Source organism: Canis lupus, chromosome 9, assembly GCF_048164855.1.
Source record: "Canis lupus baileyi chromosome 9, mCanLup2.hap1, whole genome shotgun sequence".
NCBI classification, from domain to species: domain Eukaryota; kingdom Metazoa; phylum Chordata; class Mammalia; order Carnivora; family Canidae; genus Canis; species Canis lupus.
The window spans coordinates 990,656-1,062,149 of NC_132846.1; the positions used below are offsets into that span (position 1 = coordinate 990,656).

Consider the following 71,494-nt stretch of genomic DNA (forward strand, 5'->3'; position numbering starts at 1 on the left):
CAGTCTGAGAGACAGTTCAGAGGACAGCAGAGCTGACCTGGACCTGCACCTCATGGGCTTATGTGCTGGGCCCCGCAGAGCAGCTGGACCCCGGCCTCGGGATCCCTGGGCCCCAGCACCTGGAGGAGCCTGCCTCCTTGTGTGGGTGCGGGTGGGGCCCACCATCCTACCCCAGGGCCCAGGAGTCAACATCCAGCTGTGAGAGGGCTCCCTCAGTCCGGGGCCAGAATCCAGGGCTGGCCAGGGCCATGTGGGTTGGATCCCATTAGTCTTTGTGTTGGGCCTAGGGTGAGGGCTCAAATCACCCCAGCCCTCACAGAGCCCAGGGCCAGGCCAGTCCAGATCCCCATGAGTTAAGGGCTGGTGTCCTGTGCAGGGTGTGCCGCCCTCAATGAGGGACAGTGGGCGGAGGCAGGGCACAGTGGGTCCTCTGCACCACTCACCTGCACCCACCCTGTTGGGGGCTCCCTGTCTTCCCTCCTCCCTGCAACCCATGGGTACTCTATGGGACACCCGGGCTTCTGATGGGATCAGGGTATCCAGAGAACCCCAGGGAGGCTGAGCATGTCCCACAGGGGGCACCTGCACTGGGTCCTTGCTGGGGGTCAATGGTGTGGTGGTAGATGGTGTGGGGGCAGGGGTATGATGGTGGTGGAGAGTGGGGAATGGTGTAGGGGTGATGGAGTTGGGGTATGGTGTGAGTGGGAATTGTGTGGGGCTGCGTGGTTTTGTCGGGGATGGAGTCTGTGGGATGCCATTGGGGATGATGATGTAGGCAGATGGAGTGGGAGTGGGGAATGATGGGTATGTCGTGGGGGGCCTGTGGAAAAAGGGCATCTCCTTCCTCTAAGATGCACAAGGAGACATCTACAGTTAAAGGCGACTAGTCTGGGGTTTGCAGTGACACCTGCCCCTGGGGCACCGTGTGGTCAGTGCAGGGCCCTGGCTGGACTGGGGGCGTTATCTGGGGGTCATTATACTATGTATGTTTTCAAATTGCAAATTGTCTCAAATGAAATGCAAAGAATTTAGAAATATATAAAGCACCGAGAGTGGGTGTCACCCTGACCCGTCCGACCCTCATGGGATCAATGTGTGTCCTGCTCCAGCCGCAGCCATGCTGCCTGGCCCCCAGGTCCGGTTCCTGCTCCCCACGACCCCCACCCCATCCCCTGCTTCTCAGGCGGCCGTCCCTCTCCCCTTTGGCATTCAGCTCCCATGGCAACCCCTGGAGGCCCCATCCTACTGGCCTCCTCATCCCCGAGGCACTGGGAGTGTGGGCACTGGAGTCATCCCCAGCATCCTACCATGGAACAGTGTGTTGTTGGCTGCTATTGCTCCCCCCGGCCTCAGAAACCCGTTTTCCCTACCCAGAAGGCCCCGGGCCTCCCTCGGGGCCCTGAAGCCCCCTGGCCCAGCAGCCTCACCCGACCCCCTAGCCATCCCAAAATACGGTGTGGCTGCCGAATGTCCTGTTGACGTCCAAGTCTACCTGGGTGATGTCCCTGGCGGAGACCAGGACCTCCTCCTTCATTTCCTGTGGGAAAACTGGGGAGGAGGAGTAGGCGTCAGGGACACAGACCCCCACCTGTCACGAGCTGCCATGCTGGGCAGGGAGCCCTGGGGCCACAATGGGAGTGTGTCTTGCCGAAACCTCCTTCCTTCACCTGGGAGCCCGGGCATGGCGGGAGTGCCCACCATGCCCGTAGGACCTGTGTGAGGGCCTGTGCCCAGCTGTTGTGGGCGAGGAGGTGACTGAGGGTCAGCCTGGGTGGGAGGGGATAAGGGTTCAGCCCAGGTGGGAGGGGACATGGGGATGTTGTGCCCAAGATTACAAATCCGAGAAACCACTATGGAGCTGACACTGATGCAAACGACAAGGGTTAATTTCCAAACTCGAGCCTGCGTCCAAGTACACCCGACACAGCGGAGCAGGGACTTGGACCACGAGGTGGGTTTTTGCTTAGTTTTAAGGGCTTGTATCGGGGACCTCCAGAAGGGCTGGAGTAATTCCTCAAGTTCTGTTTACATTTTGATATGGGGCCTTCAAAGGCATTGACCTCTGTTCCCATTATAATAGGCCCCTCCATCCCTTGGCGTGGGCTCAGTTCTTATTCTATTGTGGGGGTTTCTAGGACATGAAGCTGTAAACTTTTGTTTTTTTCCTGTAACTGAAGTAATGTAAATTTCATCTCTTCTTCACAGGGGCCTGGGATGGCTGGACGTGTTCGAATGCTGAACTTAAAGCGGAAAGGCCTTCATTTTCTCAGCCTCCTTGCATCCCATCCCATCCTATCTAGCTCCTTTCCCCTTCCCCGGACCTCCTGAGAGAGCAATTGCAAATGACCTCAGTGTGGCAGCGTGTGTTGGACAGGACCAGGGATTTGGGATCAGGAAGACCTGGGTTGCGTGCACCCAGGCTGTGCAGCGGGATTCGATGCTGCAGACTCTTATTCCCTAAGGCTATCATGACAACTGACTTTTACATAGAAAAGCTGTCCTTTATGTTTAAAAGATGAGGAGTGAGTCAAAGCCTTTTTTCTCTGCCCATCTGATTGCTCAGATTCCAATCTGAGATGTATTTCCTGTTAATAAGGATAATTTACTATCCATAGTACTATGGTTAAAATATTCTGACACAAGTAATTCAGAGGGATGAGGGTTTCTCGTCTCTTTCTTCCCAGCTCAGTCACTCCTCAGGAAATGCATCTTTATGGATTTGGAAAGAACTGAGAGACATTATTACCAATGGTCCTATTATTATGTGAAGGATTCTTCCCTGAGATTCTTCCCCTGTTTCAACTGACACTGGAACACTGAACTCTTTTGAAGACAAAAGTCAAGGAAATAATTGTTATGCATTGCTAATTTTAATTGCACTTGCAATATGGTGTCTATTATACTAAAAGTATTTTTATCTGATTTTTGCTATTTATATCCGTTCCTGCTTTTGAGGTTAGGGAGGCATTATACGTGTTCATAAGTGTTTTTCTTTCCTTCTGATCTAAAATTTTTACTTTGTTTCCATCAAAGGAACTCTTTAAGAATAAGGCAACAGTTAATTAAACTATTCTTAAAATGTCTTCACACTTGGAGCCTGATTCATTTAAGTCAATTTTCAAAATAAATCTTATTTATTAGGAAAAAAACAAAGATTTATAGGGAAATTGAGAAGATAGTACAGAGCATTCGCATGCACTTGCACTCAATTTCTCCAATTATTGATATCTTATATTAGTACAGTACAAATGTTAGCTAATGAATCAATATTAAAATAGTCGCATTAACCAAAGACCATACTTTATTCAGATTTCCTTAGTTTTTGCTAAGTTACCACCCCTCATATGACATTCCATTTGTCCTCCTGTTTTCTTAGGCTCCTCTGGATTGTGACAGTCTTTCAGCCTTTCCTTGTTGTTGCACTGGAACACTTTGAGAAGTAGAGTATTTTGTAAAATTTCCTTCAGTTGGGACATGTCTGTTGTTTATCTCATGATTGAATTGTTTTTGTGTATTTTATGCAGAGATATACTGCCATTTTTATTATATCATATAAAGGATAGATACTATCAACATGATTTATCATTTTTGGTATCGATCTGATCATCTTGCTGAGGTAGTGTTTGTCATCTTTCTCCATAGTTAAGTGATTCTTTTCATTATTATTAATTATTGTTATCATCATCATGTTATTTTGTCTTTCATAATATATTTTGTAGAAGGAAGTTACTATGTGTATTCCACACGTAAGAGTGGGAAGCTATGCTCATCAACATGAGAGTGGAATGTCTGCACAAATTGTTTGAAATTCTTCTACAAGGGAGATTTCTCTTCCTTGTGGGTTTCTTTTTTTTTGTTTCTTTCACAAGATGTTTATTTATTTGAGAGAGAGAAGAGAGAAAAAGCATGAGTGAGAGAAGCAGAGGGAGAGGGAGAAGCAGGTACCCTGCTGAAAACGGAGCCTTCCTTGCAACCTGGATCATGATCTGACTTAAGGTAGAAGCTTAACTGACTGAGCCACCCCGGTGCCACTCTTTCTTTCTTTCTTTTTTTTTAAATAATAAATTTATTTTTTATTGGTGTTCAGTTTGCCAAATCAGTATAACACCCAGTGCTCATCCCATCTAGTGACCCCTCAGTGCCCGTCACCCATTCACCCTCAACCCTGCCCTCCTCCCCTCAATCACCACTAGTTCATTTCCAAGAGTTAGGAGTCTTTTGTTCTGCCTCCCTTTCTGATATTTCCCACACATTTCTACTCCCTTCCCTTATATTCCCTTTAAGTATTACCTATATTCCCCAAATGAATGAGAACATACAATGTTTGTCCTTCTCCGATTGTCCTACTTCACTCAGCATAATACCTTCTAGTTCCATCCACCTTGAAGCAAATGGTGGGTATTTGTTGTTTCTAATGGCTGAGTAAGGCCCACCTTTTCTCTCTCTTCATCTTCTGAGTCTCCTATGATATGAATGTTATTGTTTTAATAAGTGGCTGACTTCCCTACGTCTGCCTCTGTGGTCCATAACCTTTCTTGTTTTGAAGGCTTCCAGTTGGGACTGCATCTCAGTTATAGCATTTTAAATGTTGGACTGACTTGATTTTAGCTCTTTTATTTCTACTGTAAGGGATTCTCTAGTTTGCTTCTGTGCTCTTTTTCCAGCCCAGCTGCTATCTTTATAATCATTGTTTTAAACCGTAGTTAGACATAATATATGTGTATTGATGAACTTTCTGGCTGTGAGTACTACCTCATGTTATTTTATGGAGGAGAATTTCTCTATCTCATTATTTTTTCCAGAAAAAAAGAAGGAAGAAAAAGAAAAATCAAGAAAAACAATAACAACTGCCCTCCAAAAAAAAACCACCAGATTATTTTGGCCTGCTTGTTAAAAGATTCTAAATCCCAAAATATGAAACACAATTAAACTACCATAAAAGTAAAAATAAGAAATATATAAGGTACATACATTAAATTAAAATAAGACAATTAATAACAAAGAATCAAAAAAATAATTAAAAATAGAGCACAAAGTACAAAGGAATCTAGACCCTACTTTCCAGGCAGAGCTGAAGCTTTGCAGCCTCTGTGGTCTGGCAACTTGGTGACAGCGAATGGTCTGTGTGGGGTCTGGGGATGGGCCTTGGCGCTGATTGTCAGGTGCACATCTGCCTGGGAGTTGCACCTGTGGGGGTCAGAGTCGGGGTGGGCGTCAGCGAATCTGGGCTCCAGCGGGAGGCACTGTGCTGCTCCCTGATTCCTGGCCCTGATGGGCGGGATGCAGGTGGGGACGCTGGGTCCTCTGGCTCTGGGGCTGAGCATCCCACCCCCCAGTCTGCTGGGGCCTCCACAGAAGAACCCCGAAGCCCCCGGGTCTCCGCAGCTTCTCTCAGAACCCTGCGTTCACTCTACCTGCACCCGAGCTTCTTTTGGTTTTCTTTTTTTATCTCAGGCTGTTGTGCCCAAGATTGTGAATCTGTGAATCTGAGAAATCACAAATCACCGAGAAGCCAACACCAATGCAAACACATGAGGGTTTATTTACAAGCTCGAGCTTGTGTCCAAGTATACCCAACACAGTGGAGTGGGGACTTGGACCCCGTGGTGGGTTTTAGTTTATTTTTAAGAGTTGGTCTCGGGGAACTCCTGAAGGGTGGAGTAATTCCTCAAGTTCTGTTTACATTTTGATATGGGGCCTTCAAGGGCATTGAGATCTGTTCTAATAGGGGCTTCCTGCCCTTGGACTGGGCTCAGTTTTTATTCTATTGTGGGCTTGCTGTGTCCTGACAGTGAGCATTCAGGAAGGAAATGATGGATGTGACTCCCTTCTCAGGTGCATCACAGAGAATAAATAAGGAGACTGAACAAAAAGAGCACAAGACATTGGGGGCTTCGTCCATATCAGAAGGGACTCCTCAGAACCACAGGGTAAGTGAATGGGTAGAATGGATGGTAGGGTCAGGGGAGGTGAGGCAGTTGGTGGTTAGGCTTAGGTTAGATGTTAGGTGTTTGTGATTAACCTTATGGTTACGGATTAGAGGTTAGGGTGAGGGATAAGGGTAAGGGTCAGTGGTTAGGAGTTAGGATGGGGGTTAGGGATTAGGGAATGAGGTTAGGGTTAGTGACAGTATTTAGAGTTAGGGTTAGGGTTATGCTTTAGGGTTTAGGGCAGGAGGTTTGGAGGTGGGTTTAGGGTTATGGTTACAGTTAGGGTTGGGTTTAGGTTTGCAGTTAGGGTGAGGTGTTAGGGTGTGAGTTAGGGTTAGGGGTAAGGGTTAGGGGTTAGGGTAAAATTTAGGGCTAGGTTTAGGGTTAGGGCAAGGGTTAGGTATAGGATAGGGGTTAGGGCTAGGGATAGGATTAGTATTTATTTAGGGTTTAGGGTCAGGTCAGGGTCAGGGTACGGTTTTGGAAAAGGGTAAGAGATAGGTATAGGGAGTGGTTTAGGAGTTAGTTTTAGGGTACAGGTTAGAGTAAAGTTTGGGGTATGAGATAGGATTGGTATTAGAGGGTTAGGGTTAGGGTACAGGTTAAGGTTAGGATAGGATTTGAGTACATTAAGTTAAGGTTAGGGTTAGAGGTTAGGGTTAGATTTAAGGTAGGGGTCAGGGTTAAGGGTTTAGAATAGGTTTAGGATATAGGGTGAGGGTTGGCATGAAGGTTCCATGAATGTGTTTTGGTCTTGGGGTTTGTGTTTGGTTTTCGATTAGTGATGGGTCTTGTTTAAGGGTTAGGTTAACATTAAGATTAAGTGTAGGGTTAGACTTATGTCTGTGTATGGTTAGAGTTTGGGTCTTGGAATGTGCCTGCACTGGGACTCCTAGCATCTTGGGCAGTTTAGTTTTATGCACTCTATTTAGGTTTTGGGTTCAAAGATAGCCTGACTCCACCAAGTCAGTGGCCTCCCCAGAGAATCAAAATCCTGGCTTCTGCTGGGGTGAGAATAGACATGGCAGGTTTCTCCCGAGCTGAGCTAAGGAGGGGGTTTGTGGCTCTAAAGACTCTTTATTTGGATTTTCAGTTGCCTTTCTGATTTATCTCTTGTGTGCACATGTTTTCTCTATACTACCAATTATTATTTTAAAGTTTTACTTGAATTCCTGTTTGTAAACACAGTATGATATAGTTTCAGGTTTACCACATAGTGGTTAGACCCCTGGATACAACGCCTGGTACTGGTCACAGGTGCCCTCCACTATCCCCATCCCCTGATTCACCATCCTCCCCACCTTCCCCTGGTATTTATTAGTTTATTCTCTGTGGTTAAGAGTGTGTATCTTGGTTTGCTTCTCTCATGCCTCCTCCGCCCCTTTGCCAGTTTGTTTGGTTTCTCAAAATTCACATGTGAATGCAATTGTATGGTATTTGGTATCTGTCTTTCTCTGACTGAGTTCATTTAGCATAAATCCTTTCCACTCCTTCCACGTCACTGTAAATGGATTCATTTCATCCCTTCTGATGACCGAGTGATGTTGTGTGTGTATATTTACCACATCTTTCTGCCCATTCATCAGTCGATGGACATCTGGGCTGTATCCATAGTCTGGCTGTTGTTGATAACGCTGCTACAAACAGTGGGCTGCGTGTCCTTCCTCGAATCTACTAAAGTACTTCTCTATCCTCGGGATAAATACCTACCTGTGAAATTTTGGAATCGTAGGGTAGCTCTATTTTTAACTTCTTTTTTAAAATTTTTTTTATGATAGTCACAGAGAGAGAGGCAGAGACACAGGCAGAGGGAGAAGCAGGCTCCATGCCCTGGAGCCCAAAGTGGGATTCAATCCCGGGTCTCCAGGTTCGCACCCTGGGCCAAAGACAGGTACCAAACCACTGCACCACCCAGGGATCCAATTTTTTTAACTTCTCTAGGACCCTCCACACTGTTTTCCACAGTGGCTAAATGTGTTCGCATGCCCACCAGGAATGTAAGGAGGCTACCCTTTCTCCACACCTCACCAACACCTGTTGTTTCTTGTGTTGTTAATTTTAGCCATTATGACAGCTCTCAGGTGACATATCATTGTGGTTTTGGTTTGCATTTCCCTGATGATGGGTGACGCTTTGTGTCTTTCTGTGAGTCTGGTGCCATCTGGCTGTCTTGTCAGAGACAAAGTCCATTCATTTTTCTGCCCATCTCTAGTTGCATAATTTGTTTTTAGGATCTTGAGATTTATATTTCCTTTATGTGTTTTGCATACTAACTCTTTATTGGATGTGTTGTTTACCAATATCTCCTTTCATTTTGTATGTTGCCTTTTAGCTTTGGTTGTTTCCTTCACTTTGCAGAACCTTTTCATTTTGATCAAGTCCCAGTAGCATTTTTGCTTTTGTTCCCTCACCTCAGTGGCATATCTAGAAAGAAAAATCAGTGGCCAATGTCAAAGACGTTGCTGCCTATCTTTTCTTCTTTGATTGGTTTCAGGTCTCACATTTAGGTCTTTCATCCATTTTGAATTTATTTTTTATATATATGGTGTAAGAAAGTGGTCCAGTTTCATTCTTCTGCATGTGGCTGCCTGGTTTTCCCAACACCATTTATTCTTATCCTGGGGTCAGGGTTAGGGTTTGTTGAAGAGACTGTCTTTCTGCCATTGGATATTCCTTCCTGCCTTGTTATCCTTTATGGGTCATAGATACAGGTTTGTATCTTGTTTTGGCTTTCCATTCTGTTCTATTGATCTAAGCGTCTCCTGTTGGGAGAACCCTGATTGCTGATTCAATTTCTTTGCTGGTTATCTGTCTGTTCAAATTTCTTATTTCTTCATTTTTAATTTTTGCTATGTTATATATTTCTAGGAATTGATCTATTTCTTCCAGGTTCTAGGTTGCTGGCATATAATTTTTCATCATATTCTCTTATAATCGTTTGTATTTCTCTAGTGTTGTTTTTTATTTCTCTTTTCTCATCTGATTTTATTTGGGTCCTTTCTCAACTTTTTATCTTTTTTCTTTTTTAAATATTTTATTTATGTATTCATGAGAGACACAAAGATACAAAGGTATAGGCAGAGGGAAAATGAGGCTCCATGCGGGGAGCCTGATGTGGGACTTGAACCCCTAGGACCCCGGGATCATGACCTGAGCCAAACACATGCTCAACCACTGAGGCACCCAGGTGCCTTGCTGATTCAATTCCTTTGCTAGTAATGGGTCTGTTCACATTTTCTATTTCTTCCTATTTCAGTTTTGCTCATTTGCACATTTCTAGGGATTTGTCCATTTCTTCCAGGTCTCCCAGTTTGTTAGCGTATAATCTTTCATAGTATCCCCTTATAATTGTCTTATTTTTCTGATGTTGATTGTGATCTCTCTTCTCTCATTTGTGATTTTATTTATTTAGGTCTTTTCTCTTTTCTCGTCATAAGGCTGGCTAGGGCTTGATCCATTTTATTACTTATTTTAAAGAACTAGCTCTTAGTTCTGTTATTCCATTCTACTGTTTTGTTGTTTCTGTATTGTTTATTTCTGCTCTGATCTTAATTTTTTCCCCTTCTTTTGTAGGCTTTAGTCTTTGTTTACTATTCCTTTTTCAGCTCCTTCAGGTGTAGGGTTAGATTGTGTATTGGAGACTTCTTGTTTCTTGAGGTAGGCCTGTATTGCTATGTACTTCCCTCTTAGGACTGCCTTTGCTACATCCCAGAGGTTTGGAGAAACATGTTTTCATTTTCATTTGTTTTAAATTTCCTCTTTAATTTTCTGGTTGCTCCATTCATTCTCTAGTAGGATGATCATAAACGCCACGTATTTTTGGTCTGTCCAATTTTTTTCTTAGTGTCGACTTCCAGTTTCATAGCGCCTTGGTCTGAAAATGAACAGGGTGTGAAATCAACATTCTTGTACCTGTTGTACCTGTTGAGGGCTGATTTGTGGGCCCTGATATGATCTGTTCTGGAGAATGTCCCATATGCAATTGAACAGAATGTTTATTCTCCTTTTGGAACTAATATGCTAACTATATCTGTTGAGTCCCTGTTGCCCAGTGTGTCAAGGCTATTGTTCCCTTGTTGATTTTCTGCATAGACGATCGGTCCATTGCCATAAGTGGGTGTTGGAATCCTCTGTCAGTGTATTATTATCAGTGATTTCCTGTACGTTGGTTGTTAATCAGTTTCTATATTTAGGTACTCATGTTGGCAGCATAAATAGTTAGCTGTTTGATCTTGATAGTCTTTTTAATTATGAAATAATGTTCTTCTTCATCTCTTCTTACAATATTTGTTGTTTCTTTTTGAGATTAAAATATATTATTTATTTATTTTTGAGAGATACACAGAGAAGCAGAGGCAGAAACATAGGCAGAGGGAGAGGCAGGCTCCCCAAAGGGAGGGTGATGTGGGACTCGATCCTGGGATCCCAGGATCACACCCTAGCCTGAAGGCAGATGCTCAACCACTGAGCCACCAGGTGTCCCCCAGGGTTTGGTTTCAAATCTCGTTTGTCTGATATAAGTATGGGTCCTCCAGCTTTCTTTTGATATCCATTAGCGTGGTAGATGATTTTCCCTCCCCTGACTATCAATCTGCTGGTGTCTATAGGTCTAAGGTGAGCATCTTGTAGGCAGCATACAGATGGATCTTGTTTTTTTAATAATGATTTTATTTATCAGAGAGAGAGAGAGAGAGAGGCCGAAAATTAGGGAGAGAGAGAAGCAGACTCCCCACCAGGAGCCCAATATGGGACATGATCCCAGACTCCAGGATCACAGCCTGAGTCAAAGGCAGATGCTCAACCCCTTGAACGACCCAGGTATTCCAGATCCTGTGTTTTAAGCCACTCTGATACCCTATATCTTTTGATTGGAAAATTTAGTCTATCAGCATTAAGAGTGATTATTCACAGATATGAACTTTGTTCCTTTGTGTTACCAGAAGAGTTGGTGTTTCTGGTGATGTTCTCTGGTCCTTTCTAGTCTTTATTGCTTTTGGTCTCTTTTTTTCCCCCACTAGAAGAGTCCCTCTTAATCCCTTACTGGACTGGTTAAGTGGTCATGAAATCCTTGATATGTTGACTGTCCAGAAAATCTTTCTCTCTCCTTCTCTCCTGAATGACACCCTTGCTGAAGCAAGAATTCATACAAATTGGACTCCAATAAAAAGGAATTTAAAAACATAAAATAAATTTTTGGTCTTATGATTGAGGAAAATGGCATTTAGGAGGAAAACCAGAAGCTAAGAGAGAGGAGGACAGATTTCACCATCCGTAGCCATCACAGGGACATGGTGTCCTTTCCATGAAGGGGCCTCCCCTCCGTAGGATTCTTCCTGCACCTCTGTGCTCCTTGTTGGAAACCAGCAAGCATATCTCTGTATCTCTAGCACCTCTGCAGTCATGGTTTATTGCATCTTCCATGTATCCTACTGGTGACAACAGCGTCGTGTATGTAACCATCTGGCTCCTGTTATACAACATTGGGGGGGATTCCGACTTCTGTTGGTTTGGGGTGTGTGTGTGTCTATCACATGTAGCTATCACGTGCAGGTATCTGATCCTCTGGCTGGGTCACCCAAATGCCGAAATGGTTGGCACAACATCATTTCTGGTGCTGGCGCTGGGCAGATAGCTGGGCTCTCCTTGCTGACTCGGGGCTCGCTCCTGCAGTGACTTCCCACTGGAGGGTCAGCTGAGCTGGAAGGTCCAACTCGGCCAAATTCCCATGTCCTCAGGGGGTCCCGCTGAGCACCTGCTGTTTCTCTTCTCCCAGATGCCTCTCCAGCAGGGTGCCAGACCTCAGCGCCGCCCTGGGGGGAGATCCTGAGGAGCTGGCTGCCCATGGCGGGGAGCCCTGTTGCTGCCTGTGTATGGGAGTCGAGTTGGGGTCTGGGCTGGGGTTCTCGGTCCCCTGTGCTGCCTGGCCTTCTGGCGAGCCCCATGCTCACCCAGCCCTTACTCACTAGGGTGAGGAGGGTGCCCTCTACACACTGGTGTGAGAGATCCAGCACCACAAGCTGTGCACAGTGAGTCCACCTGGTGAGGGTGGCCCAGGTTCGTGAGCTGCAAGTGTGGGACCCAGGAAAGTTAACAAAAATCCCCTACCCCTGGACAAGCAGAGCAGGACTGATTCCATTTTGTGCTACACCCACCTCCTCCCCTATGACCCCCACATGAGCTGCTTATTGCTTAAGGCGCTGCCCCACCCTAGTCAGGCCGCTAGGTACACCCTAATCGGAAATCGGCTCATAACAATGTAACCCTGCTTTGTGCCCCCCAAAACTGTGCGACGATTCTGACCAAAGTAATAGGCCAGCTCAAGTGGATACTATTTGGTAAGGTGTAATTCAATTGGCCACCTGCCTGTGGACCATCATGACTGTGCAACTTTCTGCATATCCCATGGGCCACTGGCCCCTATAAAGCTGTTATGCCTCTTATTCTCGGGATCCACGTCCCTGCTCCGCTGTGTTTGGTGAAATTATACCCAAGCTCCAGCTTGTAAAGAAACCCTCGGGAGTTTCCATTGGTGTTGGCTCCTTGGTGGTTTCCCTGATTTACAATCTTGGGCACAACACCAGGGCCTGGTGTCCTGACATCCCTTCCAGGACCACGCTGACCGCCCCACAGGCCCTTTGTGCCCCAGGCACACAGGCACGGGGATGCGAGGACGGGAGGAAGTGCCCCTGAACTCGGCCATCCTTGGCCCCCAGGACAGAGGGAGCACAGACCTACCAGGTCGCTGTGCACAGACCCTGGTGACCTGAAGCTCCCTGGCTGTCACTCTGTCCCAGCCCCACCTGGCCTGGGGGACACAGCCTGAGTCTAAGTAAAGTCTGTGGGGTCCTGACCCTGACGTCTGGCTGCCCCTGGAAGGCACGTGGGGACGTCAGCTCTGTGTACCTGGTGGCGCCCCTGCAGGGGCTATTTAGGGCCTGGATGGTGCCCCCTCCTCCTCTCTGGGAGTCTCTTCACGCCCCATGCACAGAGTTCTGGGATACACAGAAACGGGCTGGCTGTGCATTTTTTCACAACACTTTATTGACTTTTTACAGCAAAGGGGCTCAGAGCGTAATGCACGCCTTCCCCTGGGGAGGGAGACCTTTCTATCCTTTAGGGGAGGGCAATAATCACACGGTGTGGAGAGGCGGGTGCTAGAGTCCACATTGTGGGAACATGTGTGGACTCCGGGTGGGGGCGTGTGTCCTGAGATTTCAGCCTGAGTGACTGTTCTGAGGACAGCAGAGATGACCTGGACCTGCAGCTCATGGGCTCCTGTACTGGGGCCCCGCAGGGCAGCTGGACACCTGCCTTGGGCCCTCTGGGGCCCCAATACCTGGAAGAGTCTGCCTCCTGGTGTGGGGTTGGGTGGGGCCAACCGGCCTATCCATCCTTTCCCTACCCTGGGGTGTCCCGGGATCCCCCAGTCTGCCCTAGGTTAGCGACCTGGATCTGTGGGGCATGCCCAGGGCCCAGGAGGCCACATCCACCTGTGAGAGGGCTCGCTCAGCCTGGGGCCAGAATCCAGGGCTGGCCAGGACCATGGGGACCTGGATCCCATTAGTCTTTGTGTTGGGCCTGGGAGGGGCTCAATTCAACCTAGTCCCCACAGAGCACAGAGCCAGGTCAGCCCAGGTCCCTCTGGGTTAGGGGCTGGTGTCCTGTGCAGGGTGTGCCGCCCTCCAGGACAGACAGTGGGTGGAGGCAGGGCCCAATGTATCCTCTGCACCAGTCACCTACACCCAGCCTTTCGGGGATCTCTGCCTTCCCTCCTCCCTGCAACCTCTGGGTTCTCTATGGGACAATCAGGCTTCTGGTGGGAGCAGGGTATCCAGAAAACGCCAGGGAGGCTGAGCATGTCCCACAGGGGGCAGCTGCCCTGGGTCCTTGCTGGGGGCCGATGGTGTGGGGGTGGATGTTGTGGGGCAGGGATATGATGTTGGTGGTATATTAGGAAGGTACAAATATTAGCCTTGAATCAATATTAAAATATTCTCATTAACCAAAGACCATACTTTATTCAGATTTCCTTAGTTTTTGCTAAGTTACCATCCCTCATATCCCATTCCATTTGTCCTCATGTTTTCTTAGGCTCCTCTGGATTGTGACAGTCTTTCTGCCTTTCCTTATTGTTGTTGAACTGCAACACTTTGAGAAGTAGAGTATTTTGTAAAATTTACCTCAGTTAGGAAATGTCTGTTATCTCATGATTAAACTCTTTTTGTGGATTATATAAAGAGATATACTGCCATTTTAATTATATCATATAAAGGATAGATATTATCAACATGATTTATCAGTCTTGGTATCAATCTGATCATCTTGCTGAGGTAGTGTTTGTCAGCTTTCTCCGTAGTAAAGTGATTATTATTATTATTATTATATTATCATTTTTATATACACATTTTCATATTCTATTTTGTAGAAGGAAGTTACTATGTGTATTCCATACATATGAGTGGGAGGCTATGCTAATCAACTTGAGGGTGGAATGTCTGTACAACTTCTTTGAAATTCTTCTACATGGGAGATTTCTCTTCCTTCTGGGTTTGTTTTTTGTTTCTTTTTAAAGATGTCATTTATTTATTTGAAAGAGAGAGGAGAGAAAAACCAATAGCGAGAGGGGCAGATGTAGAGGGAGAAGCAGGTTCCCTGCAAACAGGTAGCCTGCCTTGGGAATTGGATCATGATCTGAGCCTAAGACAATAGCTTATGTGACTGAGCCACCCAGATGCCACTTTTTCTTTCTTTTTCTTTTTTTAGTAATAAATTTACTTTTATTGGTATTCAATTTGCCCACATACAGAATAACACCCAGTGCTCAGCCCGTCAGTACACGTCACACATTCACCCCCACCCCCACCCTCCTCCCCTTCCATCACCCCTAGTTCATTTCCCAGAGTTAGGAGTCTTTATGTTCTGTCTCCCTTTCTGATATTTCCCACACATTTCTTCTCACTTCCCTTATATTCCCTTCACTATCATCTATATTCCCCAAATGAATGAGAACATACAATGTTTGTCCTTCTCCGATTGACTTACTTCACTCAGCATAATACATTCCAGTTCCATCCACGTTGAAGCAAATGGTGGGTATTTGTTGTTTCTAATGTCTGAGAAAGGCCCACCTTTTCTCTCTCTTCATCTTCTGAGTCTCCTATGGTATGAATGTTATTGTTAATAAGTGGATGACTTCCCTACGTCTGTCTCTATGGTCCATAACCATTCTTGTTTTGAAGGCTTCCACTTGGGACTGCATCTCAGTTATACCATTTTTAACATTGGCCTGACTAGATTTTAGTTCTTTTATTTCTACAGTAAAGGTTTCTCTAGTTTTCTTCTGTGCTCTTTTTCTAGCCCAGCTGTTGTCTTTATAATCATTGTTTTAAACTGTATTTAGACATCATATATGTGTATTGATGAACTTCCTGGCTGTGAGTAGACCTCATGTTATTGAGGTGATTTTCTCCATCTCATTATTTGTTCCAGAAAAGAAAGAAGGAAGAAAAAGAAAAAACAAGAAAAACAATAACAACTGCCCTCCCCCCAAAAAAAACAAAACAAAACAAAATAAAACCCAGATTATTTTGGCCTGCTTGTTAAAAGATTCTAAATCCCAAAATAGAAACAATTAAAGTGATCCCTGGGTGACACAGCGGTTTAGTGCCTGCCTTTGGCCCAGGGCACAATCCTGTAGACTCTGGATCAAATCCCACGTCGGGGTCCCAGTGCATGGAGCCTGCTTCTCCCTCTGCCTGTGTCTCTGCCTCTCTCTCTCTTTCTCTCTCTTTCTTTCTGTTTGTGACTATCATAAATAAATTGAAAAAAATTTAAAAAAGAATCACAATTAAAGTACTATGAAAGCAAAAATAAGAAATATATAAGGTACATACATAGAAATTAAAATAAGGCAATTAATAAAAAAGAATCAAAGAAAATAAATGAAAAAAGAGCACAAAGTACAAAGGAATCTAGACCCTACTTTCCAGGCAGAGCTTTAGCTCTGCAGCCACTGTGGTCCAACAACTTGGTGGCAACGAATGCTCTGTGTGGGGTCTGGGGATGGGCCATGGCGCTGATTGTCAGGTGCACATCTGCCTGGGAGATGCACCTGCGGGGGTCAGAGGCGGGGTGGGGGTCAGCGCCTCTGGGCTCAGTGGGCTGTGCTGCCCTGTTCCTGAGACCTGGCCCTGATAGGCGGATGCGGGTGGGGTCTCTGGGTCCTCTGGCTCTGGGGCAGAGCATCCCCCACCCCAGTCTGCTGGGGCCTCCACAGAAGAGCGGCCAAGCCCCCAGGTCTCCGCGGCTTCTCTCAGAACCCTGCGTTCACTCTACCTGTGTCCGAGCTTCTTTTGGTTTTGTTTTTTTATCTCAGACTGTTATGCCCAAGATTGCTAATCCGAGAAACCACCGAGAAGCTGACACCAAGGCAAACACATGAGAGTTTATTTACAAGCTTGAGCTTGTGTCCAAGTATACCCGACAGAGCGGAGCAGGGACTTGGACCCTGAGGTGGGTTTTAGCTTAGTTTTAAGAGTTGGTCTCGGGGTACTCCCGAAGGGCTGGAGCAATTCCTCAAGTTCTTTTTTTTTTTTTAAACTTCTTTTTTTTTTAAATATTTTATTTTTTTTATGATAGTCACAGAGAGAGAGAGAGAGGCAGAGACACAGGCAGAGGGAGAAGCAGGCTCCATGCACCGGGATCCCGACGTGGGATTCGATCCTGGGTCTCCAGGATCGCGCCCTGGGCCAAAGGCAGGTGCCAAACCGCTGTGCCAACCCAGGGATCCCCCTCAAGTTCTGTTTACATTTTGATATGGGGCCTTCAAAGGCATTGAGATCTATTCTCATTCTAATAGGGGCTTCCTGCACTTGGCCTGGGCTCAGTTTTTATTCTATTGTGGGGCTTTCCAGGGTATTAAGCTGTAAACTTTTGTTATTTTCCTGTAACTGAAGTAATGTAAATTTCAGCTCTTCTTCACAGGGGCCTGGGATGGCTGGACTTGTGGAATGCTGAACTTACAGTGGAAAGGCCTTCATTTTCTCGGCCTCCTTGTGTCCCTTCCCATCCTATCTAGCTCCTTCCCCCTTCCCCAGAGCTCCTAAGAGAGCAATTGCTAATGATCTCAGCCTGGCAGCTTGTGTAAGGGGACAGGCCCAGGGATTTGGGATCAGGAAGACCTGGGGCTCGGGCGTCCCAGCTATGCAGCGGGATTTGATGCTGCAACTCATATTCCCTAAGGCTATCTTGACAACTGACTTTGTACATAGAAAAGCTGTCCTTTCTCTTTATAAGACAAAGAGCGAGTCAAAGTGTTTTTTTCTCTGCCCATCTGATTGCTCATATTCCCAGGATAGATGTGGGCCCACATCCACCCTGACAGGAACACCTGGGCCGCTTCAGGACCTGCAGGGAGGCTTCAGGAAGCTGTGGTGCTGCGTCCACTCTGGCAGGAGCTCCCGGGCCACTCAGGACATAATTTGAGTCTTCTGGAAGGTGGGGGCCGCATCCATGGTGTCAGGAGCCCTGGCCTCCTCAGGATCCACAGTGAGGCTATGGGAGGACTGGGGGCCACGCTCACACAACAGGACGCTGACGTCCTCAGGACCCCCAGTGTAGACTTCGGGAAATATGGGGATGCTTCCATGCAGACAGAAGAGCCCAGCCTTATCAGGGCCTGTGGTGAGGCGTAAGAAAAATGTGGGTGCCGAATCCAAACTGACAGGAGTCTCCAGCCTCTTTAGGATCAGCACTTTGGCTTCAGGACATATGGGGCTGTGTCTATGCTGACAGGAGCCCACAGCCCCCTCAGGACGCGCAGTGAGTTTTCTGGGGGCCATGGGGCCATGTCCAGGCTGACAGGAGCCCTCGGCCTCCTGAGGACCTGCTGTGAGGCTTCCAGAGGATGTGAGGCATAGTCCACAGTGACAGGAGACCCGTGTCCTCAGGACCTGCTGACTATGACCCAAGAACACGTGGGGCCACATCCACACTCACAGGATCCTGGCTTCCTCAGGACCCCCTGGAGGACTCTGGAGGTGCCGTTGGGGGCCACGTCCACATCAGAAGGGACTCCTCAGAACCACAGGGTAAGTGAATGGGTAGAATGAATGGTAGGGTCAGGGGAGGGGAGGCAGTTGGTGGTTAAGTTAGGTTAGATGTTAGGGTTTAGTGATTATGCTTATGGTTACAGATTAGAGGATAGCGTGAGGGATAAGGGTAAGGGTCAATGGTTAGGAGTTAGGCTGGGGGTTAGGGATTAGGGAAAGGGGTTAGGGTTAGTGTTAGGGACAGATTTAGAGTTAGGGTTAGGGTTTAGGCTTAGGGATTAGGGCAGGATGTTAGGAGTTGGGGTTAGGGTTATGGTTGGTGTTAGGGTTGTGATTAGGTTTGCAGTTAGGGTTAGGGGTTAGGGTGTGAGTTAGGGTTAGGGGTTAGCGTTAAGGGTTAGAGTTAAAGTTAGGCCTAGGTTTAGGGTTAGGGTGAGGGTTAGGCTTAGGATAGGGTTTAGTGCTAGGGTTAGTGTTTGGTTAGGGGTTAGGGATAGGGTCAGGTCAGGGTCAGGGTAGGGTCAGGGTATGGTTTTGGAAAAGGGTAAGAGATAGGGTTAGGCAGTGGGTTAGGGATTAGTTTTAGGGTATGGGTAGTGTACAGTTTGGGGTATGAGATAGGGTTAGTGTTAGAGGGTTAGGGTTAGGGTACAAATTAAGGTTAGGAATAGGATTTGAGTACATTAAGTTAGGGTTAGAGGTTAGGGTTACGGTTAGATTTAAGGTAAGGGTCAGAGTTAAGGAAACCTCAGAATAGGTTTAGGAGTTAGGGTGTGGCTTGGCAGGTAGGTTCAGTGAATGTGGTTTGGTCTTGGGGTTTGTGTTTGGTTTTTGATTAGTGATAGTTCTTGTTTAAGTGTTAGGTTAACATTAGGCTTAAGTGTAGGGTAAGGGTTATGTCTGTGTATGGTTAGAGTTTGTGTCTTGGCATGTGCCTGCACTGGGACTCCTAGCATCTTGGGCAGTTTAGTTTTATGCACTCTATTTAGGTTTTGGTTTCAAAGATAGCCTGATTCCACCAAGTCAGTGGCCTCCCCAGAGAATCAAAATCCAGTCTTCTCTGGGGTGAGAATAGGCATGGCAGGATTCTCGTGAGCTGAGCGAAGGAGGGGATTTGTGGCTCTAAAGACTCTTTGTTTGGATTTTCAGTTGCCTTTCTGATTTTATCTCTTGTGTGCACATGTTTTCTCTATACTACCAATTATTATTTTAAAGTTTTACTTGAATTCCTCTTTGTAAACACAGTATGATATAGTTTCAGGTTTACCACATAGTGATTCAACCCTTGAATACAACGCCTGGTACTGGTCAGAGGTGCCCTCCACTATCCCCATCCCCTGATTTCACACCCCCCACCTTCCTCTGGTATTTATTAGTTTATTCTCTGTGGTTAAGAGTGTGTTTCTTGGTTTGCATGTCTCATCTCACCCTTTGCCCCTTTGCCAGTTTGTTTGGTTTCTTAAAATTCACATGTGAATGCAATTGTATGGTATTTGGAATCTGTATTCTCTGACTGACTGAGTTCATTTAGCATAAGTCCCTTCCACTTCTCCCACGTCATTGTAAATGGCTTCATTTCATCCCTTCTGATGACCCAGTGATGTCGCAGTGTGTATATTTACCACATCGTCTCTGCCCATTCATCTGTCGATGGACATCTCGGCTCTATACACAGTTTCGCTGTTGTTGATAACGCTGCTACCAACACTGGGCTGCATGTTCCTCTTAAAATCTACTAAACTACTTTTGTATCCTCGGGGTAAATACCTAGCTGTGCAATTTTGGAATCGTAGGGTAGCTCTATTTTTAACGTCTTTTTTAAAATTTTTTTTATGATAGTCACAGAGACAAAGGCAGAGACACAGGGAGAGAAAGAAGCAGGCTACATGCACTGGGAGCCCGAAGTGGGATTCGATCCCGGGTCTCAGGGATCACGCCCTGGTCCAAAGGCAGGCACCAAACCACTGCGCCACCCAGGGATCCCCTATTTTTAATTTCTCGAGGACCCTCCAGACTGTTTTCCACAGTGGCTTCACCTTTATTTATGTATTCATGAGAGACACAGAGAAGCAGAGTTATAGGCAGAGGGAAAATGAGGCTTCATGCAGGGAGTCTGATGTAGGACGTGATCCCCCAGGACCCCGGGAACATGACCTGAGCCAAGGCAGATGCTCAACCACTGAGGCACCCAGGTGCCTTACTGATTCAATTTCTTTGTTAGTTATGGGTCTGTTCATATTTTCTATTTCTTCCTATTTCAGTTTTGCTCGTTTGCACATTTCTAGGGTTTTGTCCATTTCTTCCAGGTCTCCCAGTTTGTTAGTGTATAATCTTTCATAGTATTCACTTATAATCATCTTATTTTTCTGGTGTTGATTGTGATCTCTCTTCTCTCATTTGTGATTTTATTTATTTAGGTTTTCTCTTTTCTCATTGATAAGGCTGGCTAGGGCTTGATCCATTTTATTAATTAATTTTTGAAGAACCAGCTCTTAGTTTCGTTATTCCATTCTAATGTTTTGTTTTTTCTGCATTGTTTATTTCTTCTCTCATCTTTATTTTTTCCCTTCTGTAGGATTTAGGCTTTGTTTCCTATTCCTTTACCAGCTCCTTTAGGTGTAGGGTTAGGTTGTGTATTGGAGACTTCTTGTTTCTTTAGGCCTGTATTGCTATGTACTTCCCTCTTAGGACTGCCTTTGCTACATCCCAGAGGTTTGGAGAAACATGTTTTCATTTTCATTTGTTTTAGATTTCCTTGTTAATTTCCTGGTTGCTCCATTCATTCTCTAGTAGGATGTTCATAATCTCCATGTATTATTGGTCTGTCCAATTTTTTTTCTTACTGTCGACTTCCAGTTTCATAGCATTGTAGTCCGAAAATGTACAAGGGGTGATATCAACCTTCTTGTACCTGTTGTACCTGTTGAGGGCCCATGATATGATCTTTTCTGGAGAATGTCCCATGTGAACTTGAAAGGAATGTGTATTCTGCTTTAGGAAGAAATGTTCAGACTATATCTGTTGAGTCCCTGTCATCCAGTGTGTCAAGGCTATTGTTCCCCTGTTGATTTTCTGCATAGACGATCTGTCCATTGCCATAAGTGGGTGTTAAAATCCCGTCATTGTATTATTATCAGTGATTTCCTGTATGTTTGTTGTTAATTGGTTTCTATATTTAGGTACTCCTATGTTGGCAGCATAAATGTTTAGCTGTTTGAACTTTTTTTTTTAGTAAATTTATTTTTTATTGGTGTTCAATTGACCAACAAACAGAATATCACCCATGCTCATCCCGGCAAGTGCCCCCCTCAGTGCCCGTCACCAATTCACCCGCACCCCGTGCCCTCCTCCCCTCCCAGCATCCCTAGTTACTTTCTCAGAGTTAGGAGTCTTTATGTTCTGTCTCCATTTCTCATATTTCCCACACATTTCTTCTCCATTCCCTTATATTCCTTTTCACTATTATTTATATTAACGCATTGAATGACAACATACATTTGTCCTTCTCCGATTGACTTACTTCACTTAGCATAATACCCTCCAGTTCCATCCACGTTGAAGCAAATGGTGGGTATTTGTCGTTTCTAATGGCTGAGGAATATTCCATTGTATACATAAACCACATCTTCTTTATTCATTCATCTTTCAATGGACACCATGGCTCCATCCACAGTGTCGCTATTGTGGACATTCGTGGTAAAAACATCGGGGTGCAGGTGTCCCGGCGTTTCATTGCATCTGAATATTTTGGGTAAATAGGGAAGAGTGCAATTTCTGGGTCATAGGGCAGGTCTATTTTTAACTCTTTGAGGAACCTCCACCCAGTTTTCCGGAGTGGCTGCACCAGTTCACATTCCCACCAACAGTGTAAGAGGGTTCCCTTTTCTCCGCATCCTCTCCAACATTTGTGGTTTCCGGCCTTGTTAATTTTCCCCATTCTCACTGGTGTGAGGTGGTATCTCATTGTAGTTTTGATTTCTATTTCCCTGAGGCAAGTGATGCAGAGCATTTTCTCATGTGCATGTTGGCCATGTCAGTGTCTCCCTCTGTGAGATTTCTCTTCATGTCTTTTGCCCATTTCATGATTGGATTCTTTGTCTCTTTAGTGTTGATTTTAAGAAGTTCTTTATAGGTCTTTGAAACTAGCCCTTTATCTGATACATCATTTGCAAATATCTTCTCCCATTCTGTAGGTTGTCTTTTAGTTTTGTTGACTGTATCCTTTGCTGTGCAAAAGCTTCTTATCTTGATGAAATCACAACAGTTCATTTTTGCTTTTGTTTCTTTTGCCTTCGTGGATGTATCTTGCAAGAAGTTACTGTGGCCAAGTTCAAAAAGGGTGTTGCCTGTGTTCTCCTCTAGGATTTTGATGGACTCTTGTCTCACATTTAGATCTTTCATCCATTTTCAGATTATCTTTGTGTATGGTGAAAGAGAGTGGTCTAGTTTCATTCTTCTGCATGTGGATGTCCATTTTCCCAGCCCAATTTATTGAAGAGACTGTCTTTCTTCCAATGGATAGTCTTTCCTCCTTTATCGAATATTAGTTGACCATAAAGTTCAAGGTCCACTTCTGGGTTCTCTATTCTGTTCCATTGATCTATTTGTCTGTTTTTGTGCCAGTACCACACTGTCTTGATGACCACAGCTTTGTAGTACACCCTGAAATCTGGCATTCTGATGTCCCCATATAAGGTTGTCTTTTTTAAATTCCCCTGGCTATTCGGGGTCTTTTCTGATTCCACACAAATATTAAAATAGTTTGTTCTAACTCTCTGAAGAAAGTCCATGGTATTTTGATAGGGTTTGCATTAAACGTGTTCATTGCCTGGGTACCATTGACATTTTCACAATGATAATTCTGCCAATCCATGAGCATGGAATATTTTTCCATCTCTTTTGTCTTCCTCAATTTCTTTCAGAAGTGTTCTATTGTTTTTAGGGTATATCCTTTACCTCCTTGGTTAGGTTTATTCCTAGGTATCGTAAGCTTTTTGGTGCAATTGTAAATGAAATTGACTCCTTAATTTCTCTTTCTTCAGTCTCATTGTCAGTGTATAGAAATGCCATTGATTTCTGGGCATTGATTTTGTATCCTGCAACGCTACCAAATTGCTGTATGTGTTCTAGCAATCTTGGGGTGGAGGCTTTTGGGTTTTCTAGGTAAAGTATTATGTCATCTGAGAAGAGGGAGTGTTTGACTACTTCTTTGCCAATTTGAATGCCTTTAATGTCTTTTTGCTGTCTGCTGAGGCTGGGACTTCCAGTACTATGTTGAATAGCAGTGGGAGAGTGGACATCCCTGTCTTGTTCCTGATCTTTGGGGAAAGGCCTCCAGTGCGGCCCCACTGAGAATGATATTTGCTGTGGGCTTTTCCTAGATTGTTTTTAAGATGACGAGAAATGTTCCTTCTCTCCCTATGCTCTGAAGTGTTTTGATCAGGAATGGATGCTCTATTTTGTCAAATGCTTTCTCTGCATCTAATGAGAGGATCATATGGTTCTTGGTTTGTCTCTTGCTGATATGATGAATCACATTGATTGTTTGAAGAGTGTTGAACCAGCCTGTGTTCCGAGGATAAATCCTACTTGGTCATGGTGAATAATTTTCTTAATGTACTTTTGGATCCTATTGGCTAGTATCTTGTTGAGAATTTTTGCATCCATGTTCATCATGGCTATTGGTCTGTAATTCTCCTTTTTGGTGGGGTCTTTGTCTGGTTTTGGAATTAAGGTGATGCTGGCCTCATGGAATGAATTTGGAAGTACTCTATCTCTTTCTAACTTTCCAAACATCTTTAGTAGGATAGGTATGGTTTCTTCTTTAAACGTTTGATAGAATTCCCCTGGGAAGCCATCTGGCCCTGGACGTTTGTGTCCTGGGAGGTTTTGAAAGACTGCTTCAATTTCCTACCTGGTTTTTGGCCTGTTCAGGTTTTGTATTTCTTCCTGTTCCAGTTCTGGCAGTTTCTGGCTCCAGGAATGCGTCCATTTCTTCTAGATTGCCTAATTTATTGGTGTATGGCTGGTCATAATATGTTTTTAAAATCCTTTGTATTTCCTTGGTGTTGATAGTGACATCTCCTTTCTCATTCATGATTTTATTAATTTGAATATTCTCTCTCTTCTTTTTTTTTTTTTTAAATTTTTTTTTATTTATTCATGATAGGCACACAGTGAGAGAGAGAGAGAGGCAGAGACACAGGCAGAGGGAGAAGCAGGCTCCATGCACCGGGAGCCTGACGTGGGACTCGATCCCGGGTCTCCAGGATCGCGCCCTGGGCCAAAGGCAGGCGCCAAACCACTGCGCCACCCAGGGATCCCTTCTCTCTCTTCTTTTTAATAAGGTTGGCTAATGGTCTATCTATCTTATTAATTCATTCAACGAACCAACTCCTCCTTCCGTTGATCTGTTCCACAGTTCTTCTGGTCTCAATTTCCTTGAGTTCTGCTCGAATGTTAATTAACTCTATTCTTCTGTTGGGTGTAGGATCTATCTGCTTTTTTTTCCTCTAGCCTCTTTATGTGTAAGGTTAGCTTTTGTATTTGAGTAGTTTCGCCTTTTGGAATAGATGCTTATATTGTGATGTATTTCCCCCTTAGGACTGCTTTTGCTGCAAGCCAAATATTTTAATGGTTGTATGTTCATTCTCATTAGTTTCCATGAATCTTTTTAATCCTTCCTTAATTTCCTGGTTGACCCTTTCATCTTTTAGCAGGATGATCCTTCACCTCCACGTGTTTGAGCTCCTTCCAAACTTATTATTATGATTTAGTTCTAATTCCAAGGCATTATGGTCTGAGAATATGCAGGGGACGATCCCAATCATTTGGTATCGGTTCAGACCCGATTTGTGACCCAGTATGTGGTCTATTCTGGAGAAAGCTCCATGTGCACTTGAGAAGAATGTGCATTCAGTTGAGTTTGGATGTAAAGTTCTGTAGATTTCTGTGAAATCCATCTGGTCCAGTGTATCATTTAAAGCTCTCGTTTCTTTGGAGATGTGCTTAGAAGACCTATCGAGGGTAGAAAGAGCTAGATTGAAGTCACCAAGTATAAGACAATTATTATCTAAGTATTTCTTTACTTTGGTTATTAATAGGTTTAAGTATTTGGCAGCTCCCATATTCGGGGCATATATTGAGGATTGTTAAGTCCTCTTGTTGGATAGATCCCTTAAGTATCATTTAGTGTTCCTCTTCATCTCTCACTACAGTCCTTGAGGTAAATTTAATTTATCTGATATACGGATGGCTACCCCTGCTTTCTTTTGAGGACCATTTGAATGGTAAATGATTCTCCAACATTTAATTTTCAGATTGTAGGTGTCCTTCTGTCTAAAATGAGTCTCTCGTAGACAGCAAATAGATGGGTCCTGCTTTTTTATCCAGTCTGAAACCCTGGGCCTTTTGACGCAGTCATTAAGCCTGTTCATGTTCAGAGTTAGTATCGATAGATATGAGTTTAGTGTCATCATGATATCTATTCAGTTCTTGTTTTTGTGGATTGTTCCACTGAACTTCTTCTTAAAGGGGAATTTTAAGAGTCCCCCTTAAAATTTCTTGCAGAGCTGGTTTGGAGGTCACATATTCTTTCAGTTCCTGCCTGTCTTGGAAGCTCCTTATCTCTCCTTCCATTTTGAATGAGAGCTTGCTGGATAAAGTATTCTTGGTTGCATGTTCTTCTCATTGAGGACCCTGAATATATCCTGCCAGCCCTTTCTGGGCTGCCAGGTCGCTGTGGAGACGTCTGCTGTTACCCTAATGCTCCTCCCCATAAAGGTCAGGGATTTCTTGTCTCTTTCTGCTTTAAGGATCTTCTCTTTATCTTTGGAATTTGGAAGCTTCACTATTAAATGTCAAGGTGTTGGACGGTTTTTATTGATTTTAGGGGGGGGGATCTCTCTATTTCCTGGATCTGAATGCCTGTTTCCCTTCCCAGATTAGGAAATTTTTCAGCTAGTATTTGTTTAAATACTTATCCTGGCCCTCTGTCCATTTTGGCGCCCTCGGGAACCCCAATTACACGTAGGTTTTCTTCCTCAGACTGTCGTTTATTTCCCTTAATCTGTCTTTCTGGTCTTTTAATTGTCTGTCTCTTTTTTCCTCAGTTTCCCTCTTTGCCATCAACTTGTCTTCTATTTCATTCCCTTGTTCTTCTACCTTGTTAACTCTCATCGTTAGGACTTCTAGTTTGGATTGCATCTCATTCAATTGATTTTTACTTTCTGCCTGATTGGATTTAAATTCTGCAGTCATGAAGTCTCTTGAGTCCTTTATGCTTTTTTCTAGAGCCACCAGTAGCTGTATAATAGTGCTTCTGAATTGGCTTTCTGACATTGAATTCTAATCCAGATTTTGTAACTCTGTGGGAGAGAGGACTGTTTCTGATTCTTTCTTTTGAGGTGAGCTTCTCCTTCTAGTCATTTTGCTCAGTGCAGTGGCCAAAAACAAATTTTATTGGGAAAAGGAGAAAAAGAGAGGAGAGAAAGAAGGAAAGAATAGAAAAAGAAAAAAGAATAAAGGAAGATAGAAGAAAAAAGAGAATAAAAAGAGAAAGAAAAGGAAAGAAGGGGGAAAAGGGAGGGCGAAGCAATCAGAAATAAAAAAAAACATGGGGGAGTATCTTCTGATTCTGTATACTTTAAGTCCCTTGACTTCCCCTGGAACTTGTCCGTCTAGATGGACTTCTGGGGTGGGGCCTGTTGTGCTGATTTTCAGATGTTAGCACTTGGGGGAGCTGCTCTGTCCACTGCCTGGTGCAGGGCTCAGTGGGCGTAGTTTACCCCGTGAGGCCTCAGGAGGAACAACCCCAGTGGCAGCGGCCAGCTCTGGATACCTGTATTCAACCCCCACAGTAACTCCAGAGCAGTCCATCTTCACTGCCTGGAGGCTCTGGGTCGGGACCGCTGATCTGCTCAGCTCTGGGCAGGAGCGTCCTTGCTGTCCTGGGCCATCCGGGCCTCTGCCTGTCCCCGGGGAGGCCTAATCCTGGGCTGTGTCCTGGCGCCCTGTGCTCTGGGGCCTGCGCTGTTGGATTCACGCTCCTGTCTGCACAGCTTTCTCTCCCCACAGCTGCCACCCAGCCCCTCTGAGCTGCTCCTGGTCGGGCAGCCCCCTCAGGGAGCCACCGCCTGAACACCTCCGAGTTGCTTCCGGAGCCGCACAGCCCCCTCTGCACGGAACCACTTCCTCTGCTTGAGGCACTGCCACCAAGCTGCTCCCGGGGCATGTAACCTGCTCCACGCAGAGCCCTGCCCGAACCCCTCTGAGCTGCTCCCAAGTCAGTGCACGTGCCCTGCAGCACTTAGGGAGCTTGGTGCACTCTCCTGGGAGTGCAGGTGTCTCTTAGTGTCCCAGGGAGCATGAGGGTATCCCCGCCCTCCTGGGGTCCTGCTCTGAATCCCTGTGGGTGCCATTCTGCCCAGGAAGATTGGTGCCGATCCTGCTTCTCTGGGACAAAGCTCTCCTGACCAGGGGGCACACCGCCTGGCCTTAGCCCGGCTCCTCGTGGGGCCCCTCCCCTTGGATGCCTTTTGTTTCTTTATTTCTTTTTCCCCCCTGTCATCCTACCTTGATAGAAGCGCGAACTTTTCTCACTGTAGCATTCCAGCTGGTCTGTCTTTAAATCTCAGGCAGAATTCGAAGATTTTCAGAATGATTTGAAGGTTATCTAGGTAATTTGGAGGGGACAGGTGACTTGGGGACCCTACTCTTCCGCCATCTTGCCCCTGCTCCTGTATGTTGCCTTTTAGCTTTGGTTCTTTCCTTCACTTTGCAGAAGCTTTTCAATTTGATGAAGTCACAATAGGATATTTGCTTTTGTTTCCCTCACCTCAGAGGCATATCTAGAAAGAAGATCCATGGCCAATGTCAAAGTCATTGCTGCCTATCTTTTCTTCTTTATATGTTTTTTGATCTCACATTTAGGTCTTTCATCCATTTTGAATTTATTTTTTATATATATGGTGTAAGAAAGTGGTCCAGTTTGATTCTTCTGCATGTGGCTGCCTGGTTTTCCCAACACCATTTGTTCTTATCCTGCAGTCAGGGTTAGGGTTTGTTGAAGAGACTGTCTTTCTGCCATTGGATATTCCTTCCTGCCTTGTTGTCCATTATGGGTCATAGATACATGTTTGTATCTTGTTCTGACTTTCCATTCTGTTCTATTGATCTAAGCATCTCCTATTGGTAGAACCCTGATTGCTGATTCAATTTCTTTGCTGGTCAACTGTCTGTTCAAATTTCTTATTTCTTCATTTTTAATTTTTGCTATGTTATATATTTCCAGGAATTGATCTATTTCTTCCAGGTTCTAGGTTGCTGGCATATAATTTTTCATCATATTCTCTTATAATCTTTTATATTTCTCTAGTGTTGGTTTTTATTTCTCTTTTCTCATTTCTGATTTTATTTGTGTCCTTTCTCATCTTTTTATCTTTTTTCTTTTTTAAAGATTTTATTTATGTATTCATGCGAGACACAGAGATGCAGAGGTATAGGCACAGGGAACATGAGGCTCCATGCGGGGAGTCTGATGTGGGACTTGATTCCCCAGGACCCCAGGATCATGACCTGAGCCAAAGCACATGCTCAACAACTGAGGCACCCAGGGGCCTTGCTGATTCAATTCCTTTGCTAGTTATGGGTATGTTCACATTTTCTATTTCTCCTATTTCAGTTTTGCTCATTTGCACATTTCTAGGGATTTGTCCATTTCTTCCAGGTCTCCCAGTTTGTTAACATATATTCTTTCATAGTATTCCCTTATAATTGTCTTATTTTTCTGGTGTTGATTGTGATCACTCTTCTCTCATTTGTGATTTTATTTATTTAGGTCTTTTCTCATTCATAAGCCTGGATAGGGCTTGATCCATTTTATTAATTATTTTGAAGAACCGGTTCTTAGTTTCGTTATTCCATTCTACTGTTTTTTTATTTCTGTATTGTTTATTTCTGCTCTCATCTTAATTTTTTCCCTTCTTCTGTAGGCTTTAGGCTTTGTTTGCTTGCCTTTTCCAGCTCCTTTAGGTGTAGGGTTAGGTTGTGTATTAGAGACTTCTTGTTTCCTTTTTTTTAAACATTTTATTTAATTTTTATTTATTTATGATAGTCTCAGAGAGAGAGAGAGGCAGAGACATAGGCAGAGGGAGAAGGAGGCTACATGCACCAAGAGCCCGATGTGGGATTCGTTCCCGGGTCTCCAGGATCACGCCCTGGGCCAAAGGCAGGCACCAAACCGCTGCGCCATCCAGGGATCCCCGACTTCTTGTTTCCTGAGGTAAGCCTGTATTGCTATGTAGTTCCCTCTTTGGACTGCCTTTGCTACATCCCAGAGGTTTGGAGAAACATGTTTTCATTTTCATTTGTTTTAAATTTCCTCTTTAATTTCCAGGTTGCTCCATTCATTCTCTAGTAGGATGTTCATAATCTCCACGTATTTTTGGTCTGTCCAAATTTTTTCTTACTGCCGACTTCAAGTTTCATAGCATCGTGGTCAAAAATATACAGGGTGGGGATCCCTGGGTGGCGCAGCGGTTTGGCGCCTGCCTTTGGCCCAGGGCGCGATCCTGGAGACCCAGGATCGTATCCCACGTCAGGCTCCCGGTGCATCGAGCCTGCTTCTCCCTCTGCCTATGTCTCTGCCTCTCTCTCTCCCTGTGTGACTATCATAAATAAATAAAAATTTAAAAAAAATATACAGTGTGTGATATCAAACTTCTTGAACCTGTTGTACCTGTTGAGGGCTGATTTGTGGCCTATGATATGATCTGTTCTGGAGAATGTCCCATGTGCACTTGAAAGGAATGTGTATTCTGGGATCACTGGGTGGCGCAGCGGTTTGGCGCCTGCCTTTGGCCCAGGGAGCAATCCTGGAGACCCGGGATCAAATCCCACATCGGGCTCCCTGCTTGGAGCCTGCTTCTCCCTCTGCCTATGTCTCTGCCTCTATCTCTCTGTGTGTGACTATCATGAATAAATAAATAAAATCTTTAAAAAAAAAAAAGAAAGTAATGTGTATTCTGCTTTAGGAAGAAATGTTCAGACTATCTGTTGGGTCCCTGTGGTCCAGTGTGTCAAGGCTATTGTTCCCCTGTTGATTTCCTGCATAGACAATCGGTCCATTGCCATAAGTGGGTGGGTGTTAAAATCCCGTCATTGTATTATTATCAGTGAGTTCCTGTACATTTGTTCGTAATTGTTTTCCATATTTAGGTACTCCCATGTTGGCAGCATAAATATTTAGTTGTTTGATCCTGATAGAGAGTCTTTTTAACTATGAAATAATGCCCTTCTTCATCACTTCTTATAGTATTTGTTCTTTCTTTTTTGAGATTGAATATTTAATTTATTTATTCATGAGAGATACACAGAGAAGCAGAGGCAGAAACATAGGCAGAGGGAGAGAAAGGCTCCCCAAAGGGATGCCGATGTGGGACTCGATCCTGGGATCCCAGGAACACACCCTGAGCCAAAGGCAGATGCTCAACCACTGAGCCACCAGGTGTCCCCCAGGGTTTGGTTTCAAATCTAGTTTTTCTAACATAAGCATTGGTCCTCCAACTTTCTTTTCATAACCATTAGCGTGATAGATGATTTTCCATCCCTGACTTTCAATCTGCTGGTGTCTATAGGTCTAAGGTGAGCATCTAGTAGGCAGCATACCTATGGACCTTGTTTTTTTAATGACTAGTTTATTTTTGAGAGCATGAGAGAGAGAGAGAGAGAGAGAGAGAGAGAGAGAGGCAGAAAATTAGGCCCAGAGAGAAGCAGGCTTCCCACCAGGAGCCCAATATGGGACTCGATCCCAGACTCTAGGATCACATCCTGATTCAAAGGCAGAGGCTCAAACCCTGAGCCACCCAGGCATCCCGGATCTTGTTTTTTAAGGCACTCTGATACCCTATATCTTTTGATTGGAGCATTTAGTATCAGCATTCAGAGTGCTTATTCAAAATATGAACTTTGTGCCTTTGTGTTACCAGTAGAGTTGGTGTTTCTGATGACGTTCTCTGGTCCTTTCTAGTCTTTGTTGATTTTGGTCTCTTTTTTCCCCCACTAGAATGGTCCCTCTGAAAATTCCTTACTGGACTGGTTTAGTGGTCATGAACTCCTTTATACTTTGCCTGTCTGGGAAAATCTTTCTCTCTCTTTCTATCCTGAATGACACCCTTGCTGAAGCAAGAATTCATACAAATTGGACTCCAATAAAAAGAAATATGAAAACATAAAATAAATTTTTGCTATTATGATTGTGGAAAATGGCATTTAGTAGGAAAAGCAGAAGCTGAAAGAGAAGAGGAATGATTTCACCATCCGTGGGCTTCACAGGGTCCTGGTGTCCTTTCCTAGGAGGGCCCCCCCCTCTGTAGGATGCTTCCTGCACCTCTGCACTCCTTTTTGGAACACAGCAGGCACATCTCCGTGCCTCCAGCACCTCTGCAGTCATGGTTTATAGCATCTTCCAGGTATCCTATTGGGGACCACGGCGTCGTGTATGTAACCATCCAGCTGCTGTTTGACAACATTGGGGGGATTCTGACTTTTGTTGGTTGTGGGGTGTGTGTGTGTGTCTATCACATGAAGCTGTCACATGCAGCTATCAGATCTTCCGGCTGGGTCACCCAAATGCCGAAATGGTTGGTACAACATCATTTCTGGTGCTGATGCTGGGTGGCTAGCTGGGCTCTCCTGGCTGACCCAGGGCTTGCTCCTGAGGTGAATTTCAGCTGGAGGGTCAGCTGAGGTGGAAGGTCTGGCTCGGCCACAATCCAATGTCCGGCAGTGGGTCTCCCCAAGCGCCGCCTGCTTCTCTTCTCCCCGATGCCTCTCCAGCAGGGAGCCGGACCTCGGGGCCACACTAGGTGGATCTCCAGAGGTGCCGGGTGCCCATTACAGGGAGCCATGGGGCAGCCTGTGTGTGGGAGTAGGGGTGGTGATGGGGCTGGTGTTCCTCGGTCCTCTGCTGCCTGGCCTTCGGGCCAAGCCCCATGCTCACCCAGCCCCTACTCACTAGGGCGAGGAGGGTGCCCTCTACACACTGGTGTGAGAGATCCAGCACCACAAGGTATGCACAGTGAGTCCACCTGGTGAGGGTGGCCCAGGTGCATGATCTGCAAGTGTGGGGCCCAGGAAATTTATCAAAAATCGCCTACCCCTGGACAAGCAGAGCAGGACTGATTCCATTTTGTGCTACAACCGCCACCTCCCCTATGACCCCCACATGACCTGCTTATGTCTTAAGGCATTGCCCCAACCCAGTCAAGCCGCTGGGCACACCGTAATCGTAAATCGGCTCATAACAATGTAACCCTGCTTTGTGCCCACCAAAACTGCACGCCGATTCTGACCAAAGAAATAGGCCAGGTCAAGTGGATCCTATAGGGTAAGGTGTAATTCAATCGGCCACCTGCATGTGGACCGACACGACTGTGCAACTTTCTGTGTATCCCATGGGCCAATGGCCCCTATAAAGCTGCTACTCCTCTTAGTCTCAGGGTCCAAATCCCTGCTCCGCTGTGTCGGGTGCACTAGGACACAAGCTCCAGATTGTAAGGAACCCTTGGGAGTTTGCATCGGTGTTGGCTCCTCAGTGGATTCTCGGATTCACAATCTTGGGCACAACTCAAAGGCGTACTGTCCTTAACATCCCTTCTAGGACCATGCTGACCGCCCGGCAGGCCCTCTCTGCCCCAGCCACACAGGCACAGGGATGCGGGGAGGGGAGGAAGTGCCCCGTACCCGGCCAGCCACGGCCTCCTGGAAAGAGGGAGCACAGACCTCTGGGTCGCTTTGCATAGACCCTGGTGACCTGAGGCTTCCTGGTGTCACTCTGTCCCAGGCCCTCCTGCCCCTCGGGGCACAGCCTGAGTCCCAGTAAAGTCCGTTGGGTCCTGACCCCGGCATCTGGCCACCCGTGGAAGGCACGTGGGGACGTCAGCCGGGTGTTCCTGGCGGCGCCCCTGCAGGGGCTTGTGGGGCCTAGGTGGTACCCCCTCCTCCTCTCTGGGGGTCTCTCCATGCCCCGTGAACAGTGTTCTGGGAGACACAGAAGTGGGTTGGCTGTGCATTTTCACACCACAACACTTTATTGACTTTCTAAAGTAAACGGGCTCAGAGCCGAGGGTGCACGCCTTCCCCTGGGGATGGAGACCTTTCTGTCCCTTAGGGAAGGGCAAGAATGACATGGGTTGGGGACGGATGCCGGAGTCCCCCACCTGGAAGCATGTGTGGACTCTGGGTGGGGGCGTGTGTCCTGAGGTTTCAGTCTGAGAGACGGTTCTGAGGACAGCAGAGCTGACCTGACCTGGACCTGCAGCTCATGGGCTTCTGTGCTGGGTCTCTGCAGGGCAGCTGGACCCTGGCCTCAGGCTCCCTGGGGCCCCAGCACCTGTAGGAGCCAGCCTCCTGGTGTGGGTGCAGGTGGGGCCCACCATCCAGCTGTGAGAGGGCTGGCTCAGCCTGGGGCCAGAATCCAGGGCTATCCAGGGCTGTGTGTGCTGGATCCCATTAGTCTTTGTGTTGGGCCTGTGTTGGGGGCTCAAATCACCCCAGCCCTCACAGAGCCCAGGGCCAGGCCAGCCCAGATCCCCATGGGTTAGGGACTGGTGTCCTGTGCAGTGTTTACTGCCCTAAATGAGGGACAGTGGGTGGAGGCAGGGCACAGTGGGTCCTCTGCATCACTCAACTGCACCCACCCTGTCGGGGGCTTCCTGTCTTCCCTCCTCCCTGCAACCCCTGAGTACTCTATGGGACACCCGGACTTCTGATGGGATTAGGGTATCCAGAGAACCCCGGGGAGGCTGAGCATGTCCCACAGGGGGCACCTGCATTGGGTCATTGCTGGGGGCCAATGGTGTGGTGGTGGATGGTGTGGGGGCAGGGGTATGATGGTGGTGGAGTGTGGGGGATTGTGTAGGGGTGATGGTGTTGGGGTATAGTGTGAGTGCGGATTGTGTGGGGCTGTGTGGGTGTGAGGGGGATGTGTAGGTGGGATACCATTGGGGATGATGATGTAGGAGGATGGTGTGAGAGTGGGAAATGTGGGGGATGTCGTGGGGGGCCTGCGGACACAGGAAATCTCCTTCCTCTATGATGCTAAGGAGACATCTACAGTTAAAGGCGACTAGTCTGGGGTTTGCAGTGACACCTGCCCCTGGGGCTCCGTGTGGTCATTGCAGGGCCCTGGCTGGACCGGGGGCATTTTCTGGGGGTCATTTTACTATATATGCTTTCAAATTGCAAATTGTCTCAAATTAAATGCATAAAATTTAGAATAATATAAAGCACCGAGAGTGGGTGTCACTCTGACCCGTCCGACCCTCATGGGATCGATGTGGTCCTGCTCCAGCCGTGGCTATGCAGCCTGGCCCCCAGGTCCAGTTCCTGCCCCCACATCCCCCACCCCATCCCCTGCTTCTCAGGGAGCCGTCCCTCTCCTCTTTGGTCTTCAGCTCCCATGGCTACCCCTGGAGGCCCCATCCTAGTGGCCTCCTCATCCCCGAGGCACCGGGAGTGTGGTCACGGGTGTCAGCCCCAGCATCCTACCATGGAGCAGTGTGTTGTTGGCTGCTATTGCTCCCCCGGCCTCAGTAGCCCCGTTTTCCCTACCCAGAAGGCCCCGGGCCTCCCTTGGTGTCCCGAAGACCCCTGGCCCAGCAGCCTCACCCGACCCCCTAGCCATCCCAAAATATGGTGTGGCTGCCGAACATCCTGGTGACATCCAAGTCTACCTCCAAGATGTCCCTGGAGGAGACCAGGGCCTCCTCCTTCATTTCCTGTGGGAAACCCGGGGAGGAGGAGCAGGCGTCAGGGACACAGACCCCAACCTGTCAGGAGCTGCTGTGCTGGGCAGGGAGCCCTGGGGCCACCATGGGAGTGTGTCCTGCCGAAACCTCTTTCTTTCCTCTGGGAGGCCAGGCATGATGAAAGGGTCCACCGTGCCCGTGACACCTGTGTGAGGGCCTGTGCCCAGCTGTTGTGGGCGGGGAGGTGACTGAGTGTCAGCCTGGATGGGAGGGGATAGTGGTTCAGCCCCAGGTGGGAGGGGACATGGGGGTGTTGTGCCCAAGATTGTGAATCCGAGAAACCACTACGGAGCTGACACTGATGCAAACACACAAGGGTTGATTTCCAAACTCGAGCTTGCGTCCAAGTACACCCGACACAGCAGAGCAGGGACTTGGACCCCAAGGTGGTGTTTTGCTTTTAAGGGCTTGTCTTGGGGACCTCCAAAAGGGCTGGAGCAATTCCTCAAGTTGTGTTTACATTTTGATATGGGGCCTTCAAGGGCATTGAGCTCTGTTCTCATTCTAATAGGCGCTTTCAGCCCTTGGCGTGGGCTCAGTTCTTATTCTATTGTGGGGCTTTCCAGGGCATTAAGCTGTAAACTTTTGTTTTTTTCCTGTAAATGAAGTAATGTAAATTTCATCTCTTCTTCACGGGGGCCTGGGATGGCTGGACGTGTTCGAACGCTGAACTTAAAGTGGAAAGGCCTTCATTTTCTTGGCCTCCTTGCATCCCTTCCCATCCTATCTAGCTCCTTCCCCCTTCCCCGGAGCTCCTAAGAGAGCAATTGCAAATGACCTCAGCCTGGCAGCCTGTGTGGGGGACAGGCCCAGGGATTTGGGATCAGGAAGACCTGGGGCGTGGGCGTCCCAGCTGTGCAGCGGGATTCGATGCTGCAGAATCTTATTCTCTAAGGCTATCTTGACAACTGACTTCGTACATAAAAAAGCTCTCCTTTCTCTTTATAAGATGAAGAGCGATTCAAAGTGTTTTTTCTCTGCCCTTCTGATTGCTCAGATTCCAATCTGAGACGTATTTCCTGTTAATAAGGATAATTTACTACTATCCATAGTACTATGGTTAAAATATTCTGACACAAGTAATTCAGAGGGATGAGGGTTTCTCATCTTTTTCTTCACAGCTCAGTCACTCCTCAGGAATTGCATCTTTATGGATTTGGAAAGTACTGAGAGACATTATTACCTTTGGTCCTATTATTATGTGAAGGATTCTTCCCTGAGATTCTTCCCCTGTTTCAACTGACACTGAAACACTGTGAACTCTTTGGAAGACAAATGTCAAGGAAATAAATGTTATGCATTGCTAATTTTAAATGCCCTTGCAATTTGGTGTCTATTATAATAGAGGTATTTTTTATCTGATTTTTGCTATTTATAATCCGTTCCTGCTTTTCAGGTTGAGGAGGCATTATACGTGTTCATAAGTGTTTTTCTTTCCTTCTGATATAAAATTATTACTTTGTTCCCATCGAAGGAAGTCTTTAAGAATAAGGCAAAAGTTAATTTAACTATTCTTAAAATGTCTTCACACTTGGAGCCTGATTCATTTAAGTCAATTTTCAAAATAAATCTTATTTATTAGGAAAAAAAAGAAAGATTTATAGGGAAATTGAGAAGATAGTACAGAGCATTCGCATGCACTTGCACTCAATTTCTCCAATTATTGATATCTTGTATCAGTATGGTACAAATATTAGCTAATGAATCAATATTAAAATAGTTGCATTAACCAAGGACCATACTTTATTCAGATTTCCTTAGTTTTTGCTAAGTTACCATCCCTCATATCACATTCCATTTGTCCTCCTGTTTTCTTAGGCTCCTCTGGATTGTGACAGTCTTTCAGCCTTTCCTTGTTGTTGCACTGGAATACTTTGAGAAGTAGAGTATTTTGAAAATTTCCCTCAGTTGAGACATGTCTTTCGTTTATCTCATGATTGAACTGTTTTTGTGGATTATATACAAAGATATACTGCCATTTTCATTATATCATATAAAGGATAGATACTTTCAACATGATTTATCAGTCTTGGTATCGATCTGATCATCTTGCTGAGGTAGTGTTTGTCATCTTTCTCCGTAGTTAAGTGATTCTTCTCCTCCTCCTCCTCCTCCTCCTCCTCCTCCTCCTCCTCCTTCTTCTTCTTCTTCTTCTTATTATTATTATCATTATTATTTTAAGTTTTTCATAATATATTTTGTAGAAGGAAGTTACTATGTGTATTCCACACGTAAGAGTGGGAAGCTATGCTCATCAACTTGAGGGTGGAATGTCTGCACAAATTGTTTGAAATTCTTCTACGTGGGAGATTTCTCTTCTTGTGGCTTTGTTTTTTTTTTAGTTTCTTTTTCAAAGATGTTTTTTATTTATTTGAGAGAGAGAGGAGAGAAAAACCATGAGTGAGAGGGGCAGAGGGAGAGGGAGAAGCAGGTTCCCTGCTGAACAGGGAGCCTACATTGGGACCTGGATCATGATCTGACTTAAGGTAGAAGCTTTAACTGACTGAGCCACCAAGGTGCCACTATTTCTTTCTTTCCCTCTTTCTTTTTTTTTAAATAATATATTCACTTTTTATTGGTGTTCAATTTGACAACATACAGAATAACACTCAGTGCTCATCCCGTCAAGTGCCCCCCTCAGTGCCCGTCACCCATTCATACAGATCCCTGACCTCCTCCCCTTCCATCACCCCTAGTTAGCTTCCTAGAGTTAGGAGTCTTTATGTTCTGTCTGCCTTTCTGATATTTCCCACACATTTCTTCTCCCTTCACCTATATTCCCTTTCACTATTATTTATATTCTCCAAGTGAATGAGAACATACAATGTTTGTCCTTCTCTGATTGACTTACTTCACTCAGCATAATACCTTCCAGTTACATCCACATTGAAGCAATGGTGGGTATTTGTGGTTTCTATTGGATGAGTAAGGCCCACCTTTTCTCTCTCTTCATCTTCTGAGTCTCCTATGATATGAATGTTATTGTTTTAATAAGTGGCTGAGTTCCCTAAATCTGCCTCTTTGGTCCATAACTTTCTTTGTTTTTAAGGCTTCCACTTGGGACTGCATCTCAGTTATACTGTTTTTAACATTCGCCTGACTAAAATTTAGTTCTTTTATTTCTACAGTAAGGGATTCTCTAGTTTTCTTCTGTGCTCTTTTTCCAGCCCAGCTGCTATCTTTATAATCATTGTTTTAAACTGTATTTATTTATTTATTTATTTATTTATTTATTTATTTTTTAATAATTTATTTATGATAGTCACATACACACACACACAGAGAGAGAGAGAGGGGCAGAGACATAGGCAGAGGGAGAAGCATGCTCCATGCACTGGGATCCCGACGTGGGACTCGATCTCGGGTCTCCAGGATCGCGCCCTGGGCCAAAGGCAGGCGCCAAACCGCTGCGCCACCCAGGGATCCCTAAACTGTATTTAGACATCATATATTTGTTTTGATGGACTTCATGGCTGTGAATACTACCTCATGTTATTTTATGGAGGTGAATTTCTCGATCTCATTATATTTTCCAGAAAAGAAAGTAGGAAGAAAAAGAAAAACCAAGAAAAACAATAACAACTGCCCTCCCCCAAAAAAACCACTAGATTATTTTGGCCTCCTTGTAAAAAGATTCTAAATCCCAAAATAACAAACACAATTAATGTTCCATGAAAGTAAAAATAAGAAATATATAAGGTACATACATAAAAAATAAAATAAGGCAATTAATAAAATAGAATAAAAAAAATAAATGAAAATAAAGCACAAAATACAAAGGAAGCTAGACCCTTCTTTCCAGGCAGCGCTGAAGCTCTGCAGCCTCTTGGGTCTGACAACTTGGTGGCAGCGAATGGTCTGTGTGGGGTCTGGGGATGGCCCATGGTGCTGATTGTCAGGTGCACATCTGCCTGGGAGATGCACCTGCGGTGTCAGGGTTGGGGTGGTCTTCAGCGCCTCTGGCCTCCAGCAGGTGGCGCAGTGGTGCTCCCTGAGATTGGCGCTGTTTGGCGTGATTTGGGAGGGGACACTGGGTCCTCTGGTTCTGGGGCTAAGCATCCCACCACCCAGTCTGCAAGCCCTCCACAGAAGAGCCCCCAAGCGCATCCCTCAGAACCCTGCTTTCACTTTGCCCGCGTCCGAAATGCTTTTGGTTTTGTTTTTTTTATCTCAGACTGTTGTGCCCAAGATTGCGAATCCGAAAAACCATGGAGAAGCCCACACCGAAGCAAACACACGAGGGTTTATTTACAAGCTCGAGCTTGTGTCCAAGTATACCTGACAATGCGGAGCAGGGACTTCGATCCCGAGGTGAGTTTTTGCTTAGGATAAGGGCTTGTCTCGGGGACCTCCAGAAGGGCTAGAGCAATTCCTCAAGTTCTGTGTACATTTTTATATGGGGCCTTCAAGGGCATTGAGCTCTGTTCTCATTCTAATAGGGGCTTCCTGCCCTTGGCCTGGGCTCAGTTTTGATTCTATTTTGGGGCTTTCTAGGACATTAAGCTGTAAACAGAAAAGGTTCCACACCTGGAAGGGGGACGTCACACTGTCCCTATATGCTGAAGACGCGATACTGGAAACAGGAAACCTGGGAGCCTCCACCAAAACCTGTTAGAACTAAGGAGTGAGTTCAGTAAAGTCACGGACACAAACTGACCCTACAGAGCAGAGTAGCCTTGCTCTGTCCCGACAATGAGCACTCAGGAAGGAAAGGAAGGACGTGACTCCCTTCTCAGGAGCATCAAGGAGAATAAATAATGAGACTGAACCGTAGGAGCACAAGACTTGTTCACTGAGCCATACATGGCTCTGTTCTGGGAGGCCGTCCTGGGTTCGAGGGGTGGGAGCCTCATCTTGTGAAAATGTCCACAGTTTCTGAAGCCACCCTCAGTTTCAAAGTCATTCCTATCAAAATCATGGTGGCATATCTTAGAAATAGCAAAAAAAAAAAAAAACAAAAAAAAAAACCATAACATCAATCTGCCCCCACAAATGACCCCGGACAGCAAATCAGTACTGGAGGAGCAGGAGAGAGTGGGACGCAGCACTTTCCTATTTCAAACGATGTCACAGACACAAAGGATAAAGCAGTGTGGTTCTCGGGCCCCCAGCTGGCTCCGTTGGTTAAGCATCTGACTCCTGACCTCACCTCCGGTACTCATCTCAGGGGTCATGAGTTCTAGCCCTGGGCTGGACCATGGACGGTGCGTGGAGCCTACTTAGGCAAACCAGTCCCATGGGGGGTGGTTCGGGCATAAGCTGAAGGAGCAAAACAGAGAGTCCAGAAGGAAATGTGCTCTGATACAATGGATTTTTTTAACTTAATTTAATTTAAACCCAATTAATTAACGGATAGTGTATTATACTTTCAGAGGAAGAATCAGGGATTCACCAGTTGGAGATAACAGCAGTGCTCGTGACATCACGTGACCTCCTTCATGCAGGTCCTCTGTTAACCTCCCCGCCTCCAACGACCATCATTTTGTTTCCTATCATTAAGAGTCTGTATTTCGGGGATCCCTGGGTGGCGCTGCGGTTTGGCGCCTGCCTTTGGCCCAGGGCGCGATCCTGGAAACCCGGGATCGAATCCCACATCGGGCTCCTGGTGCATGGAGCCTGCTTCTCCCTCTGCCTATGTCTCTGCCTCTCTCTTTCTCTCTGTGACTATCATAAATAAATAAAAATTAAAAAAAAGAGTCTGTATTTCCTGCAACTGTTTTCATCTTATTTGTTTTTCCTTCCCTTCACAGTTGTTATATGCTTTGCTTTTTAATTCCACCTATGAATGACACCACACGGTCATTCTCTTTCCTGACTGACTTATTTCATTTAACATGATCCCTCTAGTTCTATCCACGTCATTGCAAATGGCAATATTTCCTTCTCTTTGATGGCTGAGTTCCATTCCTCTCTCTATGACCATCATCTATCTCCCATCCTTTTTATCCATCATCTGCCACAGGTCACCGAGGCTCCTCCCACAGTGTGGCTACTGTGGACCCGGCTGCTGTATACATTGGGGTGCAGGTGTCCCAAGTCTCACTGCATCTGTATCTTCGGAGTGAAATCAGGCCGTTCACCTGCTGTTCACAGGATGTTACAAATAGAGTCGCCCTGCAGAGCCTCCACACTGTTTCCAGGGTGGCTGCACCAGCCCGCAATCCCGCCCACAGTGGAAGAGGGTTGGGTGGGTTTTGCGGGACGTGGTAAAACCCTGGTCCACATTTCATTTTGCATCCTGTGGGCTCCAATTCCTTGTCCTTAAGTATTTCTGGGGAAGCCAGGTGTTGGGCTCCGTTTCAGTGAGACGTTTCTAAAGCTAACAGGCCACAGCAGGAGCCTGGAAGGAGGCAGGTGCAGCCCCTGGAGCGCCTGCCTCCTTCTGCACAGCCTCCTGCAGCGCCTGAGCGTCCTGCAGGGGGCGCCCGAGCCCAGGCCCCACCCAGCGGGCATGAATGTGCAGTAGGCCTCCTCTGCCTGCACTAACAGGAGCCAGCCTGTGCTGGGGAGGCCTGAGGAGGACGTGGGGACACGTCCACGCTGATGAGCCACAGCTTCAGGAAGATGTGGGCCCGCATCCACGCTGACAGGAGCCCCTGGGCCACCTCAGGACATAAGTTGAGGCTTCTGGAAGCTGCGGGCCGCATTAATGGTGGCAGGAGCCCCGGCCTCCTCAGAACCCTCGGTGATGCTTCGGGAGGACGTTGTGTCACATCGACACAACAGGATGCTGAATCCTTAGGATCCCTGGTGTTGACTTGGGGAAATATGGGATGCATCCATGCGGACAGAAGACCCCAGGCTTGTCAGGGCCTGTGGTGAGGCCTAAGAAAAATGTGGGTGCCGCATCCACACTGACAAGAGTCTCCAGCCTCCTCAGGACCCACTGTGAAGGTTTGAGAAGATTTGGGGCCACATCTATGCTGACAGGAGCCCCCAGCATCCTCAGGTCTTCTGGTGAGGCTTGAGGAAAATGTTGGGCCACCTCAACACTAACAGGACCCCCGTCCTCCTCAGGACATGCACTTTGGCTTCGGGAAATATGGGGCTGCGTCTATGCTGACAGGAGCCCACAGCTCCTCAGGACGTGTGGTGAGTTTTCTGGGGGACGTGTGGCCATGTCCAGGCTGACAGGAGCCCCGGGCCACCTGAGGACCTGCTGTGAGGCTTCCAGACGATGTGAGGCATAGTCCACAGTGACAGGAGACCCAGCATCCTCAGGACCCTCTGACTATGACTCAGGAACAATTGGGGCCATGTCCATACTCACAGGAGCCCTGCTTCCTCAGGACCCCCTGGAGGACTCTGGAGGCGCTGTTGGGGGTCACCTCCACATCAGAAGGGACTACTCAGAACCACAGGGTAAGTGAATGGGTAGAATGAATGGTAGGGTCGGGAGGGGAGGCAGTTGGTGGTTAGGCTTAGGTTAGATGTTAGGTGTTTGTGATTAAGCTGTATACAGGAATACAGGTTAGGGTGAGGGATAAGGTTAAGAGTCAGTGGTTAGGAGTTAAGATGGGGGTTAGGGATTAGGGAAAGGGGTTAGGGTTAGTGACAGGATTTACAGTTAGGTTTAGGGTTTAGGCTTCAGGGATTAGGACAGGAGGTTTGGAGGTGGGGTTAGGGTTATGGTTACAGTTAGGGTTGGGCTTAGGTTTGCATTTAGGGTTAGGGGTTAGGGTGTGAGTTAGGGTTAGGGGTAAGTGTTAGGGGTTAGGGTAAAAGTTATGGCTACGTTTAGGGTTAGGGCGAGGATTAGGTTTAGGATAGGGGTTAGGGCTAGGGTTAGGGTTAGTGTTTAGTTAGGGATTAGGGTCAGGTCAGGGTAAGAGATAGGTTTAGGGAGTGGTTTAGGAGTTAGTTTTAGGGTACAAATTAGAGTACCATTTGGGGTATGAGATAGGATTAGTATTAGAGGGTTAGGGTTAGGGTACAGGTTAAGGTTAGGAATAGGATTTGAGTACATTAAGTTGAGGTTAGGGTTAGATTTAAGACAGGGGTCAGGGATAAGGGTTTCGAATAGTTTTAGGAGTTAGGGTGAGGGTTGGCAGGAAGGTTCACTGAATGTGTTTTGGTCTTGGGGTTTGTGTTTGGTTGTCGATTAGTGATGGGTCTTGTTTAAGGGTTAGTTTAACATTAGGATTAAGTGTAGGGTTAGGGTTATGTCTGTGTATGGTTAGAGTTTGGGTCCTGGCATGTGCCTGCACTGGGACTCCTAGTATCTTGGGTCGTTGAGTTTTATGCACTCTATTTAGGTTTTGGGTTCAAAGATAGCCTGACTCCACCAAATTAGTGGCCTCCCCAGAGACTCAAAATCCAGGCTTCTGATGGGGTCAGAATAGACATTACAGATTTCTTCCAAGCTGAGCTAAGGAGGGGATTTGTGGCTCTAAATACTCTTTATTTGGATTTTTAGTTGCCTTTCTGATTTTTTCTCTAGTGCGCACATGTTTCATCAATACTACCAATTATTATTTTAAAGTTTTACTTGAATTCCTGTTTGTAAACACAGTATGATATAGTTTCAGGTTTACCACTTAGTGATTCAACACTTGGATACAACACCTGGTACTGGTCACAGGTGCCCTCCACTGTCCCCATCCCTTGATTCCCAATCCCCTCACCTTCCTCTGGTATTTATTAGTTTATTCTCTGTGGTTAAGAGTGGGTATCTTGGCTTGCTTCTCTCATCCCCCCCCTCCGCCCCTTTGCCAGTTTGTTTGGTTTCTTAAAATTCACCTGTGAATGCAATTGTATGGTATTTGGTATCTATCTTTCTCTGAGTTCATTTAGCATAAATTCTTTCCACTCCTTCCACATCATTGTAAATGGCTTCATTTCATCCCTTCTGATGACCGAGTGATGTCGCAGTGTGTATATTTACCACACTGTCTCTGCCCGTTCATCTGCCGATGGACGTAGGGCTGTATCCACAGTTTGGCTGTTGTTGATAACGCTGCTAGAAACACTGGGCTGCGTGTCCCCCTCGAATCTACTAAAGTACTTTTGTGTCCTCAGGTTAAATACCTAGCTCTGCAAATTTGGAATCGTAGGTTAGCTCTATTTTTAACTTTTTTTAAAATTTTTTTTATGATAGTCACAGAGAGAGAGGCAGAGACACAGGCAGAGGGAGAAGCAGGCTCCATGCACCGGGAGCCCAATGTGGGATTCGATCCCCGGTCTCCAGGATCATGCCCTGGGCCAAAGACAGGCACCAAACCACTGCACCACCCAGGGATCACCTATTTTTAACTACTAGAGGACCCTCCACACTGTTTTCCACAGTGACTACATCTGTTCGCATGCCCACCAGGAGTGTAAGGGAGCGACCCCTTCTCCATAGCCTCACTAAAACTTGTTTTTTCTTGTGTTGTTAATATTAGCCATTATGACGGCTGTCAGGTGAACTATCATTGTGGTTTTGATTTGCATTTCCTTGATGATGGGTGATGCTTAGTGTCTTTCCTTGTGTCTGGTCGCCATCTGGCAGTCTTTCAGAGAGAAAGTCCATTCATTTTTCTGCCCATCTCCAGTTGCATAATTTGTTTTTAGGATCTTGAGATTTATATTTGCTTTATGTGTTTTGCATACTAACTCTTTAGTGGATGTGTTGTTTACCAATATCTCCTTTCATTTTGTATGTTGCCTTTTAGCTTTGGTTGTTTCCTTCACTTTGTGGAAGCTTTTGAATTTCTTAAAGTCCCAATAGGATTTTTGCTTTTGTTTCCCTCACCTCAGAGGCATATCTAGAAAGAACATCCAATGGCCAATGTCAAAGACTTTGCTGCCTATCTTTTCTTCTTTGTATGGTTTCAGGTCTCACAGTTAGGTCTTTCATCCATTTTGAATTTATTTTTTATATATATGGAGTAAGAAAGTGGTCCAGTTTCATTCTTCTGCATTTGGCTGCCTGGTTTTCCCAACACCATTTGTTCTTATCCTGCGGTCAGGGTTAGGGTTTGTTGAAGAGACTGTCTTTGTGCCATTGGATATTCCTTGCTGCCTTGTTGTCGATTAATGGATCATAGAGTTACAGGTTTGTATCTTGTTTCGGCTTTCCATTCTGTTCTATTGATCTAAGCATCTCCTGTTGGGAGATTCTTGATTGCAGATTCAATTTCTTTGCTGGTTATCTGTCTGTTCAAGTTTCTTATTTCTTCCTTTTTCATTTTTGCTATGTTATATATTTCCAGGAATTGATCTATTTCTTCCAGGTTCTAGGTTCCTGGCATATAATTTTTCATAATGTTCTCTTATAATCGTTTGTATTTCTCTAGTGTTGGTTGTTATTTCTCTTTTCTCATTTGTGATTTTATTTAGGTCCTTTCACATCTTTGTTGTCTTTTTTAAAGATTTTATTTATGTATTCATGTGAGACACAGAGGGGCAGAGTTATAGGCAGAAGGAAAATGAGGCTCCATGTGGGGAGCCTGATGTGGGACTTGATCCCCCAGGACCCCGGAATCATGACCTGAGCCAAAGCACATGCTCAACCACTGAGGCACCCAGGTGCCTTGCTGATTCAATTCCTTTGCTAGTTATGGGTCTGTTCACACTTTCTATTTCTTCCTATTTCAGTTCTGCTCATTTGCTCATTTCTAGGGATTTGTCCATTTCTTCCAGGTCTCCCAGTTTGTTTGCATATAATCTTTCATAGTATTCCCTTATAATTGTCTTATTTTTCTGGTGTTGATTGTGATCTCTCTTCTCTCATTTGTGATTTTATTTATTTAGGTCTTTTCTCTTTTCTCGTTGATAAGGCTTGCTAGGGCTTGATCCATTTTATTAATTATTTTAAAGAACCAGCTCTCAGTTTTGTTTTTCCATTCTACTGTTTTGTTTTTCCTATATTGTTTATTTCTGCTCTCTTTTTTATTTTTTCCCTTCTTCTGTAGGCTTTAGGCTATGTTTGCTATTTCTTTTTCAGCTCCTTCAGGTGTAGGGTTACGATGTGTATTGGAGACTTCTTGTTTCTTGAGGTAGGCCTGTATTGCTATGTATTTCCCTCTTAGGACTGCCTTTGCTACATCCCAGAGGTTTGGAGAAACATGTTTTAATTTTCGTTTGTTTTATATTTCCTCTTTAATTTCCTGGTTGCTCCATTCATTCTCTAATAGGATGATCATAAACTCAACATATTTTTGGTCTGTCCAAATTTTTTCTTACTGTCGACTTCAAGTTTCATAGCGTTGTGGTCCAAAAATGTACAGGGTGTGATATCAACCTTCTTGTTACTGTTGTACCTGTTGAGAGCTGTTTTGTGGGCCTTGATATTATCTGTTCTGGAGAATGTCCCATGTGCAGTTGAAAGGAATGTGTATTCTGCTTTCTGATCGAATATTCTGACTATATCTGTTGAGTTCCTGTGGTCCAGTGTGTCAAGGCTATTGTTCACTTGTTGATTCTGCTAGATGATTGGCCCATTGCCATAAGTGGGTGTTGAAATCCCCTGTCAGTGTATTATTACCAGTGATTTCCTGTACGTTTGTTGTTAATTGGTTTCTATATTTAGGTACTCTCATGTTGGCAGCATAAATATTTAGTTGTTTGATCTTGATAGAGTGTCTTTTTAATTATGAAATAATGTTCTTCTTCATCTCTTCTTACAGTATTTGTTCTTCCTTTTTGAGATTTAAATATTTTATTTATTTTTTCATTAGAGATACACAGAGAAGCAGAGGCAGAAACATAGGCAGAGGGAGAGGCAGGCTCCCCTAAGGGAGTCCGATGTGGGACTCGATCCTGGGATCCCAGGATCACACCCTGAGCCGAAGGCAGATGCTCAACAACTGAGCCACCAGGTGTCCCCCAGGGTTTGGTTTCAAATCTCATTTGTCTGATATAAGTATGGGTCCTCCAGCTTTCGTTTGATATCCATTAGCGTGGTAGATGATTTTCCCTCCCCTGACTATCAATCTGCTGGTGTGTCTAGGTCTAAGGTGAGCATCTTGTAGGCAGCATACAGATGGATCTTGTTTTTTTAATAACGATTTTATTTATGAGAGAGAGAGAGAGAGAGGCCGAAAATTAGGGAGAAAGAGAAGCAGACTCCCCACCAGGAGCCCCATATGGGACTCGATCCCAGACTCCAGGATCACACCCTGAGTCAAAGGCAGATGCTCAACACCTTGAGCCACCCAGGCATCCCAGATCCTGTTTTTTAAGCCACTCTGATACCCTATATCTTTTGAATGGATTACTTAGTCTATCAGCATTCAGAGTGATTATTCAAAGATATGAACTTTGTGATTTTGTGTTACCGGAAGAGTTGGTGTTTCTGGTGACGTACTCTGGGCCTTTCTAGAGTTGTTGTTTTTGGTCTCTTTTTTTCCCCCACTAGAAGAGTCCCTCTTAAAATTCCTTACTGGACTGGTTAAATGGTCATGAACTCCTTTATATTTTGCCTGTCTGAGAAAATCATTATCTCTCCTCTCCTCCTGAATGGCACCCTTGCTGAAGCAAGAATTCATACAAATTGGACTCCAATAAAAGAAATTTAAAAACATAAAATAAATTTTTGGTCTTATGATTGAGGAAAATGGCATGTAGGAGGTAAACCAGAAGCTGAAAGAGCGGAGGACAGATTTCACCGTCCGTAGCCTTCACAGGGACATGATGTCCTTTCCAAGGAGGGGCCTCCCCTCCGTAGGATGCTTCCTGCCCCTCTGTGCTCCTTGTTGGAACCCAGCAGGCACATCTCTGTGCCTCTAGCACCTCTGCAGTCATGGTTTATTGCGTCTTTCATGTATCATATTGGGGACCACAGCGTCGTGTATGTAACCATCTGGCTGCTGTTAGACAACATTGGGTGGATTCCAACTTTTGTTGGTTTTGTGGTGTGTGTGTGTCTATCACATGTAGCTATCACGTGCAGCTATTGGATCCTCTGGCTGGCTCACCCAAATGCCGAAATGGTTGGCACAACATCATTTCTGGTGCTGGCGCTGGGCAGCTAGCTAGGCTCTCATGGCAGACCAACGGCTCGCGCGTGCAGTGATTTTCCGCTGCAGGGTAGGCTGAGCTGGAAGGTCCGGCTTGGCCATATTCCCATGTGCGGAAGTGGGTCCTGCCATGCGCTGGCTGCTTATCTTCTCCCTGATGCCTCTCCAGCAGGGAGCTAGACCTCGGGGCCATCCTGGTGGGAGCTCCTGAGGAGCCAGCTGCCCATGGCTGGGGAGCCCTGGGACTGCCTGTGTTTGGGAGTCTGGGTGGGGACGGGGCTGGGGTTCTTTGGTCCCCTGTGCTGCCTGGCCTTCAGGCTGAGCCCCATGCTCACCCAGCCCCTATTCACTAAGGCGAGGAGGGTGCCCTCCACATGCTGGTGTGAGAGATCTAGCACCACAAGGTGTGCACGCCGAGTACACCTTGTGAGGGTGGCCCACGTACGTGAGCTGCAGTGTGGGACCCAGTAAATTTAACAAAAATCCCTTACCCCTGGACAAGCAGAGCAGGACTGATTCCATTTTGTGCTCCACCAGCCATCTCCCCTATGACCCCACGTTACCTGCTTATGGCTTAAAGTGCTGCCCCACCCGACTCAAGCCGCTGGGCACACCCTAATCTGAAATCGGGTCATCACATTGTAACCCTGCATTGTGCCACACAAAGCTGCGCCCAATTCTGACCAAAGTAATAGGCCAGTTCAAGTCGATACTATAGGGTAAAGTGTAATTCAACCAGCCACCTGCGTGTGGACAAACATGACTACACATCTTTCAGCATTCCCATGTGCCACTGGCTCCTATAAAGCTGCTACATCTCTTAGTCTCGGGGTCCAAATCCCTACACCTCTGTGTCCGGTGCACTTGGACCCAAGCTCCAGCTTGTAAAGAAACCCTCGGGAGTTTGCATCGGTGTGGGCTCCTTGGTGGTTTATCGGATTAGCAATCTTGGGCACAACACAAGGGCCTGTTGTCCTGACATCCTTTCCAGGGCCACGCTACCGCCCCGCAGGCCCTCTGTGCCCCAGGCACACAGGCACGGGGATACGGGGAGGGGAGGAAGTGCCCCGGAACCCAGCCAGCCCTGGCCCCCTGGACAGAGAGAGCACAGACCACCCAGGTCTCTTCCACAGACACTGGTACCCTGAGGCTCCCTGGCTGTCACTCTGTCCCAGCCCCTCCTGGCCTGCTGGGCACAGGCTGAGTCCCAGTAAAGTCTATGGTGCCTGACCCTGGTGTCTGGCAGCCCCTGAAAGGCATGTGAGGATGTCAGCTAGGTGTGACTGGCAGCGCCACTGTAGGGGCTGTTTGGGGCATGGATGTAGCCCCTCCTCCTCTCTCGGGGTCTCTCCACGCCCTCTGCTCAGAGTTCTGGGATACACATAAATGGGCTGGCTGTGCATTTTCGCACCACAACACTTTATTGACGATCTACAGCAATGGGGCTCAGAGCCGAGGGCACGTGCTTTCCCCTGGGGAGGGAGACCTTTCTGTCCTTTAGGGGAGGGCAAGAATCACATGTGGAGTGGGGACGGGTGCTGGAGTCCCCCACCTGGGAGCATGTTTGGACTCCGGGTGGGGACATGTCTTGAGGTTTCAGCAAGAGAGACGGTTCTGAGGGCAACAGAGCTGAGCTGGACCTGAGCTCATGGACTCCTGCACTGTTCCCCGCAGTGTAGCTGGACCCCGGTCTCGGGGCCCTGGGGCCCCAGAACCTGGTGGAGCCTGTCTCCTAGTGTGGGTGTGGGTGGGGCCCACCAGCCTACCCCTTCTCTCCCCAACATTGGGTGTCCCGGGATTCCTAGGGCTGCCCTAGGTCAGCGACCTGGATCTGTGGGGCACACCCAGGGCCCAAGAGGCCACATCCAGCTGTGGGAGGGCTCTCTCAGCCTGGGGCCAGAATCCAGGGCTGGTCAAGGCCATGGGGGGCTGGATCCCATTAGTCTTTGTGTTGGGCCTGGGGGGGCTCAAATCACCCCAACCCCACAGAGCCTGGGGCCAGGCCACCCCATGTCCCTCTGGGTTAGGGGCGTGTCCTATGCAGGGTGTGCCGCCCTCCAGGAGGGACAGTGGGTGGAGGCAGGGCACAGTGGGTCCTCTGCACCACTCACCTGCACCCACCCTGTCTGGGGCTCTCTGCCTTCCCTCCTTCCTGCAACCCCTGGGTACTCTATGGGAAACCCGGTCTTCTGATGGGAGCAGGGTATCCAGAGAACCCCGGTGAGGCTATGTCCCACAGGGGGCAGCTGCCCAGGGTCCTTGCTGGGGACAGATGCTGTGGGGGTGGATGTTGTGGGGGCAGGGGCATGATGGTGGTGGAGTGTGGGGGATGGTGCAGGGGGGATGGTGGGGGGAATAGTGTGGGTGGGGATTGTGTGGGGCTGTGTCAGTGTGAGGGGGATGATATAGGTGGGATGCCATTGGGGATGATGATGAAGGGGGATGCTGTGGGGGTGGGGAAAGAGGGGATGACATGGGGGGCCTGCCGACACAGGGCATCCACTTTCTCTCAGACGCACATGGATACGTCTAGAGATAAAGGCGATCCCAGTCTGGGGTTTGCTGTGACACCTGCCCCTGGGGCACCGTGTGGTCAGTGCAGGACACTGGCTGGACCGGGGGCATTATCTGGGGGTCATCATACTATGTATGCTTACAAATTGCAAATTGTCTCAAATTAAATGCATAGAATTTAGATATATATAAAACACCGAGTGTGGTTGTCACCCTGACCCGTCCGACCCTCATGGGAACGATGTGTGTCCTGCTCCAGCCACGGCCATGCCGCCTGGCCCGCAGGTCCGGTTACTGCCCTCCACGGGCCCCACCGCAGCCCCCTGCTTTTCAAGGGGCCGTCCCTCGCCCCTGTGTGGTTCAGCTCCCATGGAAACCCCTAGAGGCACCGACCTAGTGACCCCCTCAACCCCCAAGCCCCGGGGATTGGGGCATGGGTGTCATCCCCTGCACCCAACCATACAGTGGTGTGTTGCTGGTTGCTGTTGCTTCCCCGGCCTCTTAAGCCCCGTGTTCCCTACCCAGAAGCCCTTGGGCCTCCCCCGGGGCCTAGAAGCCCCCTGACTCAACAGCCTCTCCCCACCCTCTAGCAGTCCCAAAACTTAATTTGCCTGCTAAACATCTTGTTGATGTCCAGGTCTATCTGTGTGATGTCCCTGGAGGAGTCGAGGCCTCCTCCTTCATTTCCTGCGGGAAAACCGGGGAGGAGGAGCCGGCGTCAGGGACACAGACACCGGCCAGTCACCAGCTGCCATCCTGGGCAGGGAGCCCTGGGACCACCATAGGAGTGTGTCCTGCTGAAATCTCCTTTCTTCTCCTGGGAGGCCGGGGATGGCCAGAGTGCCGACCGTGGCTGTGGGACTTCTGTGAGGGGCTGTGGTGAGCCGCTGTGGGCGGGAGGTGACTGAGGGTCAGCCTGGGTGGGAGGGGACAGGGTATCAGCCCAGGTGGGGAGGGGACTTGGGGGTGTTGTGCCCAAGATTGCAAGTGCCCAACACTTGGGGGAGTTGTGCCCAAGATTGTCCAAGCAGACACCGATGCAAACACACGAGGGTTGATTTACAAACTCAAGGTTGGGTCCAAGTATATCCCACACAGCAGAGCAGGGACTTGGACCCCGAGGTGGGTTTTAGCTTAGTTTTAAGGGCTGGTCTCAGGGTCCTCCAGAAGGGCTGGAGCAATTCCTCAAGTTCTGTTTACATTTTGATATGAGGCCTTCAAGGGCATTGAGCTTTGTTCTCATTCTAATATGGGGCTTTCTGGGACCTTAAGCTGTAAGTTTTTTTTCTTTTTTTCCTGTAACTGAAGTACTGTAAATTTTAGCTCTTATACACAGGGTCCTGGAATGGCAGTACTTGTGCTAACTGTGAACTTAAAGTGGAACGGCCTCAATTTTCTCAGCCTCCCCACAGACAAGTGACTGAAGTTTAAAACTCCAAATTTTAGGGGCTGCCCTTGTGGATACCTGTTCTCTTCCTGCCCGGGAGGGTGTCCACGCACTCCTGGCCTTTGCTGCTCTGTCCCAGGAACTGGGCCCCATAACTGCACAGGGGTTTGCAGCTTATGGCCACACAGGGCAGACAGCTGGCCCGAGCCCCACTGCTCTCAGCCGGGTTCCTGCTCCTGTGCCTGGGAACAGTTGGCACCACTGTCCTTGGGACCCCTGGGATCCTGAGCCCACCCTGTCGCTCCAGGGACTGCCCCCCACTTCTCCACTTGAACACCTTAAGGCTGGTGTGTCCCCAACTCTAGGAGACTTCTGAAAGTACAATTTTTGTGCAGTGCTGCTTATAATATTGTGAGTAGATTCGTAGGTTGGCTCTCTGCCCTTGTGGGATCCGGGCTCTGTCTCTCCAAGATCAACTGATTGATTTTTTTAAGATTTTATTTTTCTGTAATCTCTACAGCCAACATGGGGCTTGAACTTGCTACCCCAAGAACAAGAGTCCCATGTTCTTATGAACCACACTGAGCCGGTCAGGCTCTCTTTGATTGATTGATACATGTTAATTGAAGCAGGGGTCTTGCATGTGTCAGGGCAGAAACTGAGCCCACGCTTTGAGGTGTGGTGGAGTCATTTGGACCTGATCAATGTGAAAGAAACCATAGCTTCCCTGGGAGCCCAGGGAGCAGGGCCCACACACGTGAATAGTTGATAATTTCCTTTACTGTAGTAGTTATTTTACTATTTATTTAAAGTGCTATTCAATGGTAAATGTCAATCTAGGATTGGGATACAGTGAGAACATTCTAGGATTCGGAGGTAACTAAAGCTTCCCGTCCAGGACTTAATGTTCCAGTTCGATGCAGAGATAGGCAAGGAAGCAAAGAGTTATGAAACATGGCACTGGGGTGCCTGGCTGGCCTGGTTGGGGGATCTTGATCTCAGGGTTGTGAGTTTGAACTCCATGTTGGGTATAGAGAGGACATGAAATGAAAATATTTAACAAATAATAAATGGATGAACAAATAAAGCATGACTTCAAAGGTAAGTGTTTGCTTATGTCTCTCACCTGCGAACTATTCTTGATCGCCCCACTAATCCTACTTAGCCCAGATGACGTCCTCCACAAGGGATAGTCCTGCCTCAGTGTAAGTGGGCGTCTTTCATTGTAAGACCTGTGGTTCCCCTCGTTCTGCAGGGAGAGAAGAGCCGTGAAGCCACGACTTCGGGGGATCAGCATACACCTAGGCAATGACCATTTCTGAACCCGGTAGCCAGAGCTCGGCCTCCTTTAGGACGTGATGTCATAACGAAGCCTCTTTGGTCATTGTCTTGGATGCAGGGTGGAGGCTAAACTAGAATTAGGAAGAACAAAAGAGGAGGAAAACCAGAAGGTGAAAGAGAGGAGGACAGATTTCACCATCCGTAGCCTTCACAGGGACCTGGTGTCCTATCCTAGGAGGGGCACCCCCTCTGTAGGATGCTTCCAACCTCTCTGTGCTCCTTTTTGAAACCCAGCAGGCACATCTCCGTGCCTCCACTACCTCTGCAGTCATGGTTTATAGCGTCTTCCATGTATCCTATTGGGGACCACAGCGTCGTGTATGTAACCATCTGACTGCTGTTTGACAACATTGGGGGATTCCGACTTTTGTTGGTTTTGGGTTGTGTGTGTGTCTATCACATGCAGATATCACGTGCAGGTATCTGATCCTCTGGCTGGGTCACCCAAATGCCGAAATGGTTGGCCAACATCATTTCTGGTGCTGTAGCTGGGCAGATAGCTGGGTTCTCCTTGCTTACTCGGGGCTCGCTCCTGCAGTGACTTTCCTCTGGAGGGTCAGCTGAGCTTGAAGTTCCGACTCCGCCACATTCCCATGTCCAGCAGGGGGTCCCGCTGAGCGCAGGCTGCTTCTCTTCTCCCTGATGCCTCTCTATCAGGGAGCCAGACCTCAGCGCTGCCTGGGGGAGATGCTGAGGAGCTGCCCATGGCGGAGAGCCCTGTTGCTGCCTGTGTGTGGGAGTCGAGTTGGGGTGAGGGCTGGGGTTTTCGGTCCCCTGTGCTGCCTGGCCTTGTGGCGAGCCCCATGCTCATCCAGCCCCTGCTCACTAGGGCAAGGAGGGTGCCCTCCACACGCTGGTGTGAGAGATCCAGCACCACAAGGTGTGCAGGCTGAGTCCACCTGGTCAGGGTAGCCGAGGTGCATGAGCTGCAAGTGTGGGACCCAGGAAAGTTAACAAAAATCCCCTACTCCTGGACAAGCAGGGCAGAACTGATTCCATTTTGTGCTACACCCGCCACCTCCCCTATGACCCCCACATGACCTGCTTATTGCTTAAGGTGTTGCCCCACCCTAGTCAGAACGCTGGGCACACCCTAATTGGAAATCGGCTTATAACAATGTAACCCTGCTTTGTGTCCCCCAAAACTGTGCGACGATTCTGACCAAAGTAATAGGCCAGCTCAATTGGATACTATAGGGTAAGGTGTAATTCAATCAGCCACCAGCTTGTGGACCGGCATGATCGTGCAACTTTCTGCGAATCCCATGTGCCACTGGCCCCTATAAAGCTGCTATGCCTCTTAGTCTCGGGATCCATGTCCCTGCTCCGCTGTGTTGGTTGCAATTACACCCAAGCTCCAGCTTGTAAAGAAACCCTCGGGAGTTTCCATCGGTGTTGGCTCCTTGGTGGTTTCCCTGATTTACAATCTTGGGCACAACACTAGGGCCTGGTGTCCTGGCATCCCTTCCAGGGCCACGCTGACCGCCCCACAGGCCCTCTGTGCCCCAGGCACACAGGCACGGGGATGTGGGGAGGGGAATAAGTGCCCCGGAACTCGGCCATCCTCGTTCATCAGGACAGAGGGAGCACAGACCTCCCAGGTCGCTGTGCACAGACCCTGGTGACCTGAAGCTCCCTGGCTGTCACTCTGTCCCAGCCCCTCCTGGCCCAGTGGGCAGAGCCTGAGTCCCAGGAAAGTCTGTGGGTCCTGACCCTGGCATCTGGCCGCCCCTGGAAGGCACGTGGGGACGTCAGCTCTGTGTACCTGGTGGCGCCCCTGCAGGGGCTGTTTGGGGCCTGGATGGTGCCCCCTCCTCCTCTCTGGGTATCTCTCCACGCCCCATGCAGAGTTCTGGGAGACACAGAAATGGCCTGGCTATGCATTTTCGCACCACAAAACTTTATTGATTTTTTACAGCAAACAGGCTCAGAGCCTAATGTGAGCCTTCCCCTGGGGAGGGAGACCTTTCTGTCCTTTAGGGGAGGGCAAGAATCACACAGTGTGGGGGGGGTGGGTGCTAGGGTCCACATTGTGGGAGCATGTGTGGACTCTGGGTGGGGGCGTGTGTCCTGAGTTTTCAGCCTGAGTGACTGTTTTGAGGACAGCAGAGATGACCTGGACCTGCAGCTCATGGACTCCTGTACTGGGACCCACAGGGCAGCTGGACCCTGGCCTTGGGCCCTCTGGGGCCCCAATACCCAATACCTGGAGCCTGCCTCCTGGTGTGGGGTCAGGTGGGGCCAACCGGCCTATCCATCCTCTCCCCACCATGGGTTGTCCCGGGATCCCCTAGCCTGCCCTAGGTCAGTGACCTGGATCTGTGTGGCACACACAGGGCCCAAGAGGCCATGTCCAGCTGTGAGAGGGCTCACTCATCCTGTGCCAGAATCCAGGGCTAGCCAGGACCATGGGGGCCTGGATCCCATTAGTCTTTGTGTTGGGCCTGGGTGGGGCTCAAATCACCTCAGCCCCCACAGAGCACGGGGCCAGGTCAGCCCAGGTCCCTTTGGGTTAGGGGCTGGTGTCCTGTGCAGGGTGTGTCGACCTCCAGGAGGCACAGTGGGCGGAGGCAGGGCCCAATGTGTCCTCTGCACCACTCACCTGCACCCACCATTTCAGGGATCATTGCCTTCCCTCCTCCCTGCAAGCCCTGGGTTCTCTATGGGACAATCGGGCTTCTGATGGGAGCAGGGTATCCAGAGAACCCTGGGGAGGCTGAGCATGTCCCACAGGGGGGCAGCTGCACTGGGTCCTTGCTGGAGGCCGGTGGTGTGGTGGTGAATGGTGTGGGGCAGGGATATGATTGTGGTGTTATATTAATCCGGTACAAATATTAGCTAATGAATCAATATTAAAATAGTCGCATTAACCAAAGACCATACGTTATTCAGATTTCCTTAGATTTTGCTAAGTTACTATCCTTCATATCACATTGCATTTGTACTCGTGTTTTCTTAGGCTCCTCTGGATTGTGACAGTCTTTCAGCCTTTCCTTGTTGTTGTTGAACTGGAACACTTTGAGAAGTAGAGTATTTTGTAAAATTTACCTCAGTTGGGACATGTCTGTTGTTTATCTCATCATTGAACTGTTTTTGTGGATTATATACAGAGATATACTGCCATTTTTATTATATCATATAAAGGATAGATATTATCAACATGATTTATCAGTCTTGGTATTGATCTGATCATCTTGCTGAGGTAGTGTTTGTCAGCTTTCTCCATAGTAAAGTGATTTTATTATTATTATTATTTTTTTTATTTTTATATTAAGATTTTCATATTATATTTTGTAGAAGGAAGTTACTATGTGTATTCCACACATAAGAGTGGGAGGCTATGCTAATCAACTTGAGGGTGGAATGTCTGGACAACTTCTTTGAAATTCTAATACATGGGAGATTTCTCTTCCTTCTGTTTGTTTCTTTTTCAGGATGTTATTTATTTATTTGAGAGAGAGAGGAGAGAAAAACAATTAGTGAGAGGGGCAGATGGAGAGGGAGAAGCACGTTCCCTGCTTCAGGGAGCCTGCCTTGGGACCTGGATCATGATCTGAGCCTAAGGCAGAAGCTTAACTGACTGAGCCACCCAGATGCCACTTTTTCTTTCTTTCTTTCTAATAATAAATTTACTTTTTATTGGTGTTCAATTTGCCCACATACAGAATAACACCCAGTGCTCATCCCGTCAAGTGCCCCCCTCAGTACACGTCACCCATTCACCCCCACCCCCATCCACCTCCCCTTCCATCACCCCTAGTTCATTTCTCAGAGTTAGGAGTCTTCATGTTCTGTCTCCATTTCTGATATTTTCCACACATTTCTTCTCCCTTCCCTTATATTCCCTTTCACTCTTATTTATATTCCCCAAGTGAATGAGAACATACAATGTTTACCTTCTCCGATTGACTTACTTCACTCAGCATGATACCTTCCTGTTCCATCCACGTTGAATCAAATGGTGGCCATTTGTCTTTTCTAATGGCTGAGGAAGGCCCACCTTTTCTCTCTCTTCATCATCTGAGTCTCCTATGATATGAATGTTATTGTTTTAATAAGTGGCTGAGTTCCCTATGTCTGCCTCTGTGGTCCATAACCTTTCTTGTTTTGAAGGCTTCCACTTGGGACTGCATCTCAGTTATAGCATTTTTAACATTGGCCTGACTAGATTTTAGTTCTTTTATTTCTACAGTAGGAATTCTCTAGTTTTGTTCTGTGCTCTTTTTCCAGCCCAGCTGCTACCTTTATAATCATTGTTTTAAACTGTAATTAGACATCATATATGTGTATTGATGAACTTCCTGGCTGTGAGTACTACCTCAGTTATTTTATGGAGTTGAATTTCTCCATATCATTATTTTTTCCATAAAAGAAAGAAGGAAGAAAAAGGAAAACCAAGAAAAACAATAACAACTACCCTCCCAAAATAAAAAACACCAGATTATTTTGGCCTGCTTGTTAAAGATTCTAAATTCCAAAATAAGAAACACAATTAAAGTACCATAATAGTAAAAATAAGAAATATATAAGGTACATACATAAAAATTAAAATAAGGCAATTAATAAAAAAGAATCAAAGAAAATAAATGAAAATAAAGCACAAAGTACAAAGGAAGCTAGACCCTACTTTCCAGGCAGAGCTGAAGCTCTGCAGCCTCTGTCGTCCGACAACTTGGTGGCACTGAGTGGTCTGTGCAGGGTCTCGGGATGGGCCATGGCGCTGATTCTTAGGTGCACATCTGCCTGGGAGATGCAACTGTGGGGTCAGAGGCAGGGTGGGCGTCAGCGCCTCTGGCCTCCAGTGGGCGGCGCTGTGCTGCTCCCTGAGACTCTCTTGATGGCGGGATGTGGGTGGGGACGCTGAGTCTTCTGGCTCTGGGGCTGAGCATCCCCCCACCCCCCCCACCCCACACCCCATCTGCAAGGGCCTACACAAAAGACCTGCCAACACCCTGAGTCTCCACTGCTTCTCTCAGAACCCTGCTTTTACTCTGCCTGCGTCCGAGCTTCTTTTGGTTTTGTTTTTTTTCTCAGACTGTTTTGCCCAAGATTGCGAATCTGAGAAACCACTGAGAAGCCAACACCAATGCAAACACACGAGGGTTTATTTACAAGCTCGAGCTTGTGTCCAAGTACACCCGACATAGCGGAGCAGGGACTTGGACCCTGAGGTGGCTTTTAGCTTAGTTTTAAGTGCTGGTCTCGGGACCTCCAGGAGGGCTGGAGCAATTCCTCAAGTTCTGTTTACATTTTGATATGGGGCCTTCTAGGGCATTGAGCTCTGTTCTCATTCTAATAGGGGCTTCCTGCCCTTTGCCTGGACTCAGTTTTTATTCTATTGTGGGGCTTTCTAGGACATTAAGCTGTAAACAGCAAAGGTTCCACAACTGGAAGGGGAACTCACACTGTCCCTGTATGCTGAAGACGTGGTACTAGAAACAGGAAAGTCGAGAGCCTCCATCAAGCCTGTTAGAACTAAGGAGTGAGTTCAGTAAAGTCAGGGGACACAAACTGACCCTACAGAGCAGAATAGCCTTGCTGTATCCCGACAATGAGCACTCAGGAAGGAAATGAAGGACGTGACTCCCTTCTCAGGAGCATCACAGAGAATAAATAATGAGACAGAAACAAAGGAGCACAAGACTTGTGCACTGAGCCATACCAGGCTCTGGGAGGCCTTCCTGGGCTCGGGGGTGGGAGCTTCATCTTGTGAAAATGTCCGCAGTTCCTGAAGCCACCCTCAGTTTTAATGTCATTCCAATCAAAATCATGGTCGCAGATCTTAGAAATAGGAAAAAAAAACCATAACATCCATCCGCCCCCCAAAATGACCCCGGACAGCAAATCAGTATTGGAGGAGCAGGCCAGAGAGGGACATGGCACTTTCCTATTTCAAACGATGTCACAGAGACACAGGATATAGCAGTGTTGTTCTCGCGCCCCTGGCTGGCTGTCAGTTAAGCATTCGACACCTGACCTCACCTCCCGTCCTGATCTCGGGGTCGGGGTCGTGAGTTCTAGCCAGGGGCTGGGCCATGGATGAGGCGTGGAGCCTACTTAAACAAACCAGACACAAGGGAGGTGGTCCCGGCATAAGCTGAAGGAGCAGAACAGAGATTCTAGAAGGAATTGTGCTCTGCTACAAATGATTTTTTTAACTTAATTTAATTTAAACCCAATTAATTAACGGATAGTGTATTATACTTTCAGAGGAAGAATTCAGGGATTCACCAGTTGGAGATAACAGCAGTGCACGTGACATCACGTGCCCTCCTTCATGCCGGTCCCCTGTGATCCCCTCACCCGTCCCCTACCCTCCAGCGACCCTCAGTTTGTTTCCTATATTAAGAGTCTGTATTTCCTGCATCTGTTTTCATCTTATTTGTTTTTCCTTCCCTTCACAGATGTTCATCTGCTTTGCTTCTTTAATTCCACCTATGAATGACACCACACGGTCATTCTCTTTCCCGACTGACTTATTTCACTTAACATGATTTCTCTAGTTCTATCCACATCATTGCAAATGGCAAGATCTCCTTCTCTTTGATACCTGAGCACCATTCCTCTCTCTATGACCATCATCTATCTCCCATCCTCTTTATTCATCATCTGCCTGAGGGCACCGAGATACCTCACACAGTGTGGCTACTGTGGACCTGGCTGTTGTGGACATTGGGGTGCAGGTGCCCTGAGTCTCACTGTATCTGTATCTTCGGAGTCAGCTCCAGGCCCTGCACCAGCTGGTCGCAGGGCGTCTGTATTTGTAACTTCCTGAGGAGCCTCCACACTGTTTCCAGGGTGGCTGCACCAGCCCGCAGTCCCGCCCACAGTGGAAGGGAGTTGAGTGAATTTTGCAGGACTTGCTAAAGTCTGGTCCACATTTCATTTTGCAGTCTGTGGGCTCCAATTCCTTGTCCTTAAGTATTTCTGGGGAAGCCGGGTGTTGGGCTCCTTTTCAGTGAGACGTTTCCAATGCTAACAGACCCCAGCTGGAGCCTGGAAGGAGGCAGGTGCGGCCCCCTGCACCAGCAAGCCGCCTCCTGCACAGCCTCCTGCAGCGCCTAGCATCGCAAAGGGGGCACCCAAGCCCAGGCCTCACCCAGGGTGCCCGCATGTGCAGTAGGCCTTGTCTGCCTGCACTAATAGGAGCCAGCCTGTGCTGGGGAAACCTGATGAAGACATGGGGACGCGTCCACCCTGATCAGCCACAGCCTCCTCAGGACGCACAGGGAGTCTAAAGGGGGATATTGGGCCGGGTTCACGCTGAGAGGAGCCCCGGTCCTCTCAGGACCCTCGGTGAGGCTTCAGGAAGATGTTGGCCCGCATACACCCTGATAGGAAACCCTGAGCTACCTCAGGATCCGCGGGGAGGCTTCAGGAAATTGTGGGCCCGCATCCATGCTGACAGGAGCCCCTGGGCCACCTCAGGACCCGCGGGGAGGTTTCAGGAAGATGTGGCACCGTGTCCACTCTGGCAGAAACTCCCAGACCCCTCAGGATATAAGTTGAGGCTTCTGGAAGCTGGGGGCCGCATTCAGAGTGACAGGAGCCACGGCCTCCTCAGTACCCTCAGTGACATTTTGGTAGTACGTGTGGTCATGTCCACACAAGAGGACGCTGACTTCCTCAGGACCCCTGGTCTAGTCTTTGGGAAATATGGGTATGCATCCATGCGGACAGAAGACCCCAGCCTTGTCAGGGCCTCTGGTGAGGCTTAAGAAAGATGTGGGTGCCACATGCACACTGACAGGAATCTCTGGCCTCCTCAGGACACACTGTGAAGTTTTGGGAAGATTTGGAGCCCTGTCAATGCTGACAGGAGCCCCCAGCCTCCTCAGGTCTTATGGTGAGGCTTGAGGAAAATGTGGGGCCACGTCAACACTGACAGGACCCCTGTCCTCCTCAGGACCCGCACTTTGGCTTCGGGAAATGTGGGGCTGGGTCTATGCTGACAGGAGCCCACAGCTTCATGAGGACCCACAGTGAGTTTTCTGGGGGATGTGAGGCCATGTCTAGGCTGACAGGAGCCCCCGGCCTCCTGAGGACTTGCTGTGAGGCTTCCAGAGGATGTGAAGCATAGTCCACAGTGACAGGAGACTCGGCATCCTCTGGACCCACTGACTATGACACAGGAACACTTGGGGCCATGTCCACACTCACAGGAGCCTGGCTTCCTCAGGACCCCCTGGAGGACTCTGGAGGCGCCATTGGGGGCCACGTCCATATCAGAATGGACTCCTCTGAACCACAGGGTAAGTGAATGAGTAGAATGAATGGTAGGGTCAGGGGAGGGGAGGCAGTTGGTGGTTAGCCTTAGGTTAGATGTTAGGTGTTAGTGATTATGCTTATGGTTATGGATTAGAGGTGAGGGTGAGGGATAAGGGTAAGGGTCAGTGGCTAGGAGTTAGGATGTGGGTTAGGGGTAGGGATAGGATTTAGAGTTAGGTTAGGGTTTAGGCTTTAGGGATTAGGGCACGAGTTTTGGAGTTGGGGTTAGGGTTATGGTTAGAGGTAGTGTTGGGCTTAGGTTTGCAGTTAGGGTTAGGGGTTAGGGTGTGAGTTAGGGTTAGGGGTTAGAGTTAGGGGTTAGAGTTAAGAGTTAGAGTTAAAGTTAGTGCTAGGTTTAGGGTTAGGGCGAGGGTTAGGTTTAGGATAGGGGTTAGGGCTAGGGTTAGGGTTAGTGTTTGGTTAGGGGTTAGGGTTAGGGTCAGGTCAGGGTCATGGTACGGTTTTGGAAAAGGGTAAGATATAGGGTTAGGGAGTGGGTTAGGGGTTGGTTTTAGGGTACGGGTTAGGGTACAGTTTGGGGTATGAGATAGGATTAGTATTAGAGGGTTAAGGTTAGGGTACAGGTTAAGGTTAGGAATAGGATTTGAATACCTTATTTTAAGGTTAGGGTTAGAGGTTAGTGTTCGGGTTAGATTTAAGTTAGGGGTCAGGGTGAAGAGTTCATAATAGGATTAAGAGTTAGCGTGAGGGTTGGCAGGAAGGTTCAGTGAATGTGTTTTGGTCTTGGGGTTTGTGTTTGGTTTTCGATTAGTGATGGGTCTTGTTTAAGGGTTAGGTTAACATTATGATTAAGTGTAGGGTTAGGGTTATGTCTGTGTATGGTTAGAGTTTGGATCTTGGCATGAGCCTCCACGGGGACTCCTAGTATCTTGTGCAGTTTTTTTTTTAATTTTTTTTTAATTTTTTTAATTTATTTATGATAGTCACAGAGAGAGAAAGAGAGAGAGGCAGAGACATAGGCAGAGGGAGAAGCAGGCTCCATGCACCGGGAACCCGATGTGGGATTCGATCCCCTGTCTCCAGGATCGCGCCCTGGGCCAAAGGCTGGCACCAAACTGCTGCACCACCCAGGGATCCCTCTTGTGCAGTTTAGATTTATGCACTCTATTTAGGTTTTGGGTTCAAAGATAGCCTGACTCCACCAAGTCAGTGGCCTCCCCAGAGAATCAAAATACAGGCTTCTGTTGGGGTCAGAATAGACATGGCAGGATTCTCCCGAGCTGAGCTTAGGAGGGGATTTGAGGCTCTAAAGACTCTTTATTTGGATTTTCAGTTGCCTTTCTGATTTTATCTCTAGTGCACACATATTTCATCAATACTACCAATTATTATTTTAAAGTTTTACTTGAATTACTGTTTCTAACACAGTATTATATAGTTTCAGGCTTACCACATAGTGATTCAACCCTTGGATAGAATGCCTGGTACTGGTCACAGGTGCCCTCCACTATCCCCATCCCCTGATTCCCCATCCCCCCACATATCTCTGGTATTTATTAGTTTATTCTCTGTGGTTAAGAGTGTGGGGTTTTTTTGTTTGCTTCTGTCATCCCCCCCTCTGCCCCTTTGCCAGTTTGTTTGGTTTCTTAAAATTCACCTGTGAATGCAATTGTATGGTATTTGGTATCTGTCTTTCTCTGACTGACTGAGTTCATTTAGCATAAGTCCTTTCCACTTCTCCTACTTCATTGTAAATGGCTTCATTTCATCCCTTCTGATGACCCAGTGATGTCGCAGTGGATATATTTACCACATCGTCTCTGCCCATTCATCAGTCGATGGACATCTGGGCTGTATCCACAGTTTGGCTGTTGTTGATAACGCTGCTACAAACACTGGGCTGCGTGTCCCTCTTTGAAACTACTAAACGACTTTTGTATCCTTGGGGTAAATACCTAGCTCTGCAATTTTGGAATCGTAGGGTAGCTCTATTTTTAACATCTTTTATAAATTTTTTTTATGATAGTCATAGAGAGAGAGGCAGAGACACAGGCAGAGGGAGAAGCAGGCTCCATGCACTGTGAGTCCGACATGGGATTCCATCCCGGGTCTCCAGGATCGCGACATGGGCCAAAGGCATGTGCCAAACCACTGCACCACCCAGGGATCCCCTTTTTTTAACTTCTCGAGGACCCTCCACAGTGTTTTCCACATTGGCTGCACCTGTTCGTATTGTGATGTATTTCCCCCTTAGGACTGCTTTTGCTGCATCCCAAAGATTTTGAACGGTTGTATGTTCATTCTCATTAGTTTCCATGAATCTTTTTAATCCTTCCTTAATTTCCTGGTTGACCGTTTCATCTTTTAGCAGGATGATCCTTCACCTCCACGTGTTTGAGCTCCTTCCAAACTTCTTGTTGTGATTTAGTTCTAATTTCTTTTTTTCATTATTTTATTATTAATTTTAATTTATGATAGTCACACAGTGAGAGAGAAAGAGAGGCAGAGACACGGGCAGAGGGAGAAGCAGGCTTCTAGCACCAGAAGCCCGACGTGGGATTCAATCCCGGGTCTCCGTATTCACGCCCTGGGCCAAAGGCAGGCGCCAAACTGCTGCGCCACTCAGGGATACCTAGTTCTACTTTCAAGGCATTATGGTCTGAGTATATGCAGGGGACAATCCCAATCTTTTGGTATCGGTTCAGACCCGATTTGTGCCCCAGTATGTGGTCGATTCTGGAGAAAGTTCCATGTGCACTTGAGAAGAATGTGTACTCAGCTGAGTTTGGATGTAAAGTTCTGTAGATTTCTGTGAAATCCATCTGGTCCAGTGTATCATTTAAAGCTCTCGTTTCATTGGATATGTTGTGCTTAGAAGACCTATCGAGGGTAGAAAGAACTAGATTGAAGTCACCAAGTATAAGTGTATTATTATCTAAGTATTTCTTCACTTTGGTTATTAATTGTTTTTTTAAATATTTGGCAGCTCTCACATATGGGGCAATATATTGAGGATTGTTAAGTCCTCTTGTTGGATAGATCCTTTAAGTATGATTTACTGTCCCTCTTCATCTCTCACTACAGTCTTCGGGGTAAATTTTAGTTTATCTGATATAAGGATGGCTACCCCTGCTTTCTTTTGAGGACCATTTGAATGGTAAATGGTTCTCCAAACATTTATTTTCAGGCTGTAGGTGTCCTTCTGTCTAAAATGAGTCTCTTTTAGACAGCAAATTGATGGGTTCTGCTTTTTTATCCAGTCTGAAACCCGGTGCCTTTTGATTGGGTCATTAAGCCCGTTCACGTTCAGAGTTACTATTGAAAGGTATGAGTTTAGTGTCATCATGATATCTATTCAGCCCTTGTTTTTTGTGGATTGTTCCACTGAACTTCTTCTTAAAGGGGAATTTTAAGAGTCCCCCTTAAAATTTCTTACAGAGCTTGTTTGGAGGTCACTTATTCTTTCAGTTCCTGCCTGTCTTGGGAGCTCTTTATCTCTCCTTCCATTTTGAATGAGATCCTTGTTGGATAAAGTATTCTTGGTTGCATGTTCTTCTCATTTAGGATCCTGAATATATCCTGCCAGCCCTTTCTTGCCTACCAGGTCGCTGTGGAGAGGTCTTCTGTTACCCTAATGCTCCTCCCCATAAAGGTCAGGGATTTCTTGTCTCTTGCTGCTTTAAGGATCTTTTCTTTATCTTTGAAATTTGCAAACTTCACTATTAAATGTGGAGGTGTTGGACGGTTTTTATTTATTTTAGAGGGGATCTCTCTATTTCCTGGATCTTAATGCCTGTTTCCCTTCCCAGATTAGGAAAGTTTTCAGGTAGGATTTGTTCAAATACATATTCTGGACCTCTGTCCATTTTGACGCCCTCTGGAACCCCAATTACACATAGGGTTTTCTTCCTCAGGCTGTCGTTTATTTCCCTTAATCTGTCTTTCTGGTCTTTTAATTGTCTGTCTCTTTTTTCCTCAGTTTCCCTCTTTGCCATCAACTTGTCTTCTATGTCACTCACTTGCTCTTCCACCTCGTTAACCCTTGTCGTTAGGACTTTTAGTTTGGATTGCATCTCATTCAATTTATTTTTACTTTCTGCCTGATTGGATCTAAATTCTGCAGTCATGAGTCTATTGAGTCCTTTATGCTTTTTTCTACAGCCACCAGTAGCTGTATAATAGTGCTTCTGAATTGGCTTTCTGACATTGAATTGTAATCCAGATTTTGTAACTCTGTGGGAGAGAGGACTGTTTCTGATTCTTTCTTTTGAGGTGAGGTTTTCCTTCTAGTCATTTTGCTCAGTACACAGTGGTCAAAAACAAGTTGTATTGGGAAAAGGAGAAAAATAGAGGAGAGAAAGAAGGAAAGAAAAGAGAAAGAAAAAAGAAGAAAGGAAAAAAGAGAATAAAAAGAAAGAAAAAGAAAGAAAGGGGGAAAAGGTTGGGGGAAGCAATCAGAAATGAAAAAAAAACATGGGGAGTATCTTCTTATTCTGTATACTTTAAGTCCCTTGAATTCCCCTGGAACTTGTCTGTCTAGCTGGTCTTCTGGGGGATGGGCTTGTTATGCTGATTTTCAGGTGTTAGCCGTTTGGGGAGCTGATCTGCCCCCTGCCTGTTGCAGGGCTCAGTGGGGGTTGTTAATCCCGTGAGGCCCCAGGAGGAACAATCCCAGTGGCAGAGGCCAGCTCTGGAAACCTGGATTCAGCCCCCCCAGTTACTCCGGAGCAGTCCGTCTGACAGTCCAGGAGGCTCCGGGGCAGGGCCTCTGATCTGCTCAGCTCTGGGCAGGAGGGTCCTTGCGGTCCTGGGCCCCCCCGGCCTCTGCCTGTCTTGGGCGAGGCCAGATCCTGGGCTGTGTACCGGAGTCCTGTCCTCCGGGGCCTGCACTGTTGGATTCGAGCTCCTGGCCGTGCAGCCGCCTCTCCACCAAACCGCCTCCCCAGCCCCACTGAGCTGCTCCTGAAGCCTCACAGCCCCCTCTGCCCGGAGCCTTTTCCTCTGCCCTAGGCGCCGCAGCCAAGCCCCTCCCAGGTTCGTGCAGCCCCTTCAGCACAGAGCCACCGCCCGAGCCCCTTGTAGCTGCTCCAGGGTCAATGCATGTGCCGTGTACCCCTTAGTGAGCTCAGTGGACTCTCTTGGGAATGCAGGTGTCTGTTAGTGTCCCAGGGAGCCCGAGGGCATCCCCGCCCTCCAAGGTCCTGCGCTGACTCCCTGCGGGCCCAATTCCACCCTGGAAGGTTGGTTCAGCTCCTGCTTCTCTGGGACAGAGCTCTCCTGACTGGGGGGCACTCGCTGTGGCCATAGCCTGGCTCTTCGCAGGACCCCTCCCCTTGGATGCCCTTTGTTTCTTTATTTCTTTTCCCCCATCTTCCTACCTTGATAGATGTGCGAACTTTTCATACTGTAGCATTCGATCTGGTCTCTTTTTAAATCTCAGGCCGAATTCGTAGATTTTCAGGATGATTTGAAGGTTAGTTAGGTAATTTGGTGGGTACAGGTGACTTGGGGACCCTACTCTTCCGCCATCTTGCCCCTCCTCCTGTATGTTGCCTTTTAGCTTTGGTTGTTTCCTTCACTTTGCAGAAACTTTTCAATTTGATGAAGTCCCAATAGTATTTTTGCTTTTGTTTCCCTCACCTCAGAGGCATATCTAGAAAGAGGATCCAATGGCCAATGTCATAGATGTTGCTGCCTATCTTTTCTTCTTTGTATGGTTTCAGGTCTCACATTTAGGTCTTTCATCCATTTTGAATTTATTTTTTATATAGATGGTGTAAGAAAGTGGTCCAGTTTCATTCTTCTGCATGTGGCTGCCTGGTTTTCCCAACACCATTTGTTCTTATCCTGTGGTCAGGGTTAGGGTTTGTTGAAGGGACTGTCTTTGTGACTTTGGATATTCCTTCCTGCTTTGTTGTCGATTAATGGATCATAGAGTTACAGGTTTGTATCTTGTTTCGGCTTTCCATTCTGTTCTATTGATCTAAGCATCTACGGTCGGGAGATCCTTGAATGCTGATTCAAATTCTTTGCTGGTTATCTGTCTGTTCAAGTTTCTTATTTCTTCCTTCTTCATTTTTGCTATGTTATATATTTTCAGTAATTGATCTATTTCTTCCAGGTTCTAGGTTGCTGGCATATAATTTTTCATAATGTTCTCTTATAATCGTTTGTATTTCTCTAGTGTTGGTTGTTATTTCTCTTTTCCTTTGTGATTTTATTTGGGACCATTCTCTTTTTTATCTTTGTTCTTTTTTAAAGATTTTATCTATGTATTCATGAGAGACACAGAGAGGCAGAGGTATAGGCAGAGGGAAAATGAGGCTCCATGCAGGGAGCCTGATGTGGGACGTGATCCCCCAGGACCCTGGGATCATGACCTGAGCCAAAGCAGATGCTCAACCACTGAGGCACCCAGGTGCCTTGCTGATTCAATTCCTTTGCTTTTATATGTCTGTTCACATTTTCTATTTCCTCCTATTTAGGTTTCCTCGTTTGACATTTCTAGGGATTTGTCCATTTCTTCCAGGTCTCCCAGTTTGTTAGCGTATAATCTTTCATAGTGTTCTCTTATAGTTGTCTTATTTTTCTGGTGTTGATTGTGATCTCTCTTCTCTCATTTGTGATTTTATTTATTTAGGTCTTTTCTTGTTGATAAGGCTGGCTAGGGCTTGATTCAATTTATTAATTATTTTGAAGAACCATCTCTTTGTTTCATTATTCCATTCTACTCCTCTGTTGTTTCTGTATTGTTTATTTCTGCTCTCATCTCTATTTTTCCCCTCTTCTATAAGCTTTAGGCTTTGTTTTCTATTTCTTTTCCAGGTCCTTACGGTGTAGGGTTAAGCTGTGTATTGGAGACTTCTTGTTTCTTGAGGTAGGCCTGTATTGATATGTACTTCCCCCTTAGGACTGCCTTTGCTGCATCCAAGAGGCTTGGAGAAACATGTTTTCATTTTTGTTTGTTTTAAATTTCCTCTTTAATTTCCTGGTTGCTCCATTCTCTAGTAGGATGATCATAAACTCAACGTATTTTTGGTCTGTCCAAATTTTTTCTTACTGTCGACTTCGAGTTTCATAGCGTCGTGGTCCGACAATGTACAGGGTGTTATATCAACCTTCTTGTACCTGTTGTACCTGTTTAGGGCTGATTTGTGGCCCATGATATGATCTGTTCTGGAGAATGTCCCATGTGCACTTGAAAGGAATGTGTACTCTGCTTTAGGTTGAAATGTTCAGACTATATCTGTTGAGTCCCTGTGGTCCAGTGTGTCAAGGCTATTGTTCCCTTGTTGATTTTCTGTATAGATGATCGGTCCATTGCCATAAGTGGGTGTGAAAATCTGCTGTCATTGTATTATTATCAGTGAGTTCCTGTAAGTTTGTTGTTAATTGGTTTCTATATTTAGGTACCCCCATGTTGGCAGCATAAATATTTAGTTGTTTCATCTTGATAGTCTTTTTAATTATGAAATAATGCCCTTTTTCATCTCTTCTTACAGTATTTGTTCTTTCTTTTTTGAAATGTAAATATTTTATTTATTTATTCATGAGAGACACACAGAGCAGCAGAGGGAGAAACATAGGCAGAAGGAGAGGCAGGCTCCACACAGGGAGGCCGATGTGGGACTCGGTCCTGGGATCCTAGGATCACACCCTGCGCCGAAGGCAGATGCTCAACCACTGACCCACCAGGTGTCCCCCAGGGTTTGGTTTCAAATCTAGTTAGTCTGATATAAGTATGGGTCCTCCAGCTTTCATATGGTATCCATTACCGTGATAGATGGTTTTCCATCCCCTGACTTTCAATATCCCGGTGTCTATATGCCTAACGTGAGCATCTTGTAGGCAGCATACAGATGGATCTTGTTTTTTTAATAACGATTTTATTTATGAGGGAGTGAGAGAGAGAGAGAGGCAGAAAATTAGGCAGAGAGAAAAGCATGCTCCCCACCAGGAGCCCAATATGGGACTGGATCCCAGACTCCAGGATCACACCCGGAGTCAAAGGCAGAGGCTCAACCCCTGAGCCACCCAGGCATCCCGGATCCTGTTTTTTAAGCTACTCTGATACCCTATATCTTTTGATTGGAGCAATTTTTCTATCAGCATTCAGAGTGATTATTGAAAAATATGAACTTATTGCCTTTGTGTTACCGGTAGAGTTGGTGTTTCTGGTGATGTTCTCTGGTCCTTTCTAGTCTTTGTTGCTTTTGGTCTCTTTTTTTCCCCCATTAGAAGAATCCCTCTTAAAATTCCTTACTGGACTGGTTTAGTGGTCATGAACTCCTTTATACTTTGTCTGTCTGGGAAATCTTTATCTCTCCTTCTTTCCTGAATGACACCCTTGCTGAAGAAAGAATTCATATGAATTGGACACCTGTAAAAAGAAATTTAAAAACATAAAATAAATTTTTGCTATTTTCATTGAGGAAAATGGCATTTAGGAGGAAAACCAGAAGCTGAAAGGGAGGAGGACAGATTTCACCCTCCGTAGCCTTCACAGGGACCTGGTGTCCTTTCCAAGGAGGGCCCCCCCCCCCTCCGTAGGATGCTTCCTTCCCCTCTGGGCCTCTTGTTGGAACCCACCAGGCACATCTCCGTACCTCTGACACCTCTGCAGTCGTGGTTTATACCATCTTTCATGTATCCTTTTGGGGACCACAGCATCGTGTATGGAATCATCCGGCTACTTTTTGACAACATTGGGGGGATTCTGACTTTTGTTGGTTTTAGGGTGTGTGTGTGTCTATCACATGCAGCTATCACGTGCAGCTATCGGATCCTCTGGCTGGGTCACCCAAATGCCGAAATGGTTGGCACAACATCATTTCTGGTGCTGGATCTGGGCAGCTAGCTGGGGTCTCCTGGCTGACCCTGTGCTCGCTGGTGCAATGACTTTCAGCTGGAGGGTTAGCTGAGCTGGAAATTCCGGCTCAACCACATTCTCATGACCTGCAGTGGGTCCCGCCAGGTGCCGGGTGCTTCTATTCTCCCCGATGCCTCGCCAGCAGGGAGCCAGACCTTCGGGACACTCTGGGGGGAGCTCCTGAGGAGCTGGTTGCCCATGGCGGGAGCCCTGGGGCTGCCTGTGTGTGGGAGTCGGGGTGGGGATGGGGCTGGGGTTCTTCAGTCTGCTGTGCTGCCTGGCCTTCAGGCCGAGACCCATGCTCACCCAGCCCCTACTCACTAGGGTGAGGAGGATGCCCTCCATATGCTGGTGTGAGTTATCCAGCACCACAAGGTGTGCAGGCTGAGTCCACCTGGTGCGGGTGGCCCAGGTGCATGAGCTGCAAGTGTGGGACCCAGGAAATTTAACAAAAATCTCCTACCCCTGGGCACACAGAGCAGGACTGATTCCATTTTGTGCTACACCCGCACTTCCCCTATGACCCTGACATGACCTGATTGTTGCTTAAGGTGCTGCCCCACCCTAGTCAGGCTGCTCAACACACTCTAAACAGAAATCAGCTCATAACAATGTAACCCCGCTTTGTGCCCACCAAATCTGTGCGCCGATTCTGACCAAAGTAATAGGCCAGCTCAAGTGGATACTATAGGGTAAGGTGTAATTCAATCGGCCACCTGCGTGTGAACTGACATGACTGTGCAACTTTCTGCATATCCCATGGGCCACTGGCCCCTATAAAGCTGCTATGCCTTTTAGTCTCGGGGTCCAAGTCCCTGCTCTGCTGTGTCGGGTGCACTTGGACACAAGCTCCAGCTTGTAAAAAATCCTTGGGAGTTTGCAATGGTGTTGGCTCCTCAGTGGTTTCTCAGATTCACAATGTTGGGCACAACACAAGGGCCTACTGTCCTGACATCCCTTCTAGGGCCATGCTGACCGCCCTGCAGGCCCTCTCTGCCCCAGGCACACAGTCAAGGGAATGCAGTGAGGTGAGGAAGTGCCCCACACCCAGCCAGCCACAGCCTCCTGTACAGAGGGAGCACAGACCTCCGGGTCGCTTTGCACAGACCCTGGTGACCTGAGGCTTCCTGGCTGTCACTCTGTCCCAGGCCCTCCTGGCCCGCGGGGCGTAGCCTGAGTCCCAGTAAAGTCTGTTGCGTCTTGACCCCGGCATCTGGTCCAGTGGAAGGCACGTTGGGATGTCAGCTGGGTGTTGCTGGCGGCGCCCCTGCAGGGGCTGGTGGGGCCTAGGTGGTACCCCGTCCTCCTCTCTGGGGGTCTCTCCATGCCCCATGAACAGTGTTCTGGGAGACACAGAAATGGGCTGGCTGTGCATTTTCACACCACAACACTTTATTGACTTTCTACAGCAAACGGGCTCAGAGC

General features: G+C 47.0%; 1 long non-coding RNA gene across 4 annotated transcripts; it reads left to right on the forward strand.

Annotated features, from left to right (window-relative positions):
• The first annotated feature begins 5,724 nt into the window (after window positions 1–5,724).
• LOC140639324 (uncharacterized) lies at window positions 5,725–40,493 on the forward strand. 4 transcript variants are annotated; one of them, XR_012036069.1, is made up of 5 exons: window positions 5,725–5,930; window positions 17,283–18,019; window positions 29,094–29,261; window positions 38,963–39,099; window positions 40,161–40,493. It is a non-coding gene; the product is annotated as an uncharacterized lncRNA (long non-coding RNA). The 4 variants fall into 4 exon arrangements; XR_012036071.1 differs by having other exon boundaries at window positions 17,288–18,019; XR_012036070.1 differs by lacking the exon at window positions 29,094–29,261.
• Window positions 40,494–71,494: the final 31,001 nt, after the last annotated feature.